General features: G+C 39.8%; 2 protein-coding genes across 2 annotated transcripts; both read left to right on the top strand.

Moving 5' to 3' along the window:
- Window positions 1-1,268: 1,268 nt before the first annotated feature.
- Window positions 1,269-13,706, top strand: RAB21 (RAB21, member RAS oncogene family). Its single transcript, XM_084304397.1, has 7 exons — window positions 1,269-1,656; window positions 7,824-7,883; window positions 8,089-8,196; window positions 9,777-9,840; window positions 10,603-10,657; window positions 11,073-11,161; window positions 12,005-13,706. Exons 1-7 carry the CDS (start codon window positions 1,489-1,491, stop codon window positions 12,142-12,144), a joined length of 684 nt encoding a protein of 227 aa, XP_084160523.1. The 5' UTR covers window positions 1,269-1,488; the 3' UTR covers window positions 12,145-13,706.
- Window positions 13,707-25,197: 11,491 nt separating this feature from the next.
- Window positions 25,198-56,737, top strand: TBC1D15 (TBC1 domain family member 15). Its single transcript, XM_084306504.1, has 17 exons — window positions 25,198-25,271; window positions 36,551-36,649; window positions 36,881-36,955; window positions 37,584-37,722; window positions 39,145-39,355; window positions 43,051-43,153; window positions 44,101-44,298; window positions 45,774-45,902; window positions 47,807-47,910; window positions 48,183-48,277; window positions 48,827-48,943; window positions 50,715-50,815; window positions 51,540-51,639; window positions 52,031-52,128; window positions 53,942-54,058; window positions 54,627-54,713; window positions 55,359-56,737. The coding sequence occupies exons 1-17, from the start codon at window positions 25,248-25,250 to the stop codon at window positions 55,563-55,565; spliced, it is 2,004 nt and encodes a 667-aa protein (XP_084162630.1). The 5' UTR covers window positions 25,198-25,247; the 3' UTR covers window positions 55,566-56,737.
- The last annotated feature ends 2,545 nt before the right edge of the window (window positions 56,738-59,282 follow it).

The following is a 59,282-nucleotide window of genomic DNA, read 5'->3' as shown; positions in this document are numbered from 1 at the left end:
ACCCTGACCCAAACCCCATATTACTCGCTTCATCTGTTCAGCCTGAAAGAAGGACAGCTAGTGTGCCAGTCAGTTTTACTGCCTCTGCATGGAAGGTATGACTGGCAGAAGATCGATCACTTCCAGCAAGATTTTCTTCCTGCAGAGGGTGGTGAGGCCCTGGCACAGGCTGCCCAGAGCAGCTGTGGCTGCCCTATCCCTGGAGGTGCTCAAGGCCAGGCTGGATGGGGCTTTGGGCAACCTGGTCTGGTGGGAGGTGCCCCTGCCCATGGCAGGGGGTTGGAACTGGGTGGGCTTTGAGGGCCCTTCCAACCCAAACTGTTCTGTGATTCTGTGATTCTCTGAAGACAGTATGTTTGTTGTAACTGCTGAAATAACCAATGTGTAGATCATGAGAGAACTTCGCAGGAGAGAATCCGCGATGCAGTAGTTTGGATTGGTGTGTGTAGATTGCTTTTAATTAAGGGGCAATATTGAATTTCATAAGGCAGTCACCCAGCTCTGGACTGTTATGTGTTTGAGAACCACCCTACGTCTGCGGGGCTCCGAAAAATGCTTTTTCATGTCACTTTTCACTTCATGCTCCCAGTTTTGAGGCACTTTACCATGGACTGCTTTAGCAAACACTTAGATTCTAACAGCCTATGTGGATGAGGGCACAGAAGTTTGGCGGGACAAAACAAAGCCCATGATTGTAACACTGAGGGGCAGCTGAGGGAACTGGGGTTGTTTGGTCTGGAGAAGAGGAGGCTCAGGGGAGACCTTACTGCTCTCTACAACTGCGTGAAAGGAAGTGGTGGGGAGCTGGGGGTCGGCCTATTCTCACAGATAACTGGTGATAGGAGCAGAGGGAATAGCCTCAAGGTGCCCCAGGGGAGGCTCAGGGTGGGAATGAGGAGACATTTCTGCTCAGGAAGACCGGTCAGGCACTGGGACGGGCTGCCCAGGGAGGTGGCGGAGTCACCGCCCCTGGGGGTGCTCAAGGAGAGGTTGGACGTGGTGCTTGGGGACAGGGTTCAGTGGTGACAGTGGTGGTAGGGAGTGGTTGGCCCAGGCGATCCCGCGGGGCTTCTCCCACCCCAGTGACTTTATGTCGCCCCGTTCCCTGCCCCCCGCGGCAGCCCTGTCACAGCCGCGCGCTCCCGCGGGCGGGCGGCCCCGCCCCTCCTTACCCCCACCCCTCCCCTCCCTCGCTGGGCGCGGCCCCTCCCCGCCGCCCCTCGCGCCCCTCCCATTGGCGGCGGCGCCGCGCGTGACCGGGCGGCGTGTGACGTAGGAGGAAGGAGCCGCCATTAGCGGGCAGCGGGGCCGCCTGCCGCGGGGAGGGGGAGCGGTGCGGAGCGGAGCCGGTCCGTGCCCCCTCGGTGTCCCCTCCCTGCTCGGTTTCCCCCCGGGAACCTCGGCGGCGCCTGCTGCGTTCCGGCCCGCCCCGCGTTCCGCCCCCCGGCCCGTGGATGTGAGGCGGCGGCGGCGGCGTTGGGGGCGCCCATGGCGGCGGCGGCGGGGGCCGGGGCCGGCCCGGGGGCGGCGGCGGGCGGGGGTCGCAGCTTCTCTTTCAAGGTGGTGCTGCTGGGCGAGGGCTGCGTGGGGAAGACGTCGCTGGTGCTGCGCTACTGCGAGAACAAGTTCAACGACAAGCACATCACCACCCTGCAGGTGCGGGGCGGGGCTTTTGGGGCGAATTGGTGGGGATTTGGGGTGGGTGGGTGTGTGGGGGGGTAGGGCTGGAGGCGCTGGCGGTGGGCTGATGACTCAGGGGTTCCTGCGAGCCGCAGCCTCGGATCCCGGCAGCCCGGCGGTGGAGGTGCCGAGAGAGCCGCGCCTGGAAGGGGCAGCCCCCGCAGGAGGCCCTCGGGGGTCAGAGCTTACGGATCGCACGCTGAGGAGGTGCCTGAGGCTTTACCTGCCTGTCACCGTGTCGCCCTGAGTTGTGGCCTGGCTCTCTGTCAGCCAACTTATAAACAACCGAGAAATGATGCTCCGCGTACAGGCGTGCGGCGGTGTCTGCTCCAAAGAGGTGTTTTCCATCACCCGCTCATACCGAGTGGTGTGTGTGCCACATTGCAACATCCACAGGTTTTATTTTATACACGGACACAGAAAATGTGTTTTTAAACTTCATGTCATGGTTTGTACAACCCACGCATGTCTTTTGGGCTCTCTGAGCCCTTATCCTCTCCGTTTGCTGTTACACCAGCTACACAGCATCTTTTTTTGCCAGTTATACACATATATACAGAAGTCTAGCACTGTATCTATCATTCGCTACACTTAATGCGCTTTTCTTGCAAATAAAGAAACAAACAAACCCTGCCACCACGTGGGCCAGTGGTGGGTTTTGAATTTCTCCTGTGCAACGCAGAATAAATAGTAGGTGGTGCCGGGAGAGAGCCTCTGCGTAGTTGTGTGCTATTCATGCACATCTAGGGGAAAATTCTTGTGGGTTGGGTGTCTCAGAAGTATTTAAGGGTGAAACTTTCCCTTAAAACAAAGGAAGCATGAGAGAGGCACTGGAAACAACACAGTGAACGTTTCACCAACAGATATTGTCGCTCTATTTTTGTTATAAATAGCTAAAAACATTTTCAAGTTCGTGCTCAGCTGTTGGGTGCGTCTATTGTTAGGGTTACTCGGCATGACGAGGTGTTTATACCAGGCTAATTGTGGATCTGATTGCCATGGAGGTGCCTAACATTTGCTGTGCTACAGGAGCGGTCAGTGGCTCGTAGGTGGCAGGGGTGCAGTTGTACTCTGTGCTGTTACACTGCCCAAAGTGTGGTGTTGAGCAAACAATTGTGTTTAAAGTGCACTGCAAGTGATTGTGTGTAGCTGAATTCAAGGTGGTAGTAGAGTAGTTTGTTATGGGATGTAGCTCTGCTGTGGCAGAAAGCCTGAAATTCGAAGCAAAACGTGAATTGGGGCAGAGATGACGTGATAGGGAACTCTAAGCAGGCCCAAAATGTTGACCCTAAAATGTCCTCTCCAGATGTTACAGCCTGAGAGCTTTTGTCTTTCCCTGTTTATGTGGCAGGAGAATGTTTGTAAAGGAATAGGAACGCATGCTCATGTGTGATACTGAAATGTTGTCCCTCTGCTCTGACTAGGCTTCTCTTTGCTAACTGCATATTTTAACTGCATGATACATCTCAGGTCACCCTTCTGTTCCTTGCTTCTCTGTTCCGAACCTCCTTAGCCACATGCATCTTATTGATTGGAAAACGCAGTGTCAGCTGTCGTTTAATCAGACTGTATATAACATGTGCTTGTCAGGTATAATCTGCCTTGGTTTTGTTTTCCTGCATCTCAGAGTTGTAGAAGGAAGGTGTAGTAACTCCTTCCACTACCAAATCAAAACATCCCTTTGAAAACAAGATATGGAGAAGCTGATTAAACAACCAAGTGACATTTTTTTTCTAAGAGCTCCTTTTTTTTTCGATTAAGGGCTTAATCTGGTAAAGTGGCTCCGTTTCATGGCATCAGTTCAAAGTATTGCAGCAAATGAGTTTTGTTCCAAGGAAGCCAAAATTTAAAAAATACTTGGCTCCTGATGCAGCAAAGGAGCCACGGTGATGAGCCTCCTGTAAATCTTGCTGGTCAGTGGGATGAGGGCCTCAATCCACAGTAATCTGATTTAGCGGGGGCTGGTGTGGGAGTTGTGAGGGGTGTGGAAGTGCTGTTGTACCTCGTGCCAACCTTTTTGCACCACGAAAACGGTGAGACATCTGGAAAGTGCTTTGGAGAGGTTGCCTGGTGCTTCCTGCTGCGTCACCCCAGTGATGGGAGCACAGGAAGCCACATTGGGCAGTGCGAACCTTTCATCTAAATGTACATCTATCCTCTCCTATCTGCATTCTAACACCGGCGTTACTCTGTTGTGAGGTTTGTGTGTGCACACACACAAAGGTGACTTTCTTTTTTTCTGGTAAGGATGTTTTTAGTGAAAGGGAGTGGTTTGCCCCCCCCTCCCTTCCCTAAACGCTAGCGAGAGGGAAATGGTGACCTGGGACTTCCTTATGTCGAGATTAGGAGGCTGCTGGGACATGTTGCTGAAATCTTGTTAGCTTGAAGTCATGCACTTACACACCAATGACCTGCAAACTGAAATTAAAGTAGCTACTGGTTTGCTGAAGGAAAATGTACCCAGAATAATATGAAAAAAGCTGAAGCAGGAAAGGCTGTTGTTGTTATTATTTTTTTTACAAGAAATAATAACGTGTAACCTGCTGTCAGACCTGGTGTACCAGTTAGAGTTGGTTCCCACTGATCAAAACATTGAGGTCAGTGCTCTCATATAGTGAAGCTCCTAAGCTGTGAACTGAGGCCAAGTGAAATACACTGGAAATATTCTAATAATAACGACAGCACCTACTGTCAAACTGCCCTTTTAAAATTTGGGTGGATGCTGTCTGTTAATTGCTCAGGATAAATATAACTTTTGTGTACTAATCTCTCAAACATTTGGAGGGCTGCCAAATACCCAACCTGAGAGAGCCACTCAAGTGGTGATGCTAATCACATCGAGCGATCTGCAGTGCTTTGGGGGACCTGCCTGACCTGGCAGAGTTGTCTTGGATGTTGACAGCTTGGAAAAAAGCAATACAAGGTGGTTCTATGCTGTGTGTGATGTTTATGTGCCTGGTGATAATGCAGTCGAGGGCTGGGTGATGTACACCTCCTATTTTTTTCAAGAGAATCTTTTCCAGCTGGGTCGTTGTCTTCAGGCCCTTCTATCCCCTCTCAACAGGGCCTGAGGCACGTGTGGAACTGAGCTCTTAAAAAAAGAATGAAAGGAAAGGGAAAAGATTTTCTGCAGACACGTGAAGAAAATGGTATTTTAGCTCTTGTAATTGCATTATCCTTTTCTTCTCAGTGCATAAGTATTCTTCAGACCAGTCATAAGACACTGGAGTCAAAATACCCAAATCAGGAGCATACTTCAAAGAGCTGTTTGAGATTACTTATCTTTGAGTTAACCGAGAACCCGTACACTTGTGTTTTTTGAAAGTCCTAACAAAAGCGAATTGCCATAGTAATGAAAAGAATATGGAAAGGAATTACTGATTGTAAAGCAAGACGTGACTGACACTTAACTCTCGTACTCACTTTACTGGAGTCTCAAGAGAGTCGAACAAATGTCAAGTCCTCTTCTTTGTGTGATTATCTAATGCTGTCTGGCCTGCATTGCTTTAAAAGGCTATGATGCTCTTGGCAGCAACATATTTTCTTTCTAAACTAGGTTGGATGCGGAGCTTGCTGCCTTAAACTGATAGTTAAGGCTCTTTACGTGTGGGACCCCCCAGATTTCTAAACGGTGCCATGTCCTGCCCATCACTTGATGAGCTTTTTGCTCTCTAAGTTCAGAATTAATGAAGAGAAATAACCTCACTCTTCATGAGACAACTGGAACTTGTGTGGGGGGAGTTTTATTTATACAGTTGGATATTTGTTGTTTAGTCTTAGAGTGCGCGCCACTGTGGCTTTAACATGCACTTAACTGGTGCTAATTATGCCAGACTTACCCGTACCAATTAATTCAAGAACCGGGCCTGCTAACAGTATTCTTCAAGTATATGAACACACAGGGGAATTAAGCATTTAATGCGTATCATAGTATTGACAGTTTCTCACAGTGTGCTCACGAAGCTTTCTGCTCATTATTAACCTCAGCCACTTCTAATACCAGGTTCCAGTGTTGTTATCAAGCAAGCCTTTCATACAAACTTGCTTGTAATCAGGATATCTGATCTAGGATAGATCCCTAGCCAGAGATAAGATCTTATTGAACTAAATCTTAAAAATACAAATTCATCAAGTTTTAATACAGAGAGCAAGTGCAATAGCCAATCATAAATCCTAAAAATCCTCTGCCTCCTGTCACTTCTTGCAGAAGATGCTAAAAGGCTGACCTGAGTGTACTGACCTTCTAATACTTGGGTGTACAGGAGAAGAGGAAGTATCTCACTGTTAAAAGGCAGTATTTGTATCAAAAGCTGGAGTGACCTGAAGGAGAGGTTATTTTAAAACCAAAAACACAGAAAAAGCAGGTTTATCTATGGTGAGAAACCCACTTTAATATTAGATATGTCAGACAATTAATAGCACAATTACCCTTACTGGGCCAATGTCTGAGGCCCCGATGACGTAACCTTGTGAATACTGTGTTCTGTGTTAAATATAACTCCTGTTTCAGCGAGAGTTGTCTTCATTTTGGTCCAGAGGCCCAGAAACGTGTTTCTCAACTGTTTCTGTGAAACTTGTATCAACTGAGTAGAGCTGACTTTTCATTATAGTGACAAAAGCCAACAGTGCCCCGAAGAGCTTTTCCTCTGAGATTTACAATACTGTGTCAAGTGCTGAGTACAGCAGATAAATAAGCAAGCTTGGTTCAGTGTGCCTAACCCGTAGCTCCTCTTAATGTGGTCCAAGTGCTGGTGCATTGAAACTTCTGAACTCACTTTGAAGCATACGGCTTTTAAGCTGTGATGCTGTAGAACAAACTGAGATGAAGACGAGGCACTGATCATACAATCTTTAGGGACGGCTGGGTGAAAGCTGTAAAATAACTTGTGCAGTACTCTGGATTTGCCTGAAAATCCGCTGAAGCTTGCCGGATGTGTAAGACTTGCTGTGCTGCTGTTAAGCTGTTTGTTACAAGTTGCCTGGCGTACTTCAAACATGCTGCCTGGAGTTTTTCCTGAAGTTGACGTACGCCACCTTACTGTAGACCAGAAGGGCAGCAGGAATCGCGAGGTATGCTGCAGCCAGTGGTCACAGGGATCAGTCTGTTCTACCTGCTGGTGGGAAGGTTTCTGGGTGTTTCTCTTCCCTGCGGGCTGTCTTCTCTATGGATCTGCTCTGTTTATCAGGCTTTGTGGAAAGCTTCGCAGTGGACTTCTCTCAGAAAAGAAGAAAATATTTTCCAGAAAATATTCCTGAATCATCTCCCCTTCAGTCCTACCGATCCCAGAGAAGCAGCAGGACAGGAGCTGCTCTAGGAGCTGACTTGGGTTAGTGTAACACAGGCAGCACTCCAGAAAGTTATTTTCACAGCAGTTTAGGCTGGTGTAAATTGAACTCCTGTGGTCTTCTGCGCGGGTACTGGTTGCTTATGCAGTTAAGCAGCAGGCTGGTTCAAGCAGCTGACCTGGCTGATGACACTTTCCCTTCCCACATCCACGTGATTTTTAGTCAGCTCGGTGCCTGGTCACTGCTCTCATGCAGAGGCCTAGTGTTGAGATGCTGCAGGCCAGACTCAAATAATCTGTGATGAATGTATCTTAAGATACCGCCGAGTGCTTGATAGCTGACTGCACACTGAGGTAAAAGGAAAACTGAGTATAATTTAGGAAAAAGACAGAAGTTAACCTTGGCTCTAAACTCAAACCCCTTTATTTTGTTGTGGTAGTTTGCTAGTAGTGAACTATTTTGTGAATTCTTGCAACCTGTAAATGCGGGCATGTAGGCTGGTTCCTTTGTGTACTGTCATGAAATGTTAAGTTCAGATTAGACTTAAAAGTGAGCGTTCTGAATTTGAACTCCTCACACACAACCCTCGTATCCTTCCTAAGTCATTCAGAAAACAACAGCAAAAAGATGCAGGAAATGACTGGCTTAAGGCAAATTTATTTCGAATAGACTTCTGGCAAACTGTAGTGAAATGACTAACTGGCTTAGTATTGACCCAGCCTTCTGGGTATTTCTTCCAGGAGCATTTGGACTGAGGAATCTGTCTTCTGTTGATTCAGATGTTTTCATTAGTAAATAAATCTGAAGTCAAATGAGACACTTGTGTGTGAAAAATTGAACTCTGTTTTGTTTTCCAGGCATCTTTTCTTACAAAGAAGCTAAATATTGGTGGGAAAAGAGTAAACCTTGCAATATGGGTATGTTTGCTTTCCTACACTGTCCTCTCCACTGCGCGTCCCCTCTCCCCTCTTGGTTAAACAAATTGTTTTCCTGAAAAAGTACTTGCTTGATAGAACTGAAACGTTAGGGACTTTGTAATAAAGTAAAATTTAGAAGTACTTGGAATCTCTTGAAGTATTGTTTGTTTAGTCTTCTATGCTAACAGGAATATTTTAAATGCAGGATACAGCTGGTCAAGAACGATTCCATGCATTGGGGCCGATCTACTACAGAGATTCTAATGGCGCTATTCTAGTATATGATATAACAGATGAAGATTCTTTTCAGAAGGTACTGGAGAGACTTTTACCTCAATGTAAGATGTAAACTGAGAGGGAATTTGTGATATGAGTGCATACATGGGAATCTTCTGTTTCAGCAATAGCATTTATGCTTAATTTGCCTCAATTATAGGATTGATACCTGACTTTGCCACGTGTTCATCTTCTGCTACATCTGCAAATTCAGGCCGTGTAATGAAAGTGTACATATACCTTAGTATTTTCTGAAGTCTACCTGTAATAAAGGTCTAGTACAGTTATTCAAAGAACACTAGAGAATTAATGTATGAGTTAACTGTGGCAGGCTATAAAATGTAAGGTGGCACTGTTGCAATAATATACAGTACTGATTTCTACTGTATAAATCAAATTGCTAAAAGATACTAAGTGGCGTGACCTTTGACAAATCTGAACTCTGAAATCACAATACATGACAGTGGAAATGTTACATTCTCAGTAAGAATAGGTATTTAGACTTCCAAGGCTTTGTTTAATATGAGATTTGATGATCAACTATTTTACTGCAGAATCAATTGATCAGGTCAGGGTAGATGACTTTTTGTCCGGTCCTATGTCAGACTGGTACTACTGTGTTGTTGTTCCAGCTGAAAAGTATTGACACGTTCTTAGGTGAGTCTGGACCTGATTAGATTGTAGTAAAAGTAGTAGGAGTTCTGTGGAGGGGAGTGAGAAGTTATCGTTGTATTGGCTAGGCTTGGGCTAGCAGTGATACAAGTAGTATCAGGATATGGTTCCACAGCAGAATAAGCAACTTAAACAGTCTGATGTAGGGCCAGTGAAGCACTTAGTGCTGACAGCATCAGGCCCCTGTCTGTGGAGCTGTGACTTGTGAGTACTAGTTCAACTTGGGCCTTTTTCTGCTGAGCCATGCTTAGTGAAAAGGCTGTTATATTAGGACATTTAAGTTACCTCTCAGAAGTAAGAGGAAAGGTTAATTTGCAGAAGTTACTGCATAACTACCTATGTATCATGTATCCTAACTATTTTTAGGTCTTTGGAGTGGTCGCCTCTCTTTACAGCTTAAACTCCCTTAAAATAGCATCTCCAAGTCAATGCAGTGACCATCCAACTTCAAAACATGACAGCAAAATTAATAACACCCCTTAGTGCCAGCTGACTCAACATTCATCTGTTCCTTTAGGGAAAAGCATCTGTTATAATCTAATCTGATAAACTTGGTTCAGGTTTGGTTCGGGTACTTCTACCTTTAAGGAACCACTTGTGATGTGTTAGTATGGTCCCGTGGCTGAAGATCTCATGCCTGCCCTAAAGTGGTCAGTGTAGTGAACTTGTTCTTTGGAATGGGACTAATGTGAATGCAAGTTCAATTTCTGGAGTAACTGAACCATTCTGTAGAAGTTGCTTTGCTCTAAATTTCAGCTGTGAACTAAAATCATCTGCACCTGGCTCTTCAGCAATATAAAGAATATTTGGTCAATCTGTTGCTCTAAACATGTCTGTTTCAAGATTAGGGTGAACAGTTAATGATGGAAATGGGTCAGTTCTGCAGTGCCCAAACCACTAGTAGGATATCAAGAGAAAATAAATTTATCTCTATTCTTTATGCAGGTAAAAAACTGGGTTAAGGAATTAAGAAAAATGTTGGGAAACGAAATCTGTTTATGTATAGTAGGTAAGTTCTTTTAACATCTAATTCTAGTGACTGAATCAGAAAAGTTTATTTTGGTTAATAACATCTTCCAAATGCTTTGACAGTTTGTGCATGTGAAGGGGTAAAGCTTATGTGAATCTGAAAATTAAAAACACAGTTTGAGCTAGAAGTTTCAATAGATCACAACTGAGGAAAAGGAGAGTTTGGAAAAAATGTTAATGGCGAAAGTGCATAGTACAGATAGATGCAGACTGCGTAGTTGAACAAAGGAACATAAACCTCAGATGTGCTACATACATTTCTTGCAAGGACTCAGACTCCTTTTTTTTTTTTGTTTATTCACTGTTTCTAGTGGCACAGATGGATACTTCTTTGTTTTTAGAATCACCTGCTTGCAAGGGAGAATAATTCTTAAAACTTGGATATTTCAATGCATTTTTTACAAATGTATGTAAATATTGTTTTAAAATCAGATCTAGTAATTAAAACACCTTCAGGAGGTTAGATGTATGGATATTCCACGAAAGCTACCTTCTGTGGCACAGATAGTTTGTCTGATTAAAAAAAAAACAAAACACACTGCTTTTCTTTTTTAATTTACTGAGTTATTCAGCTATCCCTGGTCTCTTGATAGAAGTTCATTGCCTGTGTATGTTTGAGTGAAAGGAACTTTCAAATCATTTGGCACAGTCTAGATAGAGACCTGTTTCAGAGCCAATTTTTATTAGGACAGCTTGTAAGAAAATGATGGGATAAAATGATCGCATTAATTGTTTCCAACAGGTAACAAAATAGACTTGGAAAAAGAGAGGCATGTTTCAGTGCAAGAAGCAGAAACGTAAGTCACACCAATTATTAATAGAAACAGTCATTGCAGAATTATGCTGGAGTAATAAACTTGTGATGCTCTTAACAGCTGGCAGCGTAAACCAGCCATGGCTCGCTGGCTGCTAAGTGTTCTGTTCGTATTTGAGCCTTGGGATGTCTTGGGATGTCACTGGCTAAAGTGTAACTTGTGAGTTGTACATCACTGAAAATCAACATTTGTAGTTTAAATATATTTCTAAACTGGAAATTTTCAATTAATCTTTTTTTTATGAATCACTCTATTGTAACCGCAATTCTCTTTAAGTCAGCATGTGTGGATTAAGAGTTTTTATTTTGAATTGAGTTCTGTCCACTTCATGTGAAGTGGCTTAGGAAAACTGCATTCTTCAGTGCAATGAAGCTCTTCTTTATCTGCCTTCCTACAGGTACGCTGAATCTGTTGGAGCAAAACATTATCATACTTCAGCTAAACAGAACAAAGGAATTGAAGAACTGTTTCTTGACCTTTGTAAAAGTAGGTATTGTCTAGTTTGTTCATAGAGCTCTTCCATGAAAAGGTTTCAGGAATGCTTCAAACCCTATAGAAAATGCTTAACTTTTAAACTATTGAGAAGAACTGGCTTCACTTGAGTCTACTTCAAGCTACTTGTGTGTTATAACAACTATGGAAGCCTGATGTATAGATGCAAATTCATACTGTACTTTAAGAACGTCTTTCTGCCACTCTGTTGGAGTCCTAGGTTGGAGTTCAATTTTACTCCACATTCTGCTCTCACTGTTGTCTACTTTATACCCTGTTGCAACATCTTTGACATCACTTGACAAGATTCCTGAATTACAGTTCATGAATTTGAAGCCATTATTACACAAATCTTACGCAGCAGCTGAAGCAAATGATAAAGAATGTGGGAGTATATGCAGTATGCACATATATGCAGTATAAATACAGCACAAGGAAGTTACCCCATTTGTGTTGTCCTTAAGCAATAAGAATTTAAGCAAAACATTTCTATTTTTTTTTTCTTTTTAGGAGTGGTGTGTGTGTGTTGCGTTTCTTGTTTAATAAATATTCTTACAATGGGTGGGTAAATCTAGCTTTTGAAGTCACCAACTCCAGAACATCTGAGCATCTAAGGTCTTCCTTTAGTCAACGGGAGCTTCTGAGTATTTGCTGCTTTAGGAAGAACACTTAAGTATTTTCTTAAAACTATGCCATGAGATACCAGAGCGCTTACTTCTGCATAATTAGTAAGAGAACTGGTCTTTGTGTGCATAATTCATAGATTAAGATCTTAGAGCTTTGTGTAAAAATGCAAGGGAGTACTAATGCATTTCATCTACTACACTTCATTTACAGGAATGATAGAAACTGCTCAAGTGGATGAAAGAGCAAGAGGCAATGGTTCCAGTCAGTCAGGAACAGCAAGGCGAGGTGTACAGATCATTGACGATGAACCCCAAGTACAGAGCAGCGGCGGGTGCTGTTCTTCTGGATAGTAACAAAACTGTGCATCACTGCCCTCTCAATATGAAGACTGCCATATTCAAAGTCACACATTCTTTACCAGTGGAGTAATAGAATTAACAGTATTTAAAAATAATCACACATAACACTGCAGAGACCTTAAGTGCTAAACTAGTGGCGTCTGTGACCAGAGAATTGGCATTTTCTACAGTGGTTAACAAAGCAATTACCAATGGCCTTTTTACATACTTTTCTTTAATGAGGAATAATATGCATGTAGAAAAGACCTACTTAAAGGCTTCATTTATATTCTTTTAAATCAGATCATTATTTAATAACTTATATACGTTGTTGTTGGAATGGTATACATTTTTGCAGCTCTTTGTATTTTGTGGTAGATTGAATTGTATCACTTCTAAAATGCAAATTGATTTTTTTTAAATTAGCAGATATCTGAAGTAATATTTTTGCAGGGTCTCCACAAGCCTATAACCGTCAACTACTTTGATATATTCTGTTCATCTTGTATGCCAAGCTGGTAAAATACATTGTAAATTACATATTAAATATTTTATCTGCTTTTACAAGTGCAGGTGCAGAAATACGTACATCAGTCTTGTCAGTGATTGTGAAGTGAATAAGTCAGTGAAAAGATGCAAGCTTTTCATGTGTACTGTTGAATTGCTCATTCTATTCCCCCTTCCTGAAAATTGAAAACAGCTTTTTTTTTTGGTAAACTCACAGCTACAGCATTTTTTTAAGCTTTTTCTGTCAAGCAGCAGTATTTAGAGTACCCCCTTAGTAGGAAGGGAATGCTTCTTTAGACTGCTGTTTAACACTGAGGCGTTTGACTCCCAACTAAGACAGTTGGAGCATGCATTTATCTTGCCTCTGCATTTACTTCAGCCTCTCAGATATCCCCCAGAAAGTTGAAGCAAATTTAGCCCTTGTCTGTCTGGTAGCCGCTAAACCAGATGCATGGGAAGCTCTTAAGCTGTACTAAGACATTTGTGTCCCAAGACAGCATTATAAACTACTTATGAGCGTAATTTTTTTCCTATATTGCAGGGCTTGAGTGAACAAATGAATTGGCATTAATGAGAACTGCTTCTGATTTTTGAGTGATTATGTGGAAGATATGGAACTGCCAGATGCAATTGTAACTTTGGGAATAATAGACAAAACTGAACTTAATCTTGACTTGCTCTTTCTCTTGTAAAGCTTTTTGAAGTCCACTTAAGGTTTGGGAGGAGGGTGTTCAGAAATAAAGTGTATAAATTACTATCACAGAAGGAAAACAAATGGTGGTAGTTGAAACTTCAAAATGTTTTGTGGTCTGACTTTTTTTTTTACTTAAGTTGTCATGCTTGGAAAAACAGTAAAGGTGATGTCTATGACAAAATAGAATATTCCTTGGCCTTCCTTTTTCTGAAGGGTAGAATTAGTATTGCATATAAATGCATTTAATGGTGTGGGTGTATTACAATGCACAACAGGAGTAGTAGTAACTAATCAGTCTGACATGTAAGAAGTGTGCTGTCTTCATCTGACTTATTTTCTCTGAAATAATAGATGGCTTTGCTACAGACTGGTCCCAATGCTCTTTATTTCTTTTCTTTCTGCCAAAACTGCGGTGTACTTTCTCTAAAGCTGACACTGGTGTGCTCTTCTGACGTTGTTGTATGCGTGATGGGCAAAGGTGCTCTGTTTTTGTTAGTGAAGACAAAGTTACTTGACTGTACAGAGCCTTGCTGTGAATCTAAAATTCATGAGTATATGTGTATATTGCGACACTGTGTTAAGCCAACATCCTGATATTATATCTCACTTAAGTGAGTTTTGCCCAAATTAAAATTGGGTCAGCTTGATTCAACAAATAGTACCTTCAAATCCATACACTAGAGAAGTCAGTCTTGTAAGTAACAAAATACTGATATGAGGAGTGAAATCGGTGAGACTGCTCAAGATTGAAATTTCATTGTAAGAAGAGTTGCAGATTTTTGGATTCCCATTTCAGATTTTACAAAGATGCAAAAAAAAAAAAAAAAAAAAAAAAAAACTCCACTAGGCTTGATAAGGAAGCAGATATGCTCTGGCATAGATAATGCATTAGAGCTTGTTTTCTCCAGAGCAGAGCTTTCCCTGCTTTGTTGAACTAGACAGCTGTGGTCCTGGCCTGGTAATTGATACAAGATGTTTACCAAAGGGAATGTTATGTTTGACTACTGAAGTGTCAAACTTAAGTAGTCTGTCTTAATGTAGTGTATTCTGTAGTAGGGGTGGTGTGAGACTTTGGTCTCACCAACAAAGCCATGTTATACCAACTCATAAGTCACTTGCAAGACTAAAACTATTAACTACTGAAAACTTGGGTGGGGATAAGCTGACACCTTTGTATCTTTTAAAAAAAAAAAAAAGTTTTGGCTACTACTACTATTATTTACAAAATACCTTTTAAAAGAAATTGTCAGAAGTTACTGTCCTTAAATTCAATGAAACTACAGCAAGACAAATCTTGAATGGAGCTTTTCTGTCTAAGCTGCAGTTGGCCTGGACTTTATCTGTAGAACTTGATACTTTGCTAAGCACAAATGTTTATTATCTAATGAGTACAGTTCTAAAAAAACTAAAAGTATTTCTGACATAGGTATTACAATATATGTGTGACAGCCTAATGTCTCAGGCAAATGCCATAGACTACAGTAAGGATTAATATCAGAGTTATTTATAAATGCTTGTAACAAGACTGATCCTTGTGTGAAAGGGGGGGGAGGAATTGTGCCCTGTCAGTGACTTTTCTTAGCCAGAAGTAACAACTGTGTTTAATTGCATGAGTAGTGAATGTCACCTGAAGCCTGTTTCCTTAGTATTACCTACTGATCTGTGGCATAGACTAGAATATTTGTGGTTTCTTTCAAAGTTTGAAAAGACTGAATTAGCTTGTGTATCTAAAACAAAGGCTTGAGGTGGAAGAAATTGAAAAAGTAAATGTCTCAAGGTGAATATGAATTCATGAAAGTTTGTTTCCAAGACACCGTAGAATACTATTAGTTCTTGAAACTGACTAACATAAGCTACTCATTCTTGCCAAAGTACCTCTGTTCCTGGAAGAGGCATTTTTATTATTTACAGAGGTTATCTAGATCACATGGACCAAGTGTGCAAGGAGGTACAGATAGCTTGGTTTTCTATGCTTGATCTCAAGGATCTTCCTTGAGTAACCTAGCGTTACTACTGCATGGCTTGGGTTTTCAGGAATCTTGCCTTTGAGATCTAAATTGCGTGGTTTGTATGTCTGAAGTATCTGTTTAGGGAAAAGCGTTTTCTTTTGCTGCCAACAAGAAAACTATTTCTCTATTTCTCATTCTCCCAAGATTAGTGCAAGAGAACACCTATGTCTTTACCAAGTACCTCTATGGTTGCATAGGTAATACCAGCCAGGCATTTGCTACAGCATGTAAGTCAACTTTAAAAGTGCTTGCAACATGGAACTCCCTTCCTCAGGGTAAATCTTGACAGAGGTTAGTACGAGACCTTTTTATTGTAGTATGTGAGTATAAATACCTTTCTAAAACAACTTTAGCTGCTCATGGTTGTGCTGTTGCTATAAATACCTGAGGGACATACGAAGTTTTATGACTTGCTGAAATAATGTCTAACAATCCAAAGTCCAAAAACATGAATGCAGCGTTTATGCATCTCTATTAATAGTTGTTTATGGATGCAGCTTTAATGTATTTAGGCACTAGTTCACAAGTTCTACATGACCAGGTAGGCCAACTGAGACAAGGACGCTCTACTAAATCATTTCAGATCTGTGGTACTCAGAGATGAGTGTAACTAGTGCTAAAGATCTGGGGTGGTTTCTTAATGTGGTTTGCAGTGGATTTGCATAGAATTCCAAGATTTGGAAATCTAATGTCCAGATGAACTGCGTTGACTGGTCTCTTGAGACAGTTAAGTAATGGAGTGTTGCCTTGATTTATGTTTTTCTCTGACAATATTGACACATTATGGACAAGCATTCGTGCTTACTACCACATCAAAAAGTACACCTTAGCCCTTTTATGCTGCCACTTTTAATTGCTCTAGGTGTTTAACTTGTGTCTGCCTACAGCTTTTCAATTTCTGCTGTAGCTTCCAAGGTGTTTGAAAATTTTTACAGAAAGTTAGGAGGTCTCAGAATGTGTTTGGAGCTCAAATGAGGTTCAGAGAAGATATTGGGTGCTGTCAGAAAAGTTTAAAGAAAGTAAGAGGAATGGAAGGCCTGCTTGAGGATAAATGGAGATCAGGAATCTTCAGAAGCTGAAAGCAAACAAGTGGGACGAATGAGTAGAGTGAGGGAATAAGAGAGGTAGGAAAAACTGAAGGTGTTGGTAATGGACTGTATGGGCTAAGTTAACCAGCTTTTAAGAGAGCTGCTAGCATCTCCTTTCAGTAATTGCCTAATTCCAGACCTTTCTAAGATGATATCCTAGGTTAGTTTTCCTCTGTGAAATACTGTGTTTTGTTTTTTTTTTTGGGGGGGGTTGGTTTGGTTTGGTATTTCCTTGCCTTAAAGAAGATAATACAACTAATTTTGAATGGGCTTTTGGGCACGATACTACCCTACCTAAAGATTGATTAAAATATGTTCCTTTATGAAGTATTTGGTTACTTGATCTTGTTAATTTTCACATCAAATTCTGGGATTTTTTCCTGATTGGTCTTCACTGAAAGAAGTTCTGATAACTGCTGTTGTGTCAGGGAGTAGCAGATGAAGACTAAGATCTTTGGCTTTAGTTGTTGCACAAGCACAAAGACAAATCATCTCCCTTTTAACTGGGCATATTGCTCATGCTATTTTCTGGGGTGGATTCTGATCAACACTGGCATTTTTACTTTAGGGCCAACCTGTGCCATTTCATCGCTGTAGCCATCTACTGAACTTGGGCTTTCTCTATGAAATAATAATGTGTATTCTTTCCCTTCCTGTGTTCTCAGAGCTGTCATCAGCTGCTGTGTGTAGAGCAGAGTGAGACAGAGAAACAGCTTTGAGAAATGGGAAATCCGCAATGTTTCTCGTCTTGAGCTGGCTTGGAAAGTGAGAATCTATGAAACTGTCTCCGTTCTGAGTAATTATTGTGTCCAAGATAAATTAAAATATTTTGGCTTAGAAAAAATGTTTAAAAATCAAAATTGTTCAAATTACTTCAAATGAAATTTATTTCAGGGTGATATATTTTGATTGCTCTTTGAGGCTGACAAGTTTACGAAGCTGGGCCAAAAAGGTCAATTGGTTGGCAGGTTGTACAGCCCCAAAATGTCTCACTGCAGGGAGTAGCTGAGCATTCGTTCCATTGGGCAGTGTAGAGCTTTGATTATAGCCAATACCAGGATGTTGAAATGTAGCCTGAAAGAATAGTTTGATAGTTTCTATTTCCCAGTGATTTGTGCACTCAGGCAAACAGCACGACCTGACGTGGCTGTCACTAAGGAGCTCATGTCCCTCTTTTCCTGCTTGCTGGCTGCCCTGTTCCTCATGGTTAATGAATCGCTACTACAGAATACCTCCTGTAGAAGAAAGGAAACCTGTAGTCTCTGCTTGCTTTAGTAGCTCTTCTGCAGCAGTAATACACAGTCCTTCCTGAATTGAAAACTTTTTTTGAGAACAGTTTTTCTTAAGGGGAGCTTTTTTTAACTTATTGATACTTGTTTTCAGTGTTCAATGTATTTAGTCCCGCTGATGTCTCGGGGGATGCAGGGTGGTGGTGGTGGAGTGAGGGTTAATACTTCATTTGTAGGTTACTTGGAAGCAATGCAATTTGAAACTACAGAAACAGAGGAGGGTGAGTATATTATGCAATGATCTTCCCTGGTCTGCTGTAGCAGTTGGTCGTATCCTGCCTCCAAACCAGTGAAGGAAGACATTGGAAAGTTGATAGAGTCCTTGCTATCTCTGGGACCTGAATCCTGATTCTAGGGTACTGAAAGTAGCTTAGAAGGAAATCCAAGTAGAGAGGATTGGAGATAGCAAGAACCCCTTCTCATCTTTGCTCACTGTCCTGTGACAGATCCAAACTCATGTAACAGGTCCTTTTGAGCTGTTGAAACTTAGACTGCAAACTCTTCAGGTTAACCAGCACTCCATTCCAAAAGGGCCACAGACTTGAAATTCATGTTGTAAGGTAACAAGTGTTGTTTCCTTTTCAGAATAGGAAACTAAAAATAGCCTGAGGCAGTTTATTAGTGGAAATAGAAGAAGAAAGCACTTAATACCAAAACACTTGAATGCTGTCAGTGCTACTTGATCATACAGGCATTGTACTGTTTCTTGTCAGATAAGCTCACTGAGCTTCCCAGGCTCAATCAAACAATTTTATTTTTATTTTTTTTTCCTGAACCCAAAGAACATGTTAGCAGGACAGAAGGCAACACTGGAAAGGACATGGCAATTTTTAACATCAGGTAACATGACATTGTCGATGCTGTAGGAATGCTCTATTTGTATCTTGTGGATAAAAGATTTTTTTTTAAAGGTATTTTGAAAATATCTAGAAGATGCTTTGCAAGCCTTAATTTTTCCCAGTGTATTGCTGCAGCTGAAGTTCCTAAATACTTCTCAGAATATTTTGTACACATTTAAATAGGGATAGTTCTGTGATAAATTAATTCCAAATGATAAATAAAGTAAGAACACAAGAACAACTTTAGCATGACTGCTGTTCTGTCAATGTCTGATATAAAAACTGAATGTGTGCCTAAGCAGGAATGGATCAACAGATGTGAAAAACGTGTATTGGAAAATGTGTATTGGAAAAAAATATATATATGAAAAAAACAGAGTTGGGCAGTCTAATAGGGTAGAAAAGCTAAAAACTTGTTACTGTCGTATCTGAAAATTCTCTCATGTATAATAAATGATAAAATTTGAAACCTGAACAGTCTGAAATAAAGTGGCTCTGAAAATTGCTGGGGGCTGAGGAAGAGCTGGCTTATGAATAGATTTGATTAAAAAAAAAAAAAAAAAAAGAGGCTAAAGTTTTTTTTTTCATGCTACAATGTCTGAACACATCTGAATATAATCTGCTGAAAGATGGCTTTAAGAGGTGAAATCTGGTTCAGAAAGGCTGCTCTGACTGTGCTAACATGCCCCAGGGACTGTAGGGTGAGCAAGGACTCATCAAAATGAAGCTTTAATACTCAAAACCCAGAGCAGTTGCTAAGGGAGAAGCAGATGCTGTTGAACCACGTTTGGTTCCATGTCTGTTGAACCAACAAGACTGAGAATTTACCGACAGTGCTGTGTTGATAGTATACTGATGTCCCACCTCTGTAACGAATGTTTGTGCACACTTCCCCAGTGAAAGTCACTGTTCGGCAGATGCTGAGGGTTTGAACTGGATGGACACTGTGAGAGAAAGTAGCAAACAACAGGAACAGAAGGGCTGCACAGTTGCTGCATTGGTTGTTCTCAACCCCTTCGTCTGCACTTTTCAAAAATCTGACTATCTTTGCATCAAGGGGTATATTTTCTGTTTGAGTAGTTTATTGATCAAAAAAGTAAGATCATAAGTTTTTTTCTGAGTAAATGTAGTGCTTTCACTGATTTATTCTTCCCACACACTGTCAGCATCTCACAAGGTCAGCGTCCTGTGGGGAACGTTTCAGGTAGCGAGAGGCAGCAGCATCCAATGCACCTCTGCTCGTGCCATTGTTTGGTGACTTTAGTTAGAATAACAAAACGATAAAACAATCCTTGACCATAAGATGTGCCTGTACTTGTTAGAAAAGTTGGTTTGAAGTTTTAAAATATTAGATTGTGCTTTGATTGGAGCGTTCTGGGAATCCTGACAATCCTTTTGGTATGTGAATACTGCAGTGCTTGGTGCCGTGAGACCTTGACGGGTTTTCAGGACTTAAGGATTTCAGCTTGTATAAGAAACAGTGATCCCTGGAGTGGATTATGGTGGCAAATAGGAAAGAATTATTTGTTAAAGACAAGACGCCTATCTAGCATTGCTTCTTGAGCAGTTAAGATGAAATACAGCCTTGGCTACCCCCACCCTAAAAGAATTGTTCTGTTGGTTTCCTGTTCTTTCTGGGAAACGTTTCTGGTTGGTGGTGGTGTAATGCATATGTAGAAGCATTTGGGGTACTACTGCTTGTCTTTGCTCTCTGAATTCCTCGCTTTGGCAATGCTGGTTTATGCCAATCAGCTCAGCAAACAACAGATCAGTTTCTGTTTAGTCATCACTCTCGGATAGTTTCCAGCTCCTTTCTGGTGGCTGATGCAATCGTGAATCTTTCCTTGCATGGCAAATACAGAGCATTTCGTGTTGGTGTCTGTTCTGCTTGTTTTATATTTAAATAATAAAAATAAAACGTCTTGTCCCACCAAGAGAACATTGTAAACTTGTCATCAGTCTTATAAACCGTAATATTTTCTTATGTTGATTCTTGTATGTTTTAGGTTGTTTCATATTCTGGAATTCTGTTAGTATTCGATATGCACAGATTAAAAAAAATAATAATCTGGTTCACAAACAAACTCACAGTTGTGGTTATGTATCTATATGAAGTGTGACATGTCACAAAGGCTTGAAGAAAGCTCCTCATCTTGTGTACTGCCTTCATATCGCATACGTCTCTATGCCTTCACACTCCAAATGCAAATAAATGCTAGTGGGGAAAGGGATTTTCTTCCTTATAATTTCAGTCTGTGTAGTTCCTTTGTCTCTGTCCTTGTCTAACCTTGCAGCAGAAGGAAGCCAAGCATGGAACATAAATGTACCAGTGTGCTCTGCTTCCGCAGGTTAGGTGTTGCATGTTTTTTTTAAAGGAACAGGTAGGAAAGAGCTTCTTGGTTTTCACATTGAGGGAGAGATGATAACTGAGTGTAGGAGATGCTAAATGGTCCCAAAGGCTACATTTTATTTTTACTGTGTAAATTAGGCCCGGGCATAAGGACTTCTGGCCTTGAGAGCAAATGGCACAGTACAGCTTCTCATCCATGTGCCTAAACCATCTGTTCCCCTTTGAAAAACTCCTATACACTGCCTGCTTGGGATGGCTGTGTGTTCACCACACTGTATCTAGATATTGGCCTGTAGACAACCTGAATGCTATGGACCATAGTTATAAAAAGAAGCACGCTAATGATGAAACAGCAAGGACGATGGGAGGTCAGTACCCCAGGCTTGCTTGGTTTATTTCATGTACCTGCAGCCTGGTCTCCCTCCTATTCTTTTAATTGTGAAGTAGGATGGGAGGTTTATTTTATTTTCTGTTCCTCTTGTACGTGGAAAATGATAATATGTGACAGGTAAATCCTGGGATAGGGATATCCTTTGTGATATAATTCATGCTGAGGACTGGCACCTCTTAGAATATGAGGAACTCAAGCCTGGACTGCAACTTCCTCTGGGGTCTTCTGCTGCAACTGGAGTCCAAGACAGTACCACATTTATTGTCTGCTTGTCACCTGTGACAAACTGGGATGGCCTGGAAAAATTATAGGTTGCATTTGTCAAAGCAAAGCTTGAAACATAACCTTTTGCTGTAAGTGAAAAAGAGGTCATGGGAACGTTTGTGGTTTTTTTTTTTTTTTTTTTTTTTTTTGGCACTGTGTATCTTTTGTTTCTCTGCTGTGAGGTTTTTGTTTGTACAAATTAAGCCTGTGATGGAGGGACTTGACAGAATCTGTACTTGTCTTGTGCAGGCCAGGTTTTCATGTGGTCGGGCATGTGGGCAGATGACACTTCTGAATACGGGACTGGAGCCTGGAGCTCTGCTGAAATAGCTGTGTGAACAATAGCAGCTGCTGCAGCTCTTGGCATAGCAATAATAGCTCCACTTGCAGCTGTGACAGCAACAGAAACCACAGGAAAGCCAGGAACTCTTTCTGGCTGCACAGTCAGTGACTACCTTTATGTTGCAGAAGATTCCTCATTAGAGCAGATGGCTACTTAAAATCCAAAGGAGTGTGGGCCACCAAGCTGATGGTACCTTCCTTGCACAGATCTTCTTAGGAAGATCTGTGCAGTGTGCAAGGGGCTGGATGCTGGCATAGATCTGCGTAATGCCACCTTGTGCTCATAGTGGCCTTAAAGAAGAGGGAGCCAGACTTTTCTCAGTGGTGTCCAGTAGCAGGACAAGAGGAAACAGGCACCCATTGAAATACATGAAAATCCATTTAAGCATAAGAAATATATTTTTCACTCCAAGAGGTCAAACACTGGAACAGCTTGATGGGGGAGGTTGTGGTGTCTTTATCCTTGGAGATAGTCAAAATCCACCTGGACAGGATCCTGAGCAATCTGTTCTAGTTGATACTGCTCTAAGCAGGAGGGCTGGACCAGGTAATATCTATAGGTTCCCACCAACCTCAACCTTTCTGTGATCCTGTGATATTGCAACCTGGAAGTGAAGAGTCATTTTGCTCTCCATCTTGAACAACGACATGTTCAATGTTATGCAATGACAGCTTGCAAAAGAACGAGGGAGAATGGCCCAAGGGGAATATCCGGGAGATTAGGAAACTAGCTAGAAAGTGGTAAAGCATCTCAGGGATTAAATTGCTCTGTGCGACCAAGAAAATTCTGTGTTCTTGTGAATGGGACTCTGTGAAAGGACTGCAGTGGGAAAGGAGTCCCAGGAAGAGTCCTGTGGGAACTGTTAAGCCCTCACCAAGGAATCTTCTGGCAGAAACTCATTTCCTATGACTGGTGGAAGGAGAAGGAAGCTGCAATGAACACATCTCCATCAGTGGAACATAAAGTCTCAAAGCTAAGCCCGGTCACCGTCTTCTCATGTTATTTATTTATTTATTTATTTATTATTATTTTATTTTCTTCTCAAGACATTGTATCCAGAACACTGTGATGTTAGGTATAGGCATTCAGGCTCCATTGAGCTTCAGGGATGATCAAGAATTTGCTGGTCAATGATTTTTCAAGAGGGTACCTTTCTTATAACTCGGCTTCTCCAAGTCCAGCATCCAAAGCCCTAGCTGCTGCTTTTCTTAGTAAATGATGGAAAATAGCTTTTTGTCTTTTTGCTCAGGTTTTGAGTGAGCTATAGTTCCCTAGACAAATACTGATTACCTCAGCACAAGTCTGGCAACAATAACCAGTCCTAATTAAATTGTCGTTATCTAGATTAAAACATTTAAGAAAAATAGTCTAGAAATAATTTACCACTTCCTGGATATTTTCACAGGTCCACCTCCTTCAAACATTTCTGCTGAGTTTCTTTGTACTAGCCTGGCCTCTGCTAAGTAATCCTCTTCTGTCCTTATGTAGAACACTTTGGCCATTATTTTGAGTTGTGGTTCCATGTTTGGCAAAGCAACTCTGGCTGTGTGCATAGATACACAAACCCACTCATATATAGAGTCTCTAACAGTACCACATCTTAGCAATTTTTAATTTCTACACAATGTTTATATTCTCCTTGAGTGCCCATACAAATTGATGTGGGAAAGCTGGAAGCTTAAGGGAAGATGCATAGGAGAGCACAGGTTAGAATTTAGTGAGCCTACAGATGCACTGTAATCAACTGTCGGTTAGCATGCTTCTAGCCATGGGAACATTACAAGAAGCAGCTTTCAGTAGTATTAGATTACGACATTACCTTCAAAATCTCATCAAGGATCAAGATCCTGCTGTGCTAGATTTTTGTAGCCTGGTCTCTAACCCTGGTCCATAAGCCAGTCTCTTGAAAGGTGGCAGTATCTTGAACTGGCTTTCCTTTAAATGACCCTTCAAATAGCTCCTTCAAAAGCAGCTATCAGACCTAATTTGGGTCAGGAGTAAGCAAGACTTTCGCCCACCCTCAGGTGAGAAAAAGCAAAATCTGTCTTGCTCAGAGCAGGATCTTCTGTAAGCATGTTAACACTGGGTATGTCTAACTCCTACACACTGATTTTGATCTCTCTTTCAGCTGAGAATCATGCTTTGCAGCTGAATCCAATGCTTTTGTAGCTGTTTTCCTGTGTGTGCCAAGAGGTTGTACATTGTCCTGAGCAAAAGTGATCCTGAGCAATCTGACCCAACTGCAGAATTTTTCCTGCTTTGAGTAGAGAGATGTAACTGACAACCTACAAAAGTGTTTTTCAATGGTCAAAAGTACAGTATAGATATTAATCTAGCTGAAGAGTTTTAAATTTGAGAAGCCAGAAGCAAATTATACTGCTATTTTATGAGAGACAAAAAAGGCCCAATTACTTTTGCTCCTTTGAGCAAACCACTTCCCTGTGAGCATCCCATCTACTTGTTTTGAGTAAACAAAATTGGGGTTACCCAAATTGGGGGATACACTGCTTGCTCAAAACATTTTATAAGGTGTTTGAATATATAAAAAAGTAGTCTTAAAAAACAACTTGATTTATGGCTGTCAACAGGACCAAATATTTCAGACTTATTGGGTTAAAGGTAAGTTTTTTTATTTAATCAGACTTTATTTTTGTATATTTAAGTAGCAACGCATATTATGTGCTTTTACAGCTAAAGATGATGAATGAAAATTCGCTGATATCAGCAGGAGAATTATTTCAGTTTGTAAACCCGCACGCATCCAAATGCTGAACATTTGCTAATGCTGTCGAGATTGTCATTAAAATTTGGCTTTATCCCATTATGAATATGAATGTGTTAGGTGTTGAAAGCCAAGGGAAATCTCATCTACAAGATGCTGCATTTTTCACTGACAACAAAAATCTGGCATTAGGGCAGCTTGACAGTGCATATGGGGCTGGTGTTTCCTTAGCATTGATGTTGCGGAAGAATGGAAGGGAACCAACTGGAGAGTGATTTTATGTCATATTTGCAATAAGGCACAGATTAAGCACAATCTCAAGGTGGTGATTATTAAATCTCAATAGCAGAGTGGCTCTCTGCTTCTGTGGATACAGTTGGGGGGGGGGGACTCCGGAGAAAGCCTGTGTAGGCCTCGGCGGGGCGGGGCTGCGAGGAGAGGTGGTTGCTAGGGGGCGGGGCTAATAGGGCGGGGCTTCAAGGGGGCGGGTCTTCAAGGGGGCGGGTCCCCACCCGATCGCGCATGCGCCGGCGGCCGAGGGGCTGACGGGGCTTGTTGTGGGGCGGGGGGGGGGCAGCACGTGAGGAGCGCAACGTCACCATAAACACTCGTAGGCAAGATGGCGGCGCCTCCGAGCGGCAAGGTAACGGCTGGCGCGGGGCCGGCGGGGGGAGGCCGCTCCCGGCAGGGCCCGGCCCCGCGGCTCGGCCCCCCTGCGGCCCGCTCCGCCGGTGCTGGGCCTCCCGGTTCGGCCGGGAACCGCCTCGGTGCGCTGGGCGGCCTCCTGTGCGCAGGGGCGGGCGGGGGAGGTGTGTGAGGGGTGGCCCGGGGGGCTCCGGGCTGCCCCAGGGTCTGGTCGGGGTGGGGGTAGGCCCGGTGACCTGCCCGCTTATTCAAGGCTCTTGGCGTCTTGATGCAGGGGTACTCGTCTCACTGAGAAGTGTCACGGAATCACAGGATGGTTTGGGTTGGAAGGGACCTCAAAGCCCACCCAGCTCCACCCCCCTGCCATGGCAGGGACACCTCCCACCAGACCAGGTTGCCCAAAGCCCCATCCAGCCTGGCCTTGAGCATCTCCAGGGATGGGGCAGCCACAGCTGCTCTGGGCAGCCTGTGCCAGGGCCTCACTGCCCTCTGAGGGAAGAATTTCTTCCTAACACCGAATCTAAATCTCCCCTCTTTCAGTTTAAAACCATTCTCTCTTGTCCTGTCATTATTTACACAAGTAAAGAGCCCCTCTCCATCCTTTTTATAAGACCCGTGTAAGTACTGAAAGGCCGCAGTGAGGTCTCAATGGAGCCTTCTCTTTGCCAGCCTGAACATCCCCAGCTCTCTCAGCCTGTCTTCACAGGAGACGTGCTCCAGCTCTCTGATCATCTCTGTGGCCCTCCTCTGGACCCGTTTTAACAGCGCCACATCCTTCTTGTGCTGGGGGCCCCAGACCTAACGCAGCACTCCCAAGTAGGGCCTCGTGAGGGCAGAGTAGAGGGGGGATAGTCACCTCCCTTGACCTGCTGGCCATGCCTCTCTCGATGCAGCTCCCTTGAAGTCTTTCCAAAAAGCCTGGAAAATAAACTTTGAAATCTTGTTGCTCTTTAAAATCCAGCCCAAATGAAATCTGTGATTTTTGTCCATGTAAAGATCAGCAGCTAATTGGGTGATAATAATTATTTTCATATTTTTTTTCACGTTTTTATGAGTCTGTTTACCTGGGACTTCTGTAAGTCTCTTAAGTTGCTGCAAGATTATGGTCCAATAATTCTGCATCCACAATGCTAATGCAGCTTGTTAACACAACTTCTAATTGTGTCCTTAGTGTTCAAGTACTTTAATTATGGTATCTCACCAAAGTAAAAGCTCTTGATACAGAGAACAAAGTGACAGTTGCGTTTCCTAAAACCTTACATAGTGGCAGATTTGAAGTTTCGCTGCTGTCGTGAGAAGCAGTTTCACTCTTCTGTGGCTCTCCCCACCTGTATGGTGCACTTCTGCTTGCTTGCATACTGTAGTTATTTGATCTCTAAATGATCTGATTTAGTGAGCTGAAAAAAAAATAAATACATGAAACTGTGAATTTATTTTTGGCTGGGTTCATATTTTTTTGGTTTGGGGGTTGCACTGGACCACAGATTTTTTCTTTGGATGTCAGGAGAGTGTTAGATGGGCTCACAAACTAGCAAACCTTCACTCCAGGTGGAATGTGCAGTGTAACTTGGTACAGACCAGATATTCTCATATAGGGCGTTCTGCTTTTTGGTGTATTTCCAAACTGTGGGTGTCCTAAATTGATTCCACTTTTCCTTCTGTCTGTGAGGTGTTTTGATGAGGTATTGCAGGTGGTAGGTGTCTGGGAGAGTGGTAGATACTACCTTGTGGGGTGCTTTAGTCTCGTTTGGCATAGTAATATGAAACTAACGTATTTGGATGTATGCATTCTTTTTTGAAAAATATTCCACCAGGTAATTCCACTGAGTGCATGTGGTGACAGATAAAATAGCTGGGATAGCCTGCATTGTCTCAGACTTCATGAAATCTTATTTCAGCAGGCCATATAAGGTTGAAGGTTTTAGTTGGACCCCATTCGCTTTCCCCTTCTGTCATGTTTATTTCCCAGACGTCGTTAAAAGCAATGGGTTCGCAACTCAGCTATTTCGTATTGTCTCATCTCTTTTTGCGGAGCTCTAGTTTCAGCTTCATATATAAATGTGGTATGAACTGTAAGTTCAGTCACCTCATGTAACTGTATGTACTGCTTTCCTTAGAATTTTATCCTATTTTGTTACTGTGAAGGTTCTTTTCCGTGCTTTTCTATGTACAGTTAACTCAGTTCCAGAAGACTGAGGTTATTGCCGAAGAGTTCTGAAGTCCTGACTCATACTTTATTAATGACCACTTGCCCTAGAACAGTGTGAACTTCATATTTTTGGCCCTTTCTTAGAGCTTCTAGGTTTTTCTGTGTGTAACTTGGCAGTGAGGTCTTTTGGTTTCAGTGCTTTTGACATGAAAGCAGGTATATTACCTCTTCTTTGTTGCTTTAGCAAGTGGTATTTTGTTTCCCTGATTTCAGAGAAGTCTCTGGACCGTCTCTCACCCTTCTAACAGAAAACTATGTTAGAAAATGAGACAAAAAGTTGGCGTGGGGACAAGTATAAATTTAGCCTGTCAGTGTATAGGCTATTATTACAGCTGGGCTAAAGACAGTAATGATTTTTGTTTCATGTTCTTGGAGTTGAGTCTATCTTCAGCATATGGGCTGTTAGATCTTCCTCAAATTACTAGTTGGCACACGAGCTGTCAGAAGTTGTTTTTCATTTGCTTGTGCCCTTTCTCTTGAAGCTAAATCGTGGTCTAAGCTCAGCTATTTGGCCAGCGTGTAGCAACTACAAGTGTTCAAATAACACCGTACATGTTCCTAAACTGTGATGTAAAAGCTGTAGTGTTTGGGGGGAGTGTGGTTGAGTTTTTTTTTTTTTTTTATATTAGGATCAACAAAGATTTACAATACAGTCTGTCAAAATGAGCTTTGTGTTCCCTAGGTAGCTTGTTGGCACGTATGCAGCAGACTTTTCAATGTAGATATACATTGCTCTGGTGTAAGCAGCGTTTTGCTGCACCAACTAGTGGGTTGTGCTATTCTATGAAGCATTTGATTTATATCTTTTTTACCCTTTATCATTTACTATGGATAGAATCGTAATCTTTGCTGAATATCTTGTACTTGATAGGTTTTTCTGTGAACAAAACCTCTGCCTGCCTTTGCCTCTTTTTAATTTAGTAAAGGTTTCGTTATGTTTGACTAAAGCAGTGCACTGATCATTCTGAAATTCTTGTGTATTCTTTCCATTGTATAGTTATTCCTTAAGGACTTCTCTTGCAGAAGTGTTTGTGGTAGAAATGCTGTGATCTGTCTCAAGCACTTACTCCAGACTTTTACGTTTGCTGATATCCCACAGTTGTTGCATAAGTAGCAGAAATACCTGATTCCAGAAACCTGCAGAGGCAGAACTTAAAAAGCTTATTGTTGTAAAACAGGAAGTATTTTCTTTGATATGTGGTTCCTACTGTTGGGAGCTTTGTCATATTTGTCACAATATGAATATTTGTGCTTTTTTCCACCCGCTTAGAAACTTTGTGTGAGAGTTCTACGCTTCTAAGACCAGTGGGGTGAGAAATTTTACTGTCCTAGGAAACAGGTTGAGCAGAGGTGCAGCAAACATGACGTACAAGGGTATGGTTTGTACTCTTACTAAAACTTGAATTCAAATGCCAGACATTCTTGGGTGTCTTTGGAGCAAAAGATGATGCTGGTCAATAATGTTAGCTTGATGCTTTGCAGAGCACTCAGATATAGCGATCTGTGGGCCCTGGAAGCGGGCTGTTGGTGCAGTTTGGACACTGACAGATCAGCAGTGGTTGTGCGACTGTGCTCTGGGGAAACCTCAGCTGTTCCAGAGAGGGAGGTGGAAATGAAAGCAGCATGATACAGATTTTTAAATTGAGATCCATTTCTTCTGACTTAGCTTAGTTTAGAGCTTGGCTTTATTATGTTTTGTTGATGTAAGGTATCTCAGAGCAGCCATTGACTAAATTGGATTTATTTTATTGGCCTGTACGTGTTTCCTCGGTGTTGCATCTTTTGTTCTGTTTACCTCCTGTCAGGATCTGGAAATAACAGATAGAGCGGCTGATTAGCATCTTGTTAATGTTTGCAGACAGACCAATTTTTTCCTTAATTTGTAGTCTGGGGAGCATTCAGACTTTCTAATGGAGTTACTTTCTTACGAGCATGCCTGCTTGCTACTTCAGCTGTTGAATCCACAATGAGGTCCTTTACCTGATGCTGTAATACAAGGCAAAAATGAAAGAACCGCTGTTGAAAAGTTGTTAGAGTCCAGACTTGCACAGTGTCACAGTTGCTCAGTGACCCCAGCGTGGTGGCTGTCTCACTGCACAAGTGCTACAGGCTGTGTCTGTCATAAGCTGGATGGCATCTGGCAGAGTGACAGCGGTCCCAGGTCATACTCTGGCAGAAAAGGAGAATGTGCTCAAGAACATGGGGAAGGAATATGAAGTATCTGAAAGGTGGGATTAGTTCGTAGAGTTGCAGTGCTTCTCCATTCTCTGAAGTGTCCCGTGTTTGATGGGTTGTTGGTGTGCAACAGGTAAGAGGAGGAATTTGAGGTACTAACAATGAGTGCATGTGGTATCATAGACACACAGAATGCTTTGGGTTGGAAGGGACCTTAAAGACAACCCAGTTCCAACCTCTCTGCCATGGGCAGGGACACCTCCCACCCCATCCAAAACTCAAACCCCCATCTAACCTGGCCTTGAGCACCTCCAGGGATAGGGCATTCACAGCTTCTCTGGGCAGCCTGTGCCAGTGCCTCACCACCCTCTGAGGGAAGAATTTCTTCCTAACATTTAATCTAAACCTCCCCTCTTAGTTTAAAGCCATTCCCCCTTGCCCTATCACTACACTCCCTGACACAGAGTCCCTCCCCAGCGTTCCTGCAGGCCTCCTTTAGGCACTGGAAGGCCACAACAAGGTCTCCCCAGAGCCCTGTGTTCTCCAGGCTGAACAACCCCAGCTCCCTCAGCCTGTTCTCATAGTAGAGGTGCTCCAGCCTTTGTGGCCCTCCTCTGGACATGCTCTTAACAGGTCCATGTCCTTTTTGTGCTGGATGTCCCAGAGCTGAATGCAGGGCTCCAGATGGGGTCTCATGAAGACAGAGCAGAGGGGTCCAATCCCCTCCCTTGCCCTGCTGGCCACACTGCTTTTGGTGCAGCCCAGGACATGGTTGGCTTTCTGGGCTGCAGGTGCACATGGTGAGCTCAGTACTTCATGCCCAGCACAGACAGGATGGGAAATGGCAAGTAAGGAGGGCAGGAGTGCCCTGCTGTGGGGTAGCTGTCCATTTCTGTTGCCCACACCTCATTGTCTTTGGGTGCAGTGTTGTCAGTCTCTCACTAGATGGTTGCACAGGGCCATAAATTGCCTTTGAACGACAAGCATTTAATCCAAAACTTTACTTGTGTTCTGGCATATGTTGTAATTGTCAGTGTGGTTTTGGTGAAGGCCTTCTGATGTACGTCCCGGGCGATAAAATTTAAAAAAAAAAAAATCCATGCGCTGTCCTTACAGTATTAAGAATGGTACCTCCTGTTTCTGAGAAAATGTTACTGGCATAGTAGTGGGACTTCAGAAAGTTACTCTGCTGGACAGGGATTATAAATACTTGAACAGTTTTCCATAACCTGAACAGGCACAGGCCATGGCAGGTCGTAGAGGAGCACAGCGGGGGGTGCTTCTTAGGGGCTGTCTTGGGTAAAGTGAGCCAACATCCTGCTTCTTCCTTCTGCTTTTCATAGGAGGTGGTAAACAGCTCTTCCGTGGCTTTCCTGAATTTTGTGCTGTGGTTCCCTGTTTCTGTAGACCCTCTGTCAGTTTACTTGGTAGAATAGCTGCTGTCCCCATGTGGCACAGAGTTGTTCGTGACTGCCTGGGATGAATTGTGAATCTGCCTTTGACTTCTGTAGTACTTACAGGGAAAAAAAACAAGCAGGTCAAGCAGTGGCTTTTTTCCCTGCACTTACAGGAAAAAAAAAAAAAAAAAGCAACAAACAAAACAGGTGGCTTAACAGTGTCTGGGAACTGTTGCATCAATTTTTTATCTTTTGGTAAGATTCTGCATCAAAGTGGCAGTGTGTCTCGTTTTCATTCTGTAGAATTAGGAAAACAGAACTAGTACAATTTCATGCTTACAGCTGGCAAGCGTGACATTTTAAGATTATTAAAAAATACTTAAAGATTTGTTTTCTCCACCACTTTTTTAGGGAACAGTTGCCAACTGGATGCTTTTAGTGATAGCACTCCTTAGGTGATAATACTTTAAACATTTGAGGAACTTAAGGATATCATAGGTAGATAAACCTGGATTTGGTTACTCTTATTTTACTGTGATATTAAGGAAACTTTTTCATAGAACTGTCTGTAAGTTATAAGATGTCTGAAAACCTTTGAATTATTATATGTGCAGTTGCAAAACAATTCAAATGTATTTAAAATCAAGTTATTGTAAAGTTGTTTTGCTTGTCATGTTACATCTTCATTTGTTTTAGTTGCATTTGTGTTGAATGTTCTTCCGTTCGTTCTTCATTTTATTGTAGTTGTGGGACCAGAGGGTCTGACTTCTTACATGTGTAATAACATCTAAGCCTGAGGAACTCTGGACAGTTCAACATATGCTTTCAAACAGGCGTGGAAAAAAGCGAATACAGTTGTTTAAATCAGAGTAGTTAGGTGTTTCGTGGCTGGACAACTTCTCTGGCCTCCAGCAGGTGAGTAATGTGTGCTGCTTTGCTTCCCTGGGGTTTTGTTTCCATGACTGGTCCTTTGACTCTGCAGAGCACAGGTTTCTTACTGGTGGCCGTGGGGGTGTAAAATTGGGGTGAGGAGTACCTTTGGGTTTAAAATCCTAGGGGCACATCAACTTATCTAGTCACCTTTGTTGTGTGCTTATTAACTTCAACTTTTTTCATGATGGGGTTGTTAATGTATAGATATAGAGGAAGTAAAAGTGATGGCTTTAAACATACGAAAAGGAAATGAAAGATTAAGCTAGAGTCCACCTACTTCTTGCCTTTGAAAAAGAGACTGATGAAATACGTAAAATAAGGACTAGTACAAAATCAAGGTGAGCTAGTAGCATACCTTCCTGCCTTGTAATAAAAGAAGCATAGGCAACGAACTGAACAGGTGGGGCTCCTGAAACTGCTGAGTTCTTCCACGTAGCAGATAACGAGACCTTTCTAGATCAGACCTGTCGCTGAAGCTAAAAAGTTATCGAGATTTGAAGTAGAACAGGATGCTTTAGTGCACAGAGGGTGTTGACAGGTAATACAGATAGGATTAAGTTATGTTTTGGGGGTCACGGTTACTTTAACTGCTAATAATGGGGCAGCTGGAGCACATTATGCTGCCCTGCTCATATCACTTCCTTCACTGTCTGTACGTACCAGGAGCTCACTGCAAAGATTGTGGTTGCACATTTTACACAAGTCCTAACTATTTTAATGATGCTTCTGATTGTTCTCCAGCATTTGCTGTCTGTTCTCCCTCATCTTCTTTAAAGGTTCCCATCATACGTATTTTGCAGTAACGTGCTGTTCAGGCAAGAGACTACTTGCTGCAACTGCCTGGTTTTGAAACATCTGTTTTTTTGGCTGTTCAAGAAGCCCACATGTGGTGATGAGACATTTGCCTGGTTGCTGGGCTGTGAGGCGCTGAGCAAACACCTTGTGGGCTGCACGGTGCGCCAGGTCAAGCTGTGCAGTGTTTTAGTAGTTGCCTACTGAGGGATGGCTTTTATTCAGATCTAACTATTGGTATACTGGCTTTTAATTTAGGCATTTCCTTAGTACTTGTATGTGTAATTTAATGTTGGTTTCCGTCTTTTAATGGGCTAATAGCTTGCCATTGCCGTCATACAAGAAAACAAAAATAAGTCACAAATTACATCTTGCTGTAACGTGCCGTCAGAATACTCTTGGAATTTTTGAGTTTTCAGCTTGCTAAGAACGTTGTGTGAAACACAGCCAAGTGTAGCCAGCCTTCAAGTGCTACCACTATGAAATCGTACTCTCAAAACCGACTTATTCACATTCAGCTATGTAATTAATTCATAAAATGCAGCTAAAGAGAGCAACTCAATATTTAAGATAATTCAAATATGATGACTTATAAAATGCTTTGTAATGGAATAAATTGTTAAAGCACTTTCTAGGTATTCTTTTGTAAGATTGGTGCCGTATTTTTCTTCAAACTAGTTATGTTATTGCATCTTCTAGACTACCACCTATGTGTGACTTAGAATCATAGAATATCCTGAGCTGGAAGGGACCCACAAGGAACATCAAGTCCAACTCCTGACCCCACACAGCACCACCCAAAAATCAGACCCTGTGTCTGAGAGCATTGTCCAAATGCTGCTTGAACTTGAGCAGGCTCGGTGTAGTGACCACTGCCCTGGGGCACCTGTCCCAGTGCCCAAGCACCTTCTGGGTGCAGCACCTTTCCCTAACCCCCAGCCTGACCCTCCCCATCCCAGCTCCATGCCGTCCCCTCGAGTCCTGTCGCTGTCCCCAGAGAGCAGAGCTCAGCGCCTGCCCCTCCACTCCCCTCGTGAGGGAGCTGCAGGCCGCCATGAGGCCTCCCCTCAGCCTGCTCTGCTCGGGGCTGAGCAAACCAAGGGGCCTCAGCTGCTCCTCACACATCTTGCCCTCTAGACCCTGCACCATCTTTGTAGCCCTCCTTTGGACACTCTCTTGTAGTTTTATGTCCTTCTCATGTTGTGGCACCTAGAACTTCGCACATGGTACTTGAAGTGAGACTGCAGAGCAGAGCGGGACAATCCCTTCCCTCGCCCAGCTGGCAGTGCTGGGCCTGATGCACCCCAGGGTGCGGTTGGCCTCCTGGCTGCCAGGGCACGCTGCTGGCTCGTCTTCAGCTTGCTGTCAACAAGAACCCCCAGATCCATTTCTGTGGGGCTGCCCTCCAGCCTCTTGCCCCACCAGTCCATATGTAAAGCCAGGGCTGCCCCTTCTCTGGTGCAGAATCCAGCACTTGCTCTTGTTAAACTTCATGTAGCTGGTGATTGCCCAGTCCTCTCTCTGATTTGTCAAGATCTCTCTGCAAGGCATGTCTACCCTCAGTTGAGCCAACTTGTTCCAATTATAGTGCTGTCTGCAAAGTTACTTAGAACATCTAGTTCTACATCCAAGTCATTTATGAAAACATTGGAGAGACTCAGCCTTCTTCAACAATTGAAACAAGTTTTTTTTTTTTTTTTTTGAAAAAAGGCACTCTAAGGTCAGTTGTGTTAAAGACTTTATAACAATTGGAAAAAATAAATACAAGGTTATATCTGTTGTCGAATAAGGATAAAACCTGACAGCTTGACTTTCTGGCCTTTGAAACTTGGAGAAACTTTTTCTTGAGTAATGCTAGGAAGGAAATAAACTGCATTGTGGAAAGTGCTCTATTTTACAGATGTCTTCTTCTGAGCATGTTCCTCGTTCTTTGATTTCATCATAACAGAGGTGGATCTGTTATGCAGAGCAATGTGGAATCACATCGCAGGAATAGATGTGTGGAGCAATGCAGGACTTTCCAGCTAGGTGACCTCTGTGGCATGGAGTCAAAGAACTGGGGCATGGGGGTCACTTTGTCTTTTCCTGTGAAAGGAAAAGTTTGTCCTTCTGAGAGATCAATGGTTGGAAAATAATAAAAGCATGAATTGTTAGACTGTTAGTAGTAGGGCTGATTTGATGGCATGGAATAACTGGTGTAATACATTGGACCAAGTGTTTCTAGACTGAGGAGGTGTACTTTGATAGTAAAACTATTGGCAGAAGTGCAGGTCTACCAGAGCAACTTTGAAACGGGTGGCTTGTCTGAAACGGCTGTCCCAGTGATTGATCGCTTCTTGGTTCAGTCTTAATAGATCAGGTCCAAATACTAGAAGGTAAAACTGAAATGAATGTGCAAAGTTGCAGTGTTTAAACAGGGACTGAATTTCAAAGGAGGTATTTGGTAGAAATAAAAGGGGGATCATTTTTGGTAGAAGAAAGAAAACCTGCAATAGTGAACAGGAAAAAAGACCTCGAGTATTTGGAAGGGAATTTAATAAAGTGTTGGCAATAATCCTTCAAGAGGGAGATTAGAGTTAAGTGACCTCTAGAGGTCTCTTCCGAGCAGTATTTTTGTGATTAAACCTGACACTTTAGAAATTTCTATTGAAGAGAAATTTAAGAAATATATATACAACAGAAAGGACAAGTAAATCAGAGTTTCATTGGTATTTTTCAGCGCTGTTCAGCTTACATACCTAGACTTGTAGCTTGTTGGCCTGACTGCAGTTGTGATGATTTAAAAAAATTGATGAATGAGTAAGTTGAGAAAAAGAGATAATGATGTTTTAGTACTGAAGAAACGTAATCTCTCTCCCTGATAAGTTAAGAAATTATTTTATTTTGCTTTTAAAAATATGTATTTCTTAAAGCAGTGTTGTTTTCTGCTTGGTTTGAAAACCTAAAGTTATTATAGTAAATTACTGTTACTTCTTATGAATTTCACTTCCCCAAAATTTTAGCTTGGTGTATTAGGGACTTTTCCATCTTCTCTGGAAGAGTTGTGGAAAAAATAACTTCTTTATATTGTTTATACAGTTCTTAGGAACTCTTATATAGAATGTAGCTTTGAAGAACCTGCTGAATTTTGACAGAACAATTCTTGGTTTTGTTATATTTTGTTAAGAGCATGATTGGAGTTCTGTTGCCCTTGGTTGTATTTCAGTTAACATCTGAATGCTGAGGTTTGGTGGGCAGTGCGCAGTCCTGCAGGCCACTCTTACGTGACTCTCACATTCTACGTTTGCAATGGAACCTTTGCTATTCAACCTGAGTGTACATGGCTGTTTTTTAGTTTAAGGCTGCAATTTTAAATGTCTTTGGAATTCATCTTTAGTAAACTAAGAAAAAGGACAGTTCAGTGTAAATTTACTGTAAAGTTCGCTGTAAATTCAGTGTAAATGGTTACCATTTCAACATGCTTAGGTAACAAGTGGGGAAAAGGCAAACTATGTAAGAGATGCCTAAGAGAAGACTACGTAAGAGAGCCTTCAAATGTTTCAAATGCTGTGTAGTGCTCAAACTTACTGCTTAGAGAATAGAATTAATAAGTTCCAGTTTTTATTTTTTCTTGACTTATGTGAAAGACTCTTGTCTTAGAAAGGGAAATAAAAGGAAAGGTAGAAAACTGTAACAACCGCTAGTTGATTGCTTCTACTTAAGTAGCTGAATCAAAATGCCAATATAACAGGAAATAAAATTTTAAAATCTTCTATTTCTTCTTTGTTATAGGTTGTATATGAGCAAGAAGGAGTTTGCATTCATTCATCCTGCGGAAAAAACGATGATCAGGACAACTTAATATCAGGAGTACTACGTGTCATAGAAAAGGTATTGGTGTTATACAACTATGGGAACTCCTTACATTTGTTGGCCAAGCACAAAATGTATTTGATAAATCTCAAATGTTCTCAAGTACTGGAATTCATTAGTGAATGAACATTGCATGTTTGATACCATCTGCATCATTTATATATATGTATAATGTAAGTTATGCCTGAATCATACTCTGGGTAAAGAGGGAGATGTGTACTTTACATTGATTGATTGATTGTATTGTAGGAAAATGAAGTAATAGTAGACTGGAGGCCACTGGATGATACTTTGGATACTTCTAATATCCTCTGCGCTGGAAAGGTATGTTTGTTGGTTTTGAGTGTTTTTCATTCTGTTTCCATTTTGTGGTAACTTTTGGGTAGATGATCTCATAACTGGCAGCAAAATCTGTTTCTGTGACTATCGGTATTAATAGCTATGTGTAGGAATCTCATTTGTGGACTACAGCCCGGTTCAGGTTACTGGGATATAATATTTAGGTGATTGTGCTTGGTTCATACATAAAATAGAAGGGAACTGTCTATTTGAATAGTAAAGACCAAATGAGTGTAAAGCAAATCACAGTCACTGGTCTCCCTGCATCTATTATGCTGGGTTCTGGTGATTCATTCTTCATAATTAAACTCAAAACAGAGAGACACTGTTCTAACACAAAGTAAATAAAGAAGTCTATGGAGGTTCCAAGAGCCAGTAATATATAAGCAGTGTTAAGAGAATGTGACTAATCTTTCTGCTTTAGTTTTACATTTAAATAGAGTTTTATGTTGGTAGAGTCTGTGAGAGAGGCTAGGATATTTTAGCACTATACTGGATTTAAGTAAAACCTCTTAGTCTTTGTCATAAGTAAAATTTCCTGTCTTGAATTGTATTGTTTCTTAGCCCAGTTTTCATGTCTTGTGCTTTTTTGATGGTTACCTTTTTTGCTTAGGATTCCAGCTCTGTTGTAGAGTGGACTCCAGCTCCCAAAGAAAAACTTGCCCGAGGAGCAGACCGTCCAAATAGCTATGAAGCAGAATGGGACATGGTTACCACAGTCTCTTTTAAAAAGAAACCTCATTCAAATGGAGGTACTTCAAAAATAAGTGGATTTTCTTTTTTCTTTTTATTAACCTGTAACTGAAGAATTGTCTGCTATATACAGTATATGAGTGTGTAAAAAAAACAAAAGCCCACAATGGAATACCTGTTTTCTTCTTCCAATCTCATTTATTCCTTAAATTAGTAGAGAAGTGTATAGAAAGTAAATGTTAAATCTAACATCATGCTGTCAGGATCTTTAAATGATGCAGCAGTTTTATGTGCATTGTGCTCTTCTTAAATTCTTTCAAACAAATGGAATTCAAACGAGATGCCTTATTAGAAAGGAAAATGAAGGAAAAAAAAAAGTTTACTCAAATACATTTCAATATTGGAGCAGTAGGGGGAGATGGAATGTACAGCTATATTGGTACATGGGTCTCTTTATGTGGAAGCTTAGAAAACCAATTTTTGTGTAGTGAATGTACTTTGGCAAAATAATTTCATGGCTACATTATTTAGGTTACACTGTTTCAGTAGATGTGCTTAAAATAAATAAATAAATAAAATTATCCAGTCAGCTTTTCCCTCTGATTCTTGTAGTCTGTAACTGGAGACACTTGTTTCCTCCCATCTGTGATGGTTTTAAATGGTGCTAGCAGTCGTATGTTGTCATATGTCATTTATGAGTTCAGGGTTTGGATTTAAGATTGTGAATGTTTGGGGGTGAAGCACAGTCTTTGTTTATAGAATACTTTTTTGCATTTTTAAGAGGCAGAGTACGTCTTGCTCTTGAGTGTTAGTGAGCACTAGTGACATGGATGATGCTCTGCTACTTTCTGCTTATTTCCAGTTACTGTAATTTAATCAGGGTAGAGTGGGATATGTGCCAGAGTCCTTGTAGGCAATCTGGCAATTTTGTGTCCCACAGTAGCATAACCAATCCTTTAGTTTTTAATTTATACAGTCTTGCACAGTATTCTTGCATAGAGTGTATATATACTTGCACAGTAAGAGGTGTGGGGGAAGCTTTTCAATTCCTTCTTCTGTGTCTTGAGTGCAGCCTGACAAGAAATGTGCGTGGTGTGCAGTGCACAGCATACAGTACTGTAATGTATATTACACTTAGCTCGAGTGAGCACTACTACCAGGCAGAGGTGCTGATGGGATTCATCTGCTGCTGATATTTGATACAGCAGTTACATGCTTATCTGCTGGATTGCTTTCTTAAATTGTCAACAGAGCTTTATGGAAGCAGTCTGACGGAACTGGTTATTATTTTAAGTCTGCAGAACAGAAGGCACAATGAGAAATCGTTGTAGTAATTACAGTATATTTTATTATTAGAACTATTTCTGGATTTTGAGTTTCGTGGTTTTTTTAGTTTGTTTTTAGAAACAGTGACAGATAAAGCTTTGTAGTTGCTAATAATGGAAGGCAAACTAAAATCTTTTGGTAATTTTGTTTTTAAGATGCTACAGCTCATGCAAATGGAGAAAGCAAGTGGTCGTTCCTGTTCAGTTTGGCAGATTTAAAATCAATCAAACAAAACAAAGAAGGCATGGGATGGTCTTACTTGGTGTTCTGTCTGAAGGATGATGTGAAGCTTCCAGCTCTTCACTTCCATCATGGAGATAGCAAACTCCTAATTAAATGCCTTGAAAATCATGTTGTGCTGAGTGAGTAAGTATCAGACAACTCTTAGTTCTGATTTAAAGTATGGATTGTTGGTTTACTTTTATTTTTTTAATTCTGCAGTGAGGTTCAGATTAATGCTTCGTGGGGTACTCTTATGTCCCTTTTCTATTAGTAGAATCAATTGTCAAGGTGACTAAAGCTGAAAATTCACATACACACTCAGAATGTGGGCTGACGCTTTTAAACTTGGATCGATTTATAAACTATTCAGAACTTGCTGAAGTGTAGCTCCCTCTTGTGGATATAGAAGCTTCTCAGGAACTCGCAGATAATTTAAAGTTAAATCCTTCTTCATGAACCACTACTATTAAATGGGATAACTCATTTAAAATTTTGGATCTCCTACTATAAGTAAAATATCTGAGTATTGATGTTGCCCTGTGAGTTAACTTAGAGTATTTTCAGTGAAATGAAATGAAAGGGTAGGTAGAACATGAAGAAACCATGAGGTATTTCATCAGTGTAACAGGTGTTGTGTTTTCAGACATGTTTTTTTTAGCATCACTTGCAACAACATACTCTGATGAAAGATTTGAAGGCAGATAGTGACGTGGCTTTGAGAATGTTAATGGAGAACTGTTCTCATGTTGGGAGCGTTAAGAAGGTCAGAATTTTCTTCTGCAAGAAGGTAAAGCTGAGGCCTTGTTAATATTGTCAGGTTGGAGTGCAAGCCAATGGGATATGAGTGTAGTGTAGTCACTGAATTGATTTGCAAAAGGCTTTGGCAGTATGGTGGTGATTGAATTTGGGACACTCTGAACTTGTCAACTGCTTGGAGAAGGTGGCAGAGTCGGTGAGACCAGCTGGTGAAATGGTACTTGTTGGTGGGCTTTTCAAGAGAGAAAATTAATGAACACAAAAGCAGGAGGGCATTAAGAAGCTGAGGTAGAGGTAATTAAGAATATTCTCTATATAATTGTAGACTAGGAAATCCTGGATGGCAAATTTATTTACTTCCAGTTCTACACAGTCATGTGGTACAAATAATTGTAATTCATGTTGCTATGTAAAATTGGTGCTTATTGGTGAGTCCCTGAATGGAAATGGAGCAGATAATGATTTTTGTTCGTGTTCAAAAGACTTTTTCACATGGTCTGTGGTGAGTGATTGGGCACTTTAACATTCTTTTCTTTGATCCATTAGTTGTTTGATTCTTGCCCTTCATAGCTTCTTGCCAGGTAATGTGGATATTCCTGCTGGGACAGTGCAAAACAACATTTCTCCTCAGGCTGAGGAGAAGTGTAGAAAGAGAGGCTCTCATGTCTGTTCTTAAAAGAAAGCAGTGTGTAAAGCTTGTGCAGTCTGATCCAGCAGGTGTCCCCACTGGAGGGTTCAGGAGTTCCCGAGCCAGGGAAGATGGGGAAACTTGAGGGCATGTTCATTTGGGATGTGCTGAGCTCCGTAGTATTGCTGCCTGAAAAAGTACAGAGCGTTACAGAATGGAACAGCAGATAGTTTGGGAAAGTTAAAGCAAAAAGCTGATGCAGCTATGGAAATTAAATTTGCATGAAGTCAGGCATTGAGTTGAACAGGAACTTCCAGTTTTAGTTTTCTTACTTAGATTCTTCTTTTCCAGTTAAGATGTAATTTTGGCACCAAAGTCTGTGGTCTAGTCATGCATGATTCTTCTGTTGAAAAGAATATGCCACAACTTGTGCAAGTAGCAAACTTTATTTTTTATATGTTCCTGTCCTTTCCTAATAGTTACTTATGCTTTAATATATGGTGTATATAAGCTAACAGCCTCTTTTAAGGAAAGATGCATACTCAATTTTCTGAATTGCATAGAGAAGTAGATGGCAATGTAATTACTTGGTTTTCCAGCCTCTACATCTGTCTAGATTGCAGGTACTGATGTTATGACAGAGCATTCTCCTAAAATACCTTTCTGTTACCTCAAAGCTGTTTGCATTTCTTTAACACCATTATAAAATGTCATGACATTGCTGAAATTGGTATGTGTGAAGTAACTGAACCTGAACAAAGTACTTGTAATCTCTTGCTTTAGAGATTCTTTTTTTTTTTTTTTTTCCTAGTTTGGCTGCACCAGGGTAATATTGAGGAAAATACCATACTGATGACCCTTTTTAAGCAGTAGTATTATGAATAAATGTTTATTGAAGTGTCTAGCTCACAAATATGTTTTGAAACAAATATGTTTTGAACATTACCCAAGTAGCTGCCCATACTGAACAAGCTGTCCAGAGCAAATGTTTAATTAAAATGGAAATATTGTACAAAGTTTTTGTTCTTTTAGTTAGGAAAAGGCATGGTACGTGACTCAGCCTGTGTCCCTATGCTGCTTTTTTAGCACAAGCCAGTTGAGCTTCATTAACTGTTGCTGCTGTGACTATGGTGTCTGGCTGTTCCAAAATGAGATCTCTTGTCGGATTTCATATCCGTCAATGTTAACAGTGTCCTGTCATGTTGGAATTGAAGACAGATAAGGTTTATTAAAAAATTCTTATCTTTGACTTTAATAACATGGCAGATGATGCAGGTAGTCATAAAAGTAGAAGGTTTTTTTTTTTTCTTTTTAAAACTAGAAATGGTGGATTTAAACTTTGGGAGAGAACAACAGAAAAATGTATTTTGTAAATGTAAGTCTGTTCAATGTATTAGGATCAGATGGCAAGGTGCTTAGCTTTCTCCAGCCTGGCTACTAACTCCAAGGCTTGTATGTCAAAGTGACTTCTGAACTGTTCTCTCTGCTGTATTATATTAAGCTGTAAACTGTGGTGATTCAGAAGCCAATTAATGAATTGATCAGGTGTCCATACCAGGGGAGTGAAGAGGATGTAGAGGGAATGAGAACAAAAAAAAAAAAAAAAAAAAAAGGATTAAAGAAAAAGGAACAGCATAGTCCCAGCTGCCTTTGCTATAGTTTTCATATAGTTTTCATCTGACTGTGCAATCCTGAAGTACAAGAAAAAGAAAAAAACAACCCCCAAAACAGTGAATTAAGTCAAATCAGTTGTGTTCATTTAGCATTTGGAGTCTACACAAAAATATATTTGTGTGGCTGTAATGAGGCGTTCCTGTTTCACAACACAATGACTGTGGTGTTAATAAACTCTTACTGGGATAATTTTTAAAATTATGTTGACAGTAGCTGTTGTAGTACTGTTGGTTAGAAATTTGTTGATGTGCTTTCGTACATTGAAAGGCAGTTTGTATTCCTTTATGAAATGTTTAACAGTATGTCTTAATGTAAGATTTTCTGATCAGTAGAGCGAATCCCTTAACTGCTTATGGTGACATGGGTTCTTTTCATTTGCCCAGTTACATTAGAGGTGTTTCAGTGTGTGTATTGGGGTTGACTGTCTCTCACTAAATGTCCTTTCCCGTGTCACCTCTCTTTGTCCACTATCAAATGTAGAAAATACTTGCTCTGAAAGATAACTTTTACAACCCACATGTACTTTCTCTGTACAACATTGTAATATTTTGAAAACCTAAAGAATATAATGGAGAATGAGTATGACTGATCTTACGGAACATGAATGTCCTGTGGTATAATGTGTTAGCATGTGGACTTTCGACAAGAATGATCTTACATCAAGCCTGTTTTCCTTGCACAAAACCTGAAATGTGACTTCCAAAACCTTTAAAAGTTATAAAACATTTTCAAGAAAAACTGGTGGTACTTACAGAAACACCATGCTTTAATTTTCTTGCAGATCTCCACAGGATAAACGAATTCTCCTTGTGAATTCTCAGAACAAGTCTCTGTCTCAGTCTTTTGAAAATCTCCTTGATGAACCATCATATGGCTTACTGCAAGTATGCATTGTTTGATTTTTTTTTTTTAATTCTGAACCATTTATTGAAAGAAAAAAGACAACCTTTCTGTATCATAAATATCCCCTGAATCATTGCCATTCTGGAACTGTTGATGGCATCCTAAAACAACTGTTTGCTGTAGAAAATACACTTACTTGTAAGTTTAGTACGCTACTAATTTCTTTACCTCCCTGTGAGCTATTTCATACCTATTCAAGTTAATTTTGCCTGTATACATTTAGGTACAAACAGTTTTAGAAATTGAAAGAGGGAAAATTGTAGGTGTTATCAAAATGTATCAGCTAGGGTTTCTTAAACTTTCTTTGACCAAATATTCTTTTCCTGGTTTGTGACGGTTTTGAAGGGATGCTGGAAATTGAGCAGCAAAGAGCACAGTATTGCTTAAGAGGTTTTTAATCTTAAAACTGGTTATCATTAGGTGGAGTTTGTGGCCTTATGAAAGTCAGCAGCAAAATTTCTAGTGAGGCCAGAGTTCTGACACACTGGTTCATTTAAATAAATTAAATCTTCATAAGTGAATTGCATTAGTTTCTTGACTTGTCAGAAAAGCGTTTTGTGTGATGCTGCCAGCAGAGTATGTGATGTTTCAAGATGCTTTTCCTCTGTGCAGGTAGAGAAGGTAGGCAGAAGGAAGATGTTTTGTGGCCTTAATCACAGGAAAGTAAAAACTAAATCTGATCTTATACATATGTCAGCATACTGCTATCCAATCTTTCAAATCAACCAGTAGTATTATCTTAACACTTACGATCTCATACTTGTTTTTATTGTATAGTGAATGTACTGTATGAAAATACTTATACATGAAACTTCAATAGCTTTGAGACCTACTGTAGATATTAATACTTGTTGTCTATGTTGAGTACAAGAATTCCAAATAATCTGAGGTTTTTCATATTTTGCTTGTTTTCTTTGTTATAACACAGAAATGGAAGAAAGATCCATACACAGTAACAATGGGAAGATTTTCCAAAGTCACAAACTATATTTTTGACAGTTTCCGATCAAGTGACCCTTCAACTCAGCGGCGACCACCATCAGAAATGGCAGACTTTCTTAATGATGCTATCCCAGGGCTAAAGATAAATCAGCAGGAAGAACCAGGATTTGAAGTCATTACACGAGTGAGTGTGTAAATGAATATAGTACAGATGCTTTGGTTCTTTTTATGTGTACATTTGAAGGAACTGTAAGCTTGAAGCTTGATGACTTGTGGTGTTTGTTTGGCAATTGTGGCATGTGCTGCCCTGCCATTTGTTGATGAGATTAAGATAAGGAGCCACTTCTTGAATATCAGTTTTATGCCTGTAAGTACAAATTTTGCTTAAAAAAATTGTCACAACTGAAGCAGGGATAATCCTTATTATTATCCTTAAGATTATCCTTATCTTATAGAATAACTACCCCGCAAACCGAACTGTCTCACTTCATGCTTAGTGTTTCCTCTTTGGTCAGATAGGGAACAGTATTAAGTAAAATTGGGGTGTGCAAGCTAATACCTAACTTCCATGGCTGATCACTTTAACTTTTCAATTTGTTTTAAGAGAATTAAGATGGTTTAAAAAGATTAAAATTAAATATTTAATTGGATAACTAATGTCTGTGGTGTATAAATGTACAGATTGATGTATCGCTTGAACCAAAACTAGAATGAACTTGTAATTGTGTCATGAATCACTTTTTGTGGGCTCCTGTTGTTTTCTTCCACTGATCAGTGGAAAAGATGTATTTTAAATGCTTGTGATTACCATTCAAGCAGCTCATGTTTCTTAGTGTTTCACTGTTTTGTCAGTTTCTCCTTGAGTTCAAAATAGTGTTAATAGCTTGTCAGTAACAGTATGAACTACGTATGAACTACATATTAAAAACAATACTGACCTGTGTTAATCTGGCTAACGCCCTTGACTTCTCAGTCAAAAACTTTGAAAACGTGAAAAATAAATTGGTTTGGTGGTTACTAAATGATTCTAGAAAATAAGGATCAGCTGTCTGCTAAATTCTTTAGTGTTTAAACATGCAAGTTGGAGTAAGACTAACAGCTGAACTATGGAACTTCAGGCATTAGGAGTTCTGAAAATAATTTCCCTTGTTTTTAAGGGATAGTGTAATGTATTTGATCTTAGAGCCACACTGTTTGGACTGTGTGGGCATAACATTCATGAACCTGAGTTTGTTCTCTCTTAAAAGAACGTGCTTTTGAAGTGAAGCTCCCTATTGTCCCTGTTTGCTGTGCTGCACATACTTAATGCATTTCAGGTTGCTTAGAGGCATTCAGTCTGTGGGACTAGGCTGAAGTCAGTTCAGAGATGTCTGGTGTTGGTGGAAGGCTATTTAAAACACACAACCTCCTCTGAAATATGCAATAGTAGCATAGATAGCCAGGTTCTTAGCACAAAGTGTCTTGTTCTTTCTGCCTGCATTGGTCCACGCTACTTGCTAATGTAGAGTTACTAACTGTAAGGATCTAAGGTGAATTTGAATATGCACATGGGAAAATATAGTCGAACTGAACATAAGGAACTGGCAAGCTTTGTGTGACTGTTCAAAAATACTGAAGCATTTCATTGGGATTCATAGAACACCTTCGTGTTTGTTTCAGATTGATCTAGGAAAACAACCTGAAGTTAGTAGAAGAGAGCCTGTGTCAACTGAAGAATGGGCGAAGAATATGGATTCCGAAGGAAGAATTTTAAATGTTGACTACATAAAGCAATCAATATTCAAAGGGGTAACTTGTTTTGCTAAAGTTAGCAAGACCTGTGGCTGGCTTCTGGTCCCTTTTCTCTCCATCCCAAACTGTGGTTATACTGTTTTCTTTATACATGTAATGCTTTATATGCAGGACTTCAGGCACAAGCCAGTCAGTATTGCTGGAGAGACTTTATAAAAATGATTTAATGCTAATTGAATACCTCCTGAGTCTTGCAGCCAGACAGTGTGCTGTACAGGTAGAGAGATCTTACGGTGGATGGCTAAGGGGAGTGAGCTGGAAAGACAGAGGCCTGAGTGATTGAGGGGAGAAATCAAAGTGTCTTTCAGAAAAACACTGCAATGTTAGGGTATCTATTTTATTCTTTTCTTCTTAAGGGCGTTTTCTCTTCTTTTTCCAACAAAAGCTTCTTTCTTTGCTGAGCAGTTTACCTGGATTTTGCCCTCAGTACTCATCGTTTGCCGAAATTTATTATTGAACTGCAACGTGAATGTGAATTCAGTCTTGGCAGCACAATTTTTAAAACTTTTAACTATACTGTAGCTATTCTACCCAACATACTTTTTTTTTTTTTTTAAGCAAGTGTTTTTTTAATGGGAATCCAGCTGCCTTAATCATGCATTCTTTGTGCACCTGTTGGTGCATGTTTATAAGCGTGCAGTCTCCTGTTCTGGGAGTTTAAGCAGGGATAGAGAATAATAAAATTGAAATTACAGTCTTTTTTCTTAAAAATACATATTAAGGAATGAACTGTGAAGAGGGCAAACCAAAACTAAGACCCTTTACAGCTTGTTTGACTGTTCTTTTATGTATTTTTGCCCTGAGGTATCTAGTTAAGGACCCTTCATGATGATTTCTACAAAACTTTTTTCCCAACAGCTGAAGTTTCTCTGTCCTCTCTGTTGTCCATTGCCAGACGAGTGAGTGCCCAGTGTTATTCATGACTCTGAAACCAATGTAACTTCCAATATGTTAAATGCAGATTCTCTTATAAGAGCATGATTCTCTTAAATTGTTTGCATATTACTGAAAAAGTTCCAGTTACTGCTTGGCTAGAGCACCAAATTTCAGTGGCTGATGCTATTTGCAGCACTTACCTTCCTTGCCTCAACTTAATGGTAAGTGAAAAAATACAGTGAGGCATGAAGCATTGTGTCCCCAGCACGCGGACTAGCCTTGGATTGGTAAATTCCAGAGTGTTGTAGCAGAAGTGCTTTATTCTTATGACTATACTGCAGGAGTTGGAAGAATCTCTTTTGTTAAGTGGGATAGGATTCAGCTACTGCATTTTTATCATATAAAAATGAGTTTTATTTAGATCTCTGGCAAGTAGTGTCCTTGAGTAGACAGTGGTATTTTGAATTGCATGGAAGGTTCATCTGTATGTTGGCCATGTCTTGATAGACATAACTATTTGTTTTAAAAAAGTAAAATGAAGTAGGAGGCTAGTACTCAAGATCAATTTGTGGAGAGACCAAATGTTTGACAGTTACACAGCATCATGTTTAAATATATAAATTTTAAAGGTACTTTTTTTTTTTAATTTCTTAGTATCTGTGATGCCCTTAAGGTTTTTATACCAAGCAGTGAAGCAAAAATGTATAAAGAAATACCTTTTGTAAAGTTTGTTTTATGTTCTAAAGATGAATCCAGCGCTTCTGTGGTTTGTAGGACATGTTAAACTGGTTTTCATTCCATTTTTTTTCATAGTCTAAGTTGTATTGCTGCTTAATCATATTTTCTCCCTCTTTTTCCTGCAAATGTGTTATGTACTTAGCAGATAAGATTTGGCTATAATGTAGAAAGAGAAAACAGGTTTTTTTAATGTTGTTGCTTCAAGAAGCATTGTATTTATGTAGAAACATTTCCTCCCCAAATTGAAATGGTCTTTTTGTTAATGTTTCTTATCTATTTTTCCCTAGGGACTCTGCCATACTTTAAGAAAAGAGGCATGGAAATTTCTTCTGGGGTATTTTCCTTGGAATAGCACTAAAGAAGAGAGAGCAAATTTGCAAAAGAGGAAAACGTGAGTACGGTTTTATTAGGTTAGAAAATACATGAAAAGTTTCTTTTCTTAAGACACATCTTTAGAGACAGCTATTAAAGTTTGTTCAATACAGTGAAGTGTTTGAGACCTTAAAAAGATTGTTCTGTGCAAAGAAAAATGTTACATAAACAAATTGCTCTTAGCCTGTTTAGTCCAAATAACAAGTAGAATGAATGCTTAAATTAAAAAAAAAAAAAAAAAAAAGTAATGACTGAGCATGTTTTGGTTTCAAAATAATCTTTCTTCTTCAGGGATGAATATTTCAGGATGAAACTGCAGTGGAAATCTGTCAGTGAGGAACAGGAAAAACGAAATTCAAGATTAAGAGACTACCGGAGTCTTATAGGTAAATTTAGTTTCAGAAACATGTAACTGAATTCTCAAACATTTATAGTTCAACTTGAAATAACTATAATCTTGAGTAACATGTATGAAAAACCACTAAAAACTAACATGCTGCTATTCTCAAAGGTGTCATAAATTCTGTTATATGCTCAACATTGAAACTTCTTTAACTGGTGTAATTCAGAGCTTTACATCTTACTATTACAGATACAATTAACATTGTATCGATAACTTACATAAAGTTGTTCTTAATCCTGGTAGTTAAAGAACATGTCCTCTGAATTATAATCAGTAATTATGCCATTAAAAATTAAACATTTTTTTTAAAAGGGTTTCAAATCCATTTACAAGTGAACCTTTTCATTCAAGACAGGAAGGATTTTTTTACTTTATTTCAAAATGACATTCCGTGATGTAGTTGTTGTCTTACAGTATTCAAACCTTTGAAACAGTGTTTGACAAAAAAATCACTTAAACTATCATGAATTCATTAGATCCTGGCTTTGTAGAACATGTTTTTAAAATGTTTTTAACTCTGAATTGTTTTTAGAGAAAGATGTAAACAGGACAGATAGAACAAACAAATTCTATGAAGGTGAAGATAATCCAGGACTGATTTTACTTCATGATATTTTGATGACCTATTGCATGTATGACTTTGACTTAGGTAAGTTACATTCCTCTGAACTTAATCTTTTTAGATTCTGATTTAGTTTTACTTGTGTTAAGGACAGTTAATAGAATTCAACTTGTTTTAATTACAATACTTTCTTCAAATGTCAATGTTTATATTTTAATAATGTAAATAACTTTGGTTCCTGTCTGCTGCTTCTTCCTCTCTTCTATTTAGTATCACAGGCATCTGAATTCAGTTGAGATGGGGTTAGGACTTATGTGGCAGTTTGCCTTCACAGTAGCTTTACTGTTGTTTTCATAGACTTGAAGCAACTTTGCTCTTCAGAGTTTTATCTGGGTTTGGGTATTTGGAGCATGAGCGTTATACACATTTTTAAGACTGATACACCAATTACAATTATAAACCAGCTGCCACTGCTGTATTTAAAGCTCAGCATGCTTAACCAGCTATTTGTAAACACGAGTGTTGTTATGAATACTTCAAAAGCTGATTCTCGAGGAGTACACTTAGCAGTCTGTCAGAAACTATGATACAGAGTATGCATCTGTTGCGGAAGGAAAAGTTCATAACGTCTTCCTTTAATTACAGTATAGCTGAGATGTCTGTCTTGACTTCTTTTACTTGTCTTGGGAGGGAAAAGAGATTTCTAGCTGGTTCCCCCGCCTTCACCCCTGGCATGACATTGGGCTGTTCTATACTTGCAGGTATTCTGTTTCAGAAAAGTGTTGGGAGTCTGCAAAAGTCTGCTTTGACAGATTTTGAATGCACAAAGTAGGAACAAATCTTTAATTACTAATAAACTTGCTGCAGAGTAGTAGTACTTGCCGGATTTTGTCCCTTCTGTCAAGTCTGTGAAGACGCTTGATCTTTTGGCTTGAAAAAGGGAAAATTAGAAAAGACTCCATCTAAAAGTGCAGCTCTTACCCGTCTTTCCACATTTCTATCTGCATTAGCATGCAGTGACATATATCTTAGTGAAATAAAGGCTTGTTCACCACCTACACAGTGATGGAAAAAATTATTTAGATGGCTTAAATTTATGCAGGGGAGAAGTCTTATGTTTTATAAACAAACAAGAATAATGGAAATGCAGTACCTTTGACACCACTCACTATCCTGGGTTTCTAAGCTACTCAATTGTTGATAAAATGCTGTTGATACCTGTTGATACAACATTTTTCTGAACGAATTCCACAAGTCAAATATTAATGAAACTGTTTTTGATCTTTAAGAGACTTAAGCTGTTCTGAACAGCATTTTCTCTGGATTTATTTTAATTGGCTGTAGTATTAAATTCAGGGAGCAGAACTTTTCTTTTGACCTTTTTGAATTATTTACCTGTTTTCTGTTCCTTTCTCTGTTTTTCCTTCTCAAACCTACTCCTATTTTCACATTCGACTCCAGTTCTCTTTGGTTACTCAGTTATAATTGCATTGTTAAGAAGTGCAAACAGCCAAGCTTGAGTCTAAGTGAGAAATGTAATGTTGTGCTAAACCAACCACTGATGATAGACATGCACATCAATTATTTTCTCCCTTGCTTAAAGAAGTCCCCAGCAGCAGCGGGGCATAGTTGACTATAGCAGCAGTTGTAAGGTAGCTGAGAGAGTGAGAAAGAAGGGGAAACAACTAGCTCAAAAAATCCTTTTCTTCTACTGTTCTTAAGCATGCTGTTAAGTACAATTATAGTGTCCATACAAACTTGGAATGCAAAACTTGTTTTGCTTGGTTATTCTTTAAAAATTGCTGTTTAACTGTTGAATTTAACTAAATTCCTGTCTGTCTTTTTTGTCTCCATTGAGGTTATGTCCAGGGAATGAGTGACTTGCTTTCACCTGTCTTGTATGTTATGGAGAATGAAGTAGATGCCTTTTGGTGCTTTGTGTCATACATGGATCAAATGGTAAAAATAAGTTGTTGTTTTTGGCATACATAAAACAAAAAAGGAAACCTAAAACTGCAGATAGCTTTTGGACTTAATTTTTAAAAAAAATAAGTTTATAAAACAAAATACTTGTAAAACAAAGATTATCTTCAGTTTGAAGCCAACTGTTTTGATTGTTGACAGAAATTTAGCTAGTACTCAAAAAAAATTCCAAGGTAACGTAGAGCCAGAGTGCACAAATTCATATCAATCAGGAGTCCTCCAGAAGGATTTTGTACAGGGTAATGGTTCTCTATCAGAACTGCCTTTTGGTACTTGTTAAATGGAATTTAGACTTCCCACAAACAGAAGCTTTTCTGAATTGTGCCTGTGGTGAAACAGTATGTGGTACAGCACATAAAAACTAGTACAGCAATAAAAGAAAAGTTTTTTTGTTTGAGTGCAGTGATGCTGCAGTAGTACAGAGTGTGGGCTAATTTAAAATATCATTTATTATATACCAAAGTAAATACTATTGTTGGAGAAACACAGTTTGCTGCTTTACTCAAACCTTTCAGTAAAAGGCAGACATTTCTTTCAATACAAGTGCAATCTTTTAAGGGCTCCACACATGAAATACTTAAAGGGGTGAGATCCACTTGCTATGATAAAACTTCTTTGTTATAATTAACCATATCTGCAAATCTCGATTATCATTATTTGATTGATATAAATGACATTGCTAATATTTTATTTTATCCAGCATCAGAATTTTGAAGAACAGATGCAGGGTATGAAGACACAACTAATTCAGCTGAGCACTTTGCTTCGTTTACTAGACAGTGGATTTTGCAGTTATTTAGGTAGGTGTCTTATTCATGCATGGTAACTAAAGCAACTTACTGCATTCTGTGTGCACTGATATCCCAACCAGTCTTTAAACATATTTCCAATAATAATATTAAATGTACACAGGACTCATTTACTGGACTTCTAATTTAGGAAACACCTATAAGATTTTGATAATTGTTCCATGAGCGTTGGAAAAAAGTTATCTTGTTACTGAATTAGCAAATATGCCATTGTCCACCAAGTATCATTGATTTTGAAGAGGGACCACCATACTAAAGATTGGCTGTATGAGTGTGTACCTGTAAGTGTGTGTGTGTGTGTGTGTATGTATGTATATATATATATTCCCCCCCCCCCCCACCTTTCTCTTAACCAAATCTGGTATTTTTCTCTTATTCCTAGAATCTCAAGACTCAGGCTACCTTTATTTTTGCTTCCGATGGCTTCTCATCAGATTTAAAAGGGAATTTAGCTTTCAAGATATTCTTCGACTCTGGGAGGTAAGCAGGTACTTCATCACACAAATTCCATCAGTTTTTGGATTTCTGTAAAGTACCCTTCTTCAGTACAAAAGCATGGATCATTCTACAAAGTAATAGGCTCATAGAAGGGAAAAAAAAACCTGCATCAGTGTAATAAGGAGAGGACATTAGCATATGTTACGTCTTTTCAGCCAAAAGAACAACTTGGGAGTTTAATGAAAAAAATATTTCTAAGATCTGATGGGGACAAGTCAGCTTTTTCATAAGATTTGGATAGGATCCCTCAGATGAGGCTCATAAGTGAGAGTAGTTACTGGAGAATGTCAGCTTACTTTTTTTTTGTGAAAAACAGAAGAAAGAGCACTTGTGTCTCTGATTATTAGTTACTCATCTTTCTGATATTCGGCTTGATATTGATATTGCTTTATAGATTATGAGGAATGAAGCTGCAGCAGGTAGTTTTTGTTCTTGCCAAATCCATAACCAAGTCTTCTGACATTATCCTCTTTAACCTTGATGCCAAGTAACATACTATAAAGGATATCAAAATGTAGAGATTCTGATAATTCCAGGTTAATGAGTTTTTTTTTTTCTACTGAAGCGATTTTGTGTTCAGATAGCATAATTAAGATAAACAAACTTCTTTGAGCACTGTTTAATTCTTTGTTCTAAGAAGAAAGTCTAGCAAGAGTACAGCTCTAATTGTCCAAGATGCATTTAACAAGAGCACACTATTACTCTTACTTGGGAGTTATCCATGTAAACATTCAGATGAATGGGAGCAGCCTGGAAAGGAGTGTTTTGTAGGACATAACATCACATAGAATTGTGCTGGGGAACAGAAGGGTTATGAAAAGAACGGGACCAAGATGCATAAGGTTTCTTCTATAAAGAAAACTAATGTTGTTTGTGGTATAATGAAATATAATGTTGATGCTTCATTCATTTTTTCCACTTAAAGAGGAGAACCATTATATAAAACTGTTGAAAGTAAATCATTTTCCAGTTCAGTGCCTTATATCAAAACAAGGAATGGAGAAGGTTCTTCACAAGGCTGGCGATGAGGTGTTCACCCTAGAGATGGGGCATATCAGTCTCCATCAGGCTGACCAGCAGCTAGAACCTTACTCTCTCTAAGCAAGAGTTGTAATCATCAGATTGGGGTAGAAAACGTAGGTGGTTATATCATCACTGCATGGGGCAGCAGGGTGTGCTAGGCAGTGCATGCACTAGAGGGGTGACATTCTACCTTGTGTGGATAAGTTGGGCTGCACAGCACGACTGCAGAGTCATTTGCAGTGCTATGTACAACATTACATACTTAGCATCTTTCACAGAAACACAATTGCAAGTTGAGCTGTTTTGCTGCTCTGTCTGGGTGGGATTATGTACAGTGTTTTAGTAGTCTCTACCAAATTCAACCCAGATAGCATACTGACCAGCTGCTGAGATGTTCCAAAATTGAGAGCAGCTCAGTCCTTCCTTCACAGTGGATACCCTCGACATACAGTATTACCTGGTAATTTCTAGCCAGCCTTTTGATCTTTTTCCCTTCCACAAGTGAACTGCCTCATTCTCAAGATGGCACAGGAAGACTGGGTAGAAAAGGAAGAACTAAGCATTTAGTGATTCAAACTTGCAGTTGTCACTAATTGGCTAAAAGAAAAGTTTTTAAAACTTCTAGAAATTTAGATGCCATTAAAAATAGTTTGTTCTTAAACAACTAGGCTTTAGGGCTTACTGAAGCTTCATTAAAACATTTTCTAACGTTTACCTTTCTTCTCAGATGAGGGACGTAAGCATTTCAAGAGTTTTTCTCGTATTTTAACAGGTCATGTGGACAGAATTGCCTTGCCAGAATTTTCATCTTCTTCTCTGTTGTGCTATCTTAGAATCTGAAAAACAGCAAATAATGGACAAGCACTATGGCTTTAATGAAATATTAAAGGTACTAAGTTCTTATACATTATTTTAAATATTAATTATTTTTCTGGAGAGAATACAGCATGTTTGTATTTCATGTTTAGGAGGAATAGGTGTAGGAAAGGTCCATACTATCTTCAGAAGTGTGAATATATGTTGAATATCTGTTTTTCATACTTTCAAAAAGGTTTATTGGATGCCTGTGGTTTGTAGTAAGATCATCAACAAATGGTTCTCTTGCTTAGACTGCTGCTTAGTATGTTTATTCTTAATATTTGCTTTGTCTTCTATAGTCTCATTTGATATGTTTGAAAATGTGAGCTGGGGTTAACTGGAAAGACTGGGTGGTTTGTCACATTTGGAAGTACCATAGATTCTCCTTAAAGGTGTCAGATAGTGATGAAAGCCAGCAGTTAAATGCATCTTTCAGTACCTATTTTGTTAATGCAAATAGAGCATGTTCAGCACTTCACAGCTTAAGGGGCAAACCTATGATACTTATTAGCAGTGCAGTACAGTATTACTATATTTTACAATACAGCATATTTTACACAGCTTGTTACACTTACTGTTATTTGTGAATGTATTTTCAGCATATCAATGAGCTGTCCATGAAAATCGATGTGGAATACATACTCTGCAAAGCAGAAGCAATTTCTATGCAGATGATGAATTGCAAGGTAACGGTATTTTGAATCTATCTGTGAGCATTTCTAGACAGTGAAACTAGTAGTTGGCTCTAATTGTATATGTATGACTTGTGAAACAACTAAGTGTTTGGATATGATAAAGGGTGTGCTGTATCTACATGGCACCTACATTCCAAAAGTCTATAAGCAAGATTAATGTTACAGGGAAATACTGTTCACGGTGTGGGGGGGGAGACGAATTGTGCCTTTTGACCAGTAATTTCTTAACTCTGACTAAATAACCTGAGTACAAGTAATTTGATGTTTGGTGTGCTCAGAAAAGATGAGGGGAAAGATCCATTGCACTGAATGCATACCAAATGTATTTGACAGCAACTAATGGTTCACTCGATTTAAAAAAAAATAATTTCAGTAATATGAAGTGTAATTATAATAGTTATGTGGAGTTTTATTTTAGTGATGAAGATGATAATCAGTAAATGATTAGAGCCTTTTACTGTCTCTTTAAAAAGCAGATGCAGAAAACAATCTCTTTAATGGAAATAGTGCTGGGAGAGATGTTTGCAGTACAGCCAAATTCAGATGAATGATTACTTACTTGGGGGGGGGGGATTTTTAAATCTCATTTTTAAATGTAATTACAGTGTTGGGCTGTTTTTTCCTTCTCTTTTACAGGAATTGCCTCAAGCAGTTAGTGAGATCCTGGGCATAGAAAGCAGTTCCGTAACACCAGATTCAGATACTGGAGAGGATGAAAGTGCAACAGTGCTGAGCTGTCCTACGTCGTTGTATCAGAGCATCTCAACACCTGTAACTGCTGCCAATGGAACAAGAGAAAACACTCAACAGATGTCTGAGACGCAGACCTTGACACCTGCATAATTACAGTTGATTAAATTGAAGAAAGACTTTACTGAGCACGTTTTTTCCAAGCACTTGAGAGATGGATATTTAAATTTGGTGTTGATTAAGCTTTAAGGTTGGAAAGAAAATCTGTACTGTAATGCTCTTGCATTAAAGCTTTACGACATGACTCAACTTAACTATTTTTGTAGTTTCTTCTACCAAAATAGCCTTTTGTTTTCAATAACATTCCTTAATATTTTTGTAGCCAAGTGCATTTTCTTTTTGCTGGTGAACTGGAAATGAATGGAGATTAAGAAAGAAAAGTACATATATGGAAAGTACATATTTGCTGAGCTTTCACACATTGATCTAAGATGGTGTGAGTTCTTTGATTTGAGCAGATTCACAATAAGCCAGCTGAAGCTGCTGTAAAAAAAAATTCAAGCTGAAGAGATGCTGATGTGTTAAAGATCATTTTGTAAATGAATGGGTTTTCCTTATCTCAAATGTTTACAAAAATACTTGTAAGTATTTGTTGCTGGTTGAATGTAGATTTGAAATGGACATTTTTACATACAGTTTAATGTCCAAATACTGATTTTTGTGTAACTGGGAGTGGATGAACAGTATATTTTTACATTAACATATCTTCACTTTATATATGCATATATATATATATTTACACACATACACTATATACACAGATGTTTGTGAATACTAGAAGGATAGTCATATTTTCAATATCTGAATAAACTTGACTGTTCATTCATATGAATCAATTTGACCAAATTAATGAGCAGCTCAAACTTGGGCTCTTTTTCAAAACTATTTTCTAACTGAAGGAAACTTTCATGTGAATACATTCAGTCTTTCACCTGAGGTCATTTTGCAAATAATTTCTTGCAAATTTACTAATGTTTATCTTTGCTAATATATTAACGGATCAATTAACTACTTACACTTTTTATGCCAAGATTATTTGGAGAATCAATAAGCAGGTTATTAAAAAAGTGATCACAATTAACATTAATGCATTTTTTGTATATGCAAAAGGCAGTGTGAGTTTATTCCATGCCACGATGATGTCCTTTGACGGTATGTGAAATTTAACATAACTGATTCAGTGTATTCGTTATTTGGTAACTACTGTACATATATAAAATAAAAATCAAAGCTGATTTAGTGTTTTTAATTAAATCATATTTAGAGAAAAAATCTAGTTGTCTCGTTGTTGATCTAATCATGAGATAGAGGGGACAGCTAGCAACCGTTAGTCCATTGATATATATTTTATGTGCAATGAAGAGCAGGGGGGATATCTGTTTCTTACAGAGTGGAGCATGCCTGTCATCTCTGGGCTGTTGATGCTGGATATGGAGGAGCTAGCTTTTCTTCTGGAGCAGTTTGCTATTACAAATGGTATTTGTACCATGTAAAGCCAAATACAAGCAATACAAAAAGGCTTTAATAGATAAATCAAGTTGTTACAACAATTTGAGACCTGATCAAACTTCTCACACCAGTTGTGAACAGGCACTGAAGAGCTGAATCAGTATAGGCTTTGTTTTTAATATCGTCAGCACAGTATCTCTCATCAGCTAATAAGAAAATCTTACGCGTTGAGAGTCAAGGATTCACCACAGCTCAGCATATCTATAGCCTTTCATTTCCTGCTCAGGAAATTACTGTGAAGCATCATGCCTTTGTTCACCGTGGAGCATTGTGCTTCCTGGCAGCTCATTTAACATGGTGTAGAATACAAAAAGGCATTAAAATTTATATAATCAACACTGTGGTGCAAATATACTAAGCAAGTTAGTTTCAGTGTTTTTGGAGCACCTAGTTCACTTTGAAGTGTACTTGTTAAATATTTTTGTCCAAAATTAAGATGAAACTAGGGAAGGGAAACATCTAAAACTGGGAAATGTAATGCACGAGTCTGTCAATTGACTGTGCATGGGTCTTAGTTATTCGGGATACGCAATCACAAAATTATACGCAACATTAAGATCTTGAAGTAATAATTGGGTGAATATTTAAGTGCTTAGGAAAAGTGTATTTAAGGGGGATTCTGTAATTATTTTAAAAATTTCAGTTGTGACTAACAAATACTACCAGCCCTGTGAGGGGAAAAAAAAGTTTGCCTTTCCTTTTTGGGTATAATTATCGACCTCTTCCCTTTGTCTGAAGCACTTGGATGTCAAGAATGAGAAGGCTGCTCCTGAACTACAGAGAGCAGCTGCTGTAGAAGGCTTGGAGTAGGTAGGCTTACTTTGCTTCCCAGCAGTCAGATGCCCATTGCAGTGTTTGTCATCTGTAGTTTTTTTCCTGCTGAAAGGCAGCCTGCAGGAGTTGCATTTATGAGCAACCTCATCCTCCAGCAACCTGTTCTTGATTGTTGGGGATGGATATAGTCTAAGCTGAGACTGCCAGCACTGTGAAAGGCCTTAGTTGGGATTGTAATTGCTAACAAAAATGCCATGGGTTGGAAGTTCTGGATGTGTGATTATGTATTTAATACTTGAATTACTTAGATTGCTCAGAATTAACAAATATGAATTAATTCCAACTATAGTTTTGGCTACAGTTGCTAGGATATAAGGCAATAATTGTAAGCAGGTTCCTGCAAACCTGTTTTTTAATGCTTGAACTTGAAGGTAGTTATATTTTGGGGATGTGTATTTAAAACTTCATGCTTTTCAGTCTTAGTATTCTAATAGTACCTGTTCCAAGGTAAAATTTACACTTACGTACTCTTCTCCTTAAGAGATGTTTTTGCCTTTTGAGCCTATTTGGGCAATTTTATTTGCCTAGTGAGTAATTTCTTGAGGCTTTGAGAGCAAAAGGTTACTCTACAAAAGAATTTTCTAAAGGTTCTTGGGAGTTTGGACTAATGTCAATGTTTATAGAATGGATTTGGTAGTGGCAGGTCTAAAAATCTTATAGAAGGGTGATGCTGTACTTAATTGCTCATCATTAATACTCCAGTTATACTGAATGGATTTAGCACAGGTGTGCCTGTCCTGTTCATCTATAATCACTGTATTTGCACCCAGCAAGCATCATAGCAAGTGGCCTTCAAACCTATGTAAAGAGTGGAGGTTCAGTGTTAGCAATAGTTTTGGATAATTTCTCTCAATATTAAGGCTACATTTACTAACGGGTCCTGATCGCTTTGAGAACCAGCTATGGAAATACCGTGATGTTGACTGTATTAGCAATTTGTTCCCATTGATCTGTAGTTTAATTAAAATGAAGGTGTTCAACAAGCCCAGCTTTGTTGCTAACATTTTTTTTTATAACACATTTGCTTTTTTTTCTAATAGACAAACTTACAATGCTTATGTTGCCGCCTCAGGTACTCTTTCTAGGTTTTCTCACGTATTGCTCTCTGAAAAATTTGTTGGCTCCCAGTCAATGTAAGCAGTGAGGATACTTACAGATGTGTTATTGAGCTCTGAATCAAAATTCTATAGTGGGAACTTAGTAGAAAGCAGTCAAAAGTATTCTTGCAGCTCTTATTTCTAAATATAACAGTTCAAAATAAGTTTGGGACACTTTCTTCACTTTTAAAAACTAATTTCCTGCTACAGGACTCTTTTCTAAACTTGAAAAATAGATTTTACTGTAAATGGTTTGGCATTCAGAATTTAGACCATAGACAGACGTTTTGGTGCCACTGACACAACTCATGCATGTCCTGGTGTGCTACAAATGGAGCCTTGCCAGGTTATAGGGACTGCATTTCCATTT

Source organism: Netta rufina, assembly GCF_964035555.1.
Source record: "Netta rufina genome assembly, chromosome: 1".
Classification (NCBI taxonomy): domain Eukaryota; kingdom Metazoa; phylum Chordata; class Aves; order Anseriformes; family Anatidae; genus Netta; species Netta rufina.
Note: the sequence above shows the minus strand (reverse complement) of the source record. Positions and strands in the feature narration are given on the sequence as shown.

Coding starts and splice junctions, on each gene's coding strand:
- RAB21 (XM_084304397.1), top strand. CDS start 1,489: ATGGCGGCGGCGGCGGGGGCCGGGGCCGGCCCGGGGGCGGCGGCGGGC. Junction 7,884..8,088: donor GAGTAAACCTTGCAATATGG/GTATGTTTGCTT, acceptor TTTTAAATGCAG/GATACAGCTGGTCAAGAACG. Junction 10,658..11,072: donor TCAGTGCAAGAAGCAGAAAC/GTAAGTCACACC, acceptor GCCTTCCTACAG/GTACGCTGAATCTGTTGGAG.
- TBC1D15 (XM_084306504.1), top strand. CDS start 25,248: ATGGCGGCGCCTCCGAGCGGCAAG. Junction 25,272..36,550: donor CGGCGCCTCCGAGCGGCAAG/GTAACGGCTGGC, acceptor TCTTTGTTATAG/GTTGTATATGAGCAAGAAGG. Junction 37,723..39,144: donor GAAACCTCATTCAAATGGAG/GTACTTCAAAAA, acceptor TTTGTTTTTAAG/ATGCTACAGCTCATGCAAAT.